The following is a 72,089-nucleotide window of genomic DNA, read 5'->3' on the forward strand; positions in this document are numbered from 1 at the left end:
CAACTGACAAAGACTTGATCTCAAACATATACAAGCAGCTCATGCAGCTCAATTCCAGAAAAATAAACAACCTAATCAAAAAATGAGCCAAAGAACTAAACAGACATTTCTCCAAAGAAGACATACAGATGGCTAACAAACACATGAAAAGATGCTCAACATCACTCATTATCAGAGAAATGCAAATCAAAACCACAATGAGGTACCATTATACGCCAGTCAGGATGGCTGCTATCCAAAAGTCTACAAGCAATAAATGCCAGAGAGGGTGTGGAGAAAAGGGAACCCTCTTACACTGTTGGTGGGAATGCAAATTAGTACAGACACTATGGAGAACAGTGTGGAGATTCCTTAAAAAACTGGAAATAGAACTGCCATATGACCCAGCAATCCCACTTCTGGGCATACACACCAAGGAAACCAGATCTGAAAGAGACACGTGCACCCCAATGTTCAACGCAGCACTGTTTATAATAGCCAGGACATGGAAGCAACCCAGATGCCCATCAGCAGACGAATGGATGAGGAATGGAAGATATACACCATGGAATATTACTCAGCCATTAAAAAGAATTCATTTGAATCAGTTCTAATGAGGTGGACGAAACTGGAGCCTGTTCTACAGAGTGAAGTAAGCCAGAAAGAAAAACACCAGTACAGTATACTAATGCATATATATGGAATTTAGAAAGATGGTAATGATAATAACCCTATATGCGAGACAGCAAAAGAGACACAAATGTATAGAACAGTCTTTTGGACTCTATGGGAGAAGGTGAGGGTGGGATGATTTGAGAGAATAGTATTGAAACACATATATTATCTAGGGTGAAACGGACCACCAGTCCAGGTTCGACTCATGAGGCAAGTGCTCAGGGCTGGTGCACTGGGAAGACCCAGAGGGATGGGATGGGGAGGGAGGTGGGAGGGGGGTTCAGGATGGGGAACACATATACACCCATGATTCATGTCAATGTATGGCAAAACCACTACAATATTGTAAAGTAATTAGCCTCCAATTAAAATAAATAAAAATTTAAAAAAAAACAAACAGGAAAAAAATTTCAATGTGAAAAGTGTCAGAGATCTACTACCTGATACATAAGTCACACATATGTATATACAAAACTTATTTATATTGTTATGTTTTCTATATACTTCAACATAGGTACTTTCTATTTTCTTGATCACTGTATTAAAACATATATGATTAAAAATAATAAAAAATGTAATCTACACACAAAAATTAAAATATATATATAAACTGGAGACTGTGAGTACAGTAGTTCTCCCAAGTTTTCTAGTGTTGTGTGGGAGTTGGGTCAAGTGGGGAGTCTCCCAAGGCCACCAATTTGGGCAAGCATCACAGGAGGTAATGACATCCTATTTCTGATCAGTAGCTTCCTTTTGACAGTCATTAGAGAGTTGCCCCATATGTACATTCTAGAAGTGATCTGCAGTCTTTTAGACAATGTGGAATAGTATGTATAATTACCGGAAAAGTCAGTGGGAAGCAATTATATTTTTATGAGGTATTGTTACCCAGCAAAAGTGCCTGTGTCCAATGCATAGTGAGGCCAAACAGAAAAGTCAAAGTGTAGAGCAGAGAAAGTATAATTCCAGGGTATGCATAGAGAACATATGACTCATGCCCCAAAATCTGAACTCCTTGAAAAATTTCAGCAAAGCGTCTTTATAGATATAGATATATATTAATTTTTATTGGAGTGTAGTTGAATTCCATGGACAGAGAAGCCTGGTGGGCTACAGTCCAAGGGATCACAGAGTCGGACATGACTGAGCTAGTAACACTACTTGCTTATAACTGATTTACAATGTCATTTAGTTTCTGCTGTATAGCAAAGTGAATCAGTTACACAGATACACATATCCAGTCTTTTTTAGATTCCTTTCCCATACAGTCCATTGCAGGGTATTGAGTATAGTTCCCTGTGCTATACAGGAAATTCTTATTAGTTATCTATTTTATGTAGTAGTGTATATATGTCAACCCCAATCTTCCAGTTTATCCTCACTTCCCTTTTCCCCCTTGATAGCAATATGTTTTTCTACACCTGTGATTATTTGTTTCATAGGTAAATTCATCTCTATTTTTTTAAGATTCCACATTTAAGTGACAACTCAGAAAGCTTCTTTAAAGGTGAAGAAAGGGAGGGGCATGGTTAGTTGTCTCTAACTTCTTGGTGCAGCAATCCTTTGTTCTTGCCGCTGTCCACTTAGGTTAGGCCGCGATGTTCCTGTAAGACTCTGAAAAGATGAATAGTGTTCTCTGTTTTGCAATGTTTTATCTCTACATGAATGGAAAAGTGTTATACCCTTGAAGGTCAGAGCGTTGAGAATGGGTTATCCTGTATATTTCAGGCTTTAGGCAGCATTTTAAACCAAAGCAAAAGCAATAGAGTACAAAGGTTAAAGTAAAAGAAACAGACCTAACATGAAGTCAGGTTTGTTCTTCCCTATTACAAAATACTAAGTATGAGGCTAGTCTTCTTCTTCTTATGGTGGTGTATAATAGCTTTAATTCTTTCAAGTTTCGTAAATCTGTGTCTAGATTATCAAAGAAAAAGCATAAATGTTATGTTTGATCCTATTAAATATCACATATATAGGAGTTTGGGGCATTCTTGGGTGTTGACTGAAAGTTCATAGGGAATCAGAATGATAGAATCAGAATTGGTGAAGTAAATAAGGATGCTCCCAGATGAAGCTCTTTTGGGTAGTAAAAACAACTGTTAAAACAACTTACTGGTTTCACTTCTTCTTCTTTTTTTTTTTTTAAATCATTCCAGCTTAACTCTTTGCTATGCTTGATGGTGTTTAGTAGACTCAAAAATAATGGTACCAAATGACAAGATAACACCATTTGGTAGAACAAAATGGGCTTCAGTAGGGAGAACAATATTCAAATTTAGTTCCATCAGTTAACAGTTTTGTGACCTTGGGCAGGAAAACCACCCTTTGTGCAGCAGTCTTTTATGTGGCAAAAATATGGGGGATAAGCCTGGACCATAGGGGAATTGTGAGGATGACATGAGACAATGTTTACAAAGAGCTTAAAATGCAGTCAAGTCTCCATGAGTGGCAGCTGCTGTGGCAATAGAGTGTGGGAAAAAACCTGTTTTGAAAGTTTTACATCTTTCAGGGATGTATAATTTGACATTCCACAATCCTTATAGATTTTTACATTTTTTAAAAATATTTGCATCCTCATTTCATTAGCAGATATAATGTTAATTGGCACATGCTGCTATTTCTTACGTAGGAACATTTGCTTTCAGATTATTTGGCTGACATTCCCAGTTATATCCTGGCTAACTATGATCTCACATTCTGTCCCTGAAGTCCCAAGCACTCAAAAGCACAGTCATTCTTTTCATGCAACCAGACATGAATGTGATTGCACAGTTGTTGATGACATAAAACAGTCATCAATCTGGTTTGCTTATCTGATCCAAGTAAGTTATGTACACTGGAACAGATTCAACTGGACAAATCTCTATTTCAAGCCCAAAGGCTTAAAGTGATTTGGATAACAATGAAAGCAGGAACTGGACCATGCATTAGCCCTCCCTGCAACTTCTCTCCCTCTTTAAATCTGCTTAAAGCTTGAATAACAATGTTTCTGTTTAATATCTTTTAAAAAAAATGTCAGTACTTCTGTTAGAGGCAATGTACTAAATGATTCAATGCATGCACGTGTGCTCAGTCATGTCCAACTCTTGAAACCCTATGGGCTATATAGCCCACCAAGCTCATCGTCGATGGGATTTTCCAGCCAAGAGTATGGGAGAAGGTTGCCGTCCCCTTCTTCAGGGGCTCTTCGAACCCAAAGACTGAACCCAGGTCTCCTGCCTCTCCTGCCGAGCTGGGTGGATTCTTTACCATTAAGCCCCCTGGGAAGCCCTAAGTGATTTATAGACACTAATACATGCAATCCTTACAACAACCTTGAAATATTAGTATATCTATTTTATTTTTTAATGCACTTTTTATTGAAGTATGAGTGATTTACAATATCGTGTTAGTTTCAGGTGTAGAGCAAACTGCTTCATATATGTGTGTGTGTGTTTATATATATACATATATACATCATTTTCAGATTGTTTTCCCTTATAGTTTATTATAAAATATTGAGCATAGATCTCTGTGCTATACAGTAGGTCCTTGTAGGTTATGTATTTTATATACAGTAGTGTGCATATGCTAATGTCAAACTCCTAATCTATCCCTCCCTCACCTGTTCTTCTTGGTAACCAAAGTTTGTTTTCTATCTCTGAGTCTATCTCTCTTTTGTATGTAAATCTATTTGTTTCACTTTCTTTTAGATTTCACATGTAACTGATATTGTATAATACTTGCTTTTCCTGACTTACTTATTATGATAATATCTAGGAGTATTCTTTTTTATGACTGAGTAATATTCTCTCATTATATATATATATATATATATATATATATATATATATATACACCACATCTTTATCTATTCATATGTCAATGAACATTTAGGTGGCTTTCAAGTCTTGGCTATTTTTAAAAATTCAGCAACAAATATTGGGGTGCATTTATCTCTTTTGAATTATGGTTTTCTCCAGATACATGCCCGGGAGTGGGATTGCTTGTTCATATGTAGCTCTATTTTTAATTTTTAAAGGAACCTCCATACTGTTCCCCATAGTGGCTGCACCAATTTACTTTCCTACCGACCGAGTCGGAGGATTATTGTTCTACACATCCTCTCCATTTGTAGACTTTTTAATGATGGTCATTCTGACAGATAAGAGATTCTTTTTAAAATAAGAAAGTTGAGGCTCGAAACATTGATGCAATTTGTCAGATTCTGTACAGCTAGAAACACACAGAGCTACCTTTTAAGTCCAAGTCTTGCTACTAGTTGCAGAGGTTTTACAGTATACATAACTACAACAGGTGTTGTTTTGTTTTACCCACATGAGCTCTCAATTAGAAACCCTTCACTGACTCCCCATTGTTCACTAAGTAAAGGTCAGATGTTGAGATCGCTTTTAATTTTAAATTTTGCTTCAGCTTGTTTGTCTACTACCCCCAAAAGCGCCACCTGCATCCCAAGAGGCCAGTATCCCAACTCGTGAGCAGCTGGTGGTGGGCTCAACCTGCTCAGGAGAGAAGTTTGTAAATCAAATACGTTCCATGCCAAGATGACTCAAACAGCTATACAAAGGAAAGTGAATTACAGAAAATGCTAGGAAGAAATTATTATAATAAGTAGAATATTTTTGCTGCTGCTGCTGCTAAGTCGCTTCAGTCGTGTCCGACTCTGTGCGACCCCATAGACGGCAGCCCACCAGGCTCCCCCGTCCCTGGGATTCTCCAGGCAAGAACGCTGGAGTGGGCTGCCATTGCCTTCTCCGATGCATGAGAGTGAAAAGTGAAAGTGAAGTCGCTCAGTCGTGTCCGCCTCTTCCCAACCGCATGGACTGCAGCCCACCAGGCTCCTCTGCCCATGGGATTTTCCAGGCAAGAGTACTGGAGTGGGGTGCCATTGCCTTCTCAGAGCATTCTATATTTCCTTTTTTAATTTCTTAAGGTGAGTACTTTCAGTACTATTTTCATCTATGATAGGAGATTTTCTTGACATGAAATACAGAACAATGTAAAAACACAATCTTTGAACCCTATTAGGTTTGATTCATCTCAAATTTGTATTAAGTCCACAGTATTCATGTATGCTGGTTTTCATAGGTTGCATATATTTTACATACATATTCCTATATATTTTATTTTGTTGCATCTTTATTCTTAACATGAATTTAATTAAAATTTTTAAATTCAAAATGCACTTGAACTAATCAGATATTAAAACCTTCTTTGAAGAAAATATCTGCTTTTCATAAACAGAAATTTTAAACAAAATCATGTTGTTACAGAGTAGTTTCATCCTAATGATCTGACCTCTCTCTTAACTCTTATTTTTAGATCTTTACCTCAAGCAGGCAGGGCTTCCCCTGGTGGCTCAGACAGTAAAGAGTTTACCTGCAACGCAGGAGATCTGGGTTCAATCCCTGGGTTGAGAAAATCCTCTGGAGAAGGAAATAACAACCCAATCCTGTATTCTTTGACCATATATTCAAAGCTATGGTTTTTCCAGTGGTCATGCATGGATGTGAAAGTAAGACCATAAGGAAAGCTGAGCGCTGAAGAACTGATGCTTTTGAACTGTAGTGTTGGAAAAGACTCTTGAGAGTCCCTTGCACTCCAAGATCAAATCAGTCAACCCGAAAGGAAATTAGTCCTGAATATTCACTGGGAGGACTGATGCTGAAGCTGAAGCTCCAATACTTTGACCACCTGATATAAAGAGCTGACTCAGTGGAAAAGACTCTGTTGCTGGGAAAGATTGAAGGCAGGAGGAGAAGGGGACGACAGAGGATGAGATGGTTGGATGGCATCACTGACTCAATGGACATGAGTTTGAGTAAACTCCGGGAGAAGGTTATGGACAGGGAAGCCTGGCATGCTGAAGTCCATGCTGGGTCACAAAGAGTCGGAGATGACTAAGCAACTGAACAAAAGCAACTAGTATTCTTGCCTGGAGAATCCCAAGAACTGAGAGCCTGGCAGGCTACAGTCCATCATGTCACAAAGAGTCGGACACGACTGAGCAACTAACATTTTCACACTTTCACTTAAAGCAGTCATATACATATGTACATATAGATAGATAGATATAGACATATATCTATATGTATATATAGATATATTATATATGCTGTAGCTATTCTTTTTCACATTCTTTTCCCATTTAAGTTGTTACAAATATTGAGAAAAACATTGAGCAGAGTTTTCTGTGCTAAATAGTAGGTCCGATTTTGTTATCCATTTTAAATTTAGCAGTATGTACATGTCAATCCCAAACTCCCTAACTATCCCCAGCCCCCCACCCCCGCTTATTCTTCCTCCCTGGCAACCATATGTTTCTTTGCTAAGCTTATGAGCCTCTTTCTGTTGTGTAAATAAGTGCATTTGTACCATTTCCTTTAGATTCATGCACATGGCATACGACATTTCTTCCTCTGACGGACTTCACTCAGTATGGCCAGCTCTAGGGTCATCCATGTTGTTGCAAATGGCGTTATTTTGTTCTTTTTCTGACATGCACACATGTACCACATCTATTTTATCATTTCTCTGTCAATGGACATTTAGGCTGCTTCCATGCCTTGGCTGTTGTAAACGGTGCTGCAATGAAATTATTGTTCGTCAATTTTTTGATGATAGTCATTCCGAATGGTGTGCAGTGATACATCACTGTAGTTTTGATTTCATTTCTCTATGAAATAGTGATATCAAACATCTTTTCATGTGCCTTCTGGACATCTCTGTCTTCTTTGGAGAAATGTCTATTTAGGTAGAAAGCTTGAAGGTAAAACAAGAGTGTGATAGAGGATATGATAGTTACATGGCATCACCAACTCAGTGGACTTGAGTTTGGGCAGACCCTGGGAGATGGTGAAGGACAGAGAGGCCTGGCATGCTGTGGTCTACAGAGTCGCAAAGAGTCAGACACAATTTAGTGACTGAACAACAACCATTTAGGTATTCTACCTATTTCTTTATTGAACTGTTTGTTTGTGTTTTATAATAAGCTGCATAAGCTCTTCATACGAGACGGCAATGGCAGCCCACTCCAGGACTCTTGTCTGGAGAATCCCAGGGACGGAGGAGCCTGGTGGGCTGCAGTCCACGGGGTTGTGAAGAGTCGGACACAACTGAGTGTCTTCACTTTCACTTTTCACTTTCTTGCACCGGAGAAGGCAATGGCAGCCCACTCCAGTGCTCTTGCCTGGAGAATCCCAGGGACGGGGGAGCCTGGTGGGCTGCCGTCTATGGGGTTGCACAGAGTCGGACACGACTGAAGCGACTTAGCAGCAGCAGCATAAGCTGTTCATAACTTTTGGAGACTAATCCCTTTTCAGTCACACCATTTGCTAATATTTTCTCCCAATACATGGGTTGTCTTTTTGATTTGTTTATAGTTTCCTTTACTGTGTAGTAGCTTTTACATTTAATTAGTTCCCATTTGTTTATTTTGCATTTATTTCCATTACTCTAGAAGATGGGTCAAAAAAAGATATTGCTGTGAATTATGTCAGAGAGTGCTCTCCCGAAGTTTTCCTCTAAGAGTTGTATAGTGTCTAGTTTCACATTTAAGTCTAACCCATTCCGAGTTTATCTCTGTGTATGATGTTACAGAACGTTCTAAGCTCCTTTTTTTAAATGGAGCTGCCCGGTTCTCCCAGCCCCGTTCACTGCAGAGACTGTCTTTATCTCACTGTGTGATCATTCCGCCTCTGCTGTAGGTTAACTGACTGTGAGTGTGTGTGCGCGTTTCTGGGCTTTGTCTCTTGTTCCATTGATCTGTTCTTTCCCTTGCCTGCCAGCGCCACACTGTTTTGATTACTGTAGTTTTATGTTTCACGTAGTCAGAAAGCCTGATTTCTCCGGCTCCACTTGCCTTTCTCAAGATTGCTTTGGCTATTCAAGGCCTTTTGTGTCTCCACACAAATTTCAACTTTATCTTTTCTCTAGTTCTGTAAAAAATGCCATTGGTTATTTGACAGGAATTATGTTGAATCTGTAGATTATTTTGTGTAGTATAGTCCTTTTGACACAAATGATATTTTGAATCCAAGAACACGTATAACATTCCACCAGCCTGTGTCGTCTTCATTTTCTTTCATCAGCATCTTATACTTTTTGAAGTACAGGTCTTTGTCTCCTTAGGTAGATTTATCACGAGGAATTTCATTCTTTTTGATGTGATGGTAAATAAGATTACATCTTGAATTTCTCTTTCTGATCTTTTATTGCTACTATATAGCAATGTAACAGATTTCTAGGCACTAACTTTGTAATCTGCAGCATTACCAAATTTGCTGATGAGCTCTAGCAGTTCTCTGTTAGCTATTTTCAACCACATGCGTAAGTTACCAAGCTCAGTGGTAGGCGCTCTACTGACGTACAGTGAAAGGCATGAGAGAGAGAGGTGACATCCTCAGTGAAGGCATGAGAGAGAGAGAGGTGACATCCTCAGTGAAGGCATGAGAGAGAGAGAGGTGACATCCTCAGTGAAGGCATGAGAGAGAGAGAGGTGACATCCTCAGTGAAGGCATGAGAGAGAGAGGTGACATCCTCAGTGAAGGCATGAGAGAGAGAGAGGTGACATCCTCAGTGAAGGCATGAGAGAGAGAGAGGTGACATCCTCAGTGAAGGCATGAGAGAGAGAGAGGTGACATCCTCAGTGAAGGCATGAGAGAGAGAGGTGACATCCTCAGTGAAGGCATGAGAGAGAGAGAGGTGACATCCTCAGTGAAGGCATGAGAGAGAGAGGTGACATCCTCAGTGAAGGCATGAGAGAGAGAGAGGTGACATCCTCAGTGAAGGCATGAGAGAGAGAGAGGTGACATCCTCAGTGAAGGCATGAGAGAGAGAGGTGACATCCTCAGTGAAGGCATGAGAGAGAGAGAGGTGACATCCTCAGTGAAGGCATGAGAGAGAGAGGTGACATCCTCAGTGAAGGCATGAGAGAGAGAGGTGACATCCTCAGTGAAGGCATGAGAGAGAGAGAGGTGACATCCTCAGTGAAGGCATGAGAGAGAGAGAGGTGACATCCTCAGTGAAGGCATGAGAGAGAGAGGTGACATCCTCAGTGAAGGCATGAGAGAGAGAGAGGTGACATCCTCAGTGAAGGCATGAGAGAGAGAGGTGACATCCTCAGTGAAGGCATGAGAGAGAGAGGTGACATCCTCAGTGAAGGCATGAGAGAGAGAGGTGACATCCTCAGTGAAGGCATGAGAGAGAGAGAGGTGACATCCTCAGTGAAGGCATGAGAGAGAGAGGTGACATCCTCAGTGAAGGCATGAGAGAGAGAGAGGTGACATCCTCAGTGAAGGCATGAGAGAGAGAGAGGTGACATCCTCAGTGAAGGCATGAGAGAGAGAGGTGACATCCTCAGTGAAGGCATGAGAGAGAGAGGTGACATCCTCAGTGAAGGCATGAGAGAGAGAGGTGACATCCTCAGTGAAAGGCATGAGAGAGAGAGGTGACATCCTCAGTGAAAGGCATGAGAGAGAGAGGTGACATCCTCAGTGAAAGGCATGAGAGAGAGAGGTGACATCCTCAGTGAAAGGCATGAGAGAGAGAGGTGACATCCTCAGTGAAGGCATGAGAGAGAGAGGTGACATCCTCAGTGAAGGCATGAGAGAGAGAGGTGACATCCTCAGTGAAGGCATGAGAGAGAGAGAGGTGACATCCTCAGTGAAGGCATGAGAGAGAGAGAGGTGACATCCTCAGTGAAGGCATGAGAGAGAGAGGTGACATCCTCAGTGAAGGCATGAGAGAGAGAGAGGTGACATCCTCAGTGAAGGCATGAGAGAGAGAGGTGACATCCTCAGTGAAGGCATGAGAGAGAGAGGTGACATCCTCAGTGAAGGCATGAGAGAGAGAGAGGTGACATCCTCAGTGAAGGCATGAGAGAGAGAGAGGTGACATCCTCAGTGAAGGCATGAGAGAGAGAGGTGACATCCTCAGTGAAGGCATGAGAGAGAGAGGTGACATCCTCAGTGAAGGCATGAGAGAGAGAGGTGACATCCTCAGTGAAAGGCATGAGAGAGAGAGGTGACATCCTCAGTGAAAGGCATGAGAGAGAGAGGTGACATCCTCAGTGAAAGGCATGAGAGAGAGAGGTGACATCCTCAGTGAAAGGCATGAGAGAGAGAGGTGACATCCTCAGTGAAGGCATGAGAGAGAGAGGTGACATCCTCAGTGAAGGCATGAGAGAGAGAGAGGTGACATCCTCAGTGAAGGCATGAGAGAGAGAGGTGACATCCTCAGTGAAGGCATGAGAGAGAGAGAGGTGACATCCTCAGTGAAGGCATGAGAGAGAGAGAGGTGACATCCTCAGTGAAGGCATGAGAGAGAGAGGTGACATCCTCAGTGAAGGCATGAGAGAGAGAGGTGACATCCTCAGTGAAGGCATGAGAGAGAGAGGTGACATCCTCAGTGAAGGCATGAGAGAGAGAGAGGTGACATCCTCAGTGAAGGCATGAGAGAGAGAGGTGACATCCTCAGTGAAAGGCATGAGAGAGAGAGGTGACATCCTCAGTGAAGGCATGAGAGAGAGAGGTGACATCCTCAGTGAAGGCATGAGAGAGAGAGGTGACATCCTCAGTGAAGGCATGAGAGAGAGAGGTGACATCCTCAGTGAAGGCATGAGAGAGAGAGAGGTGACATCCTCAGTGAAGGCATGAGAGAGAGAGAGGTGACATCCTCAGTGAAGGCATGAGAGAGAGAGAGGTGACATCCTCAGTGAAGGCATGAGAGAGAGAGGTGACATCCTCAGTGAAGGCATGAGAGAGAGAGAGGTGACATCCTCAGTGAAGGCATGAGAGAGAGAGGTGACATCCTCAGTGAAGGCATGAGAGAGAGAGGTGACATCCTCAGTGAAGGCATGAGAGAGAGAGGTGACATCCTCAGTGAAGGCATGAGAGAGAGAGAGGTGACATCCTCAGTGAAGGCATGAGAGAGAGAGGTGACATCCTCAGTGAAGGCATGAGAGAGAGAGGTGACATCCTCAGTGAAGGCATGAGAGAGAGAGAGGTGACATCCTCAGTGAAGGCATGAGAGAGAGAGGTGACATCCTCAGTGAAGGCATGAGAGAGAGAGGTGACATCCTCAGTGAAGGCATGAGAGAGAGAGAGGTGACATCCTCAGTGAAGGCATGAGAGAGAGAGGTGACATCCTCAGTGAAGGCATGAGAGAGAGAGGTGACATCCTCAGTGAAGGCATGAGAGAGAGAGAGGTGACATCCTCAGTGAAGGCATGAGAGAGAGAGGTGACATCCTCAGTGAAGGCATGAGAGAGAGAGGTGACATCCTCAGTGAAGGCATGAGAGAGAGAGAGGTGACATCCTCAGTGAAGGCATGAGAGAGAGAGGTGACATCCTCAGTGAAAGGCATGAGAGAGAGAGGTGACATCCTCAGTGAAAGGCATGAGAGAGAGAGGTGACATCCTCAGTGAAAGGCATGAGAGAGAGAGGTGACATCCTCAGTGAAAGGCATGAGAGAGAGAGGTGACATCCTCAGTGAAAGGCATGAGAGAGAGAGGTGACATCCTCAGTGAAGGCATGAGAGAGAGAGGTGACATCCTCAGTGAAGGCATGAGAGAGAGAGGTGACATCCTCAGTGAAGGCATGAGAGAGAGAGAGGTGACATCCTCAGTGAAGGCATGAGAGAGAGAGGTGACATCCTCAGTGAAGGCATGAGAGAGAGAGGTGACATCCTCAGTGAAGGCATGAGAGAGAGAGAGGTGACATCCTCAGTGAAGGCATGAGAGAGAGAGGTGACATCCTCAGTGAAGGTCATGAGAGAGAGAGAGGTGACATCCTCAGTGAAGGCATGAGAGAGAGAGAGGTGACATCCTCAGTGGAGGCATGAGAGAGAGAGAGGTGACATCCTCAGTGAAGGCATGAGAGAGAGAGGTGACATCCTCAGTGAAGGCATGAGAGAGAGAGAGGTGACATCCTCAGTGAAGGCATGAGAGAGAGAGGTGACATCCTCAGTGAAGGCATGAGAGAGAGAGAGGTGACATCCTCAGTGAAGGCATGAGAGAGAGAGAGGTGACATCCTCAGTGAAGGCATGAGAGAGAGAGAGGTGACATCCTCAGTGAAGGCATGAGAGAGAGAGAGGTGACATCCTCAGTGGAGGCATGAGAGAGAGAGAGGTGACATCCACAGTGGAGGCATGAGAGAGAGAGGTGACATCCTCAGTGAAGGCATGAGAGAGAGAGAGGTGACATCCTCAGTGAAGGCATGAGAGAGAGAGGTGACATCCTCAGTGAAGGCATGAGAGAGAGAGAGGTGACATCCTCAGTGAAGGCATGAGAGAGAGAGGTGACATCCTCAGTGAAGGCATGAGAGAGAGAGAGGTGACATCCTCAGTGGAGGCATGAGAGAGAGAGAGGTGACATCCTCAGTGGAGGCATGAGAGAGAGAGAGGTGACATCCTCAGTGCCCGCACAGACCGAGGCTTCTGGTGAACATCTGTTTGGTTACCAGAGTCCCATTATGGGCTCCTGTTTTTTTATTTCTAATTGACTTTATCAGAGCAACAAATGATTGGATCCAAGTTAATTTTATGTAAACCAGCTTTACTTGATTGTGTTATATAAACGATATACTAGGGTAACTTTTATAATTGTTGCTTCTCCCTTCCTAGGACTATAATATTTGTCTCCATCTTCAGGGTTCTTCCATGTTGAACTCATAGGCTCTGAAAATTAAGAATGGCTAGTGTTTGAGTGTTATATCTTGAATCTAGGGGGTTAGATTTTGTCTAAAAAAAAAAAAGTTTTTCCCACAATAGGATACACCATCACTGGGATTAGAATATCCAGGCCAGAACAATTTTTTTTTTTTTTTTTTTTTTTTGGTAAATAACTACCTGTAATGATAGTGCTATGTTAGAAATACTTCACTGTTTTTTTTTTTTTTTTTAACATCCTTTCCAAACTTGATTTTGTGAATCAGATCCTGCTGGTTTTGTCCTGTCTTTTCAGGGACTGAAACTCATTGCCTGTCAGAGGAGTTGCGGGGTTTCATAGAGCTGCCCAAATGAAAATGGTTCTGGTTCAGTGTTCGCTGTGAGTCTCTTCCACACTCTTTCCTCCTAGGGCACACCACAGAGAATCTAGCTTCTTGTGCAGTGGCTGATTCTCTTTCCCCATCCTCCTAAGGGGGCTCTATTTTGCAAATTGATTTCAGACCTTTTGCAATGGAGAATAGAGGGGAAATGTGGAAGGATGTAGGGTAGTGAAGAGTGTGGCAGCCCAGGCTGGAAGGAAGTTTTATAACAACATTGAAGAAAGTATCCTTCAATATGTGAAATTACATATTCCCTGTAAGTATTCTTTACAAGGCATTTAGGTTGCATCAGCTTTATTTTAAAGAGAAAGTGACTGAATTTTTATAAGCTTACAAAAAAAGGACTGTTTTGGTTGTTGTGAAATTACAGATCTTTTCAATGAAGAAATATAAACAGAGAACATAATTTTGAAATTGCATTTGACTGCACAAACTTTAACAAAATTAAACAATCCTTCTCTACCTTTTAGACAAATGCTGTGTGAAAACTGCCCTTGCCCATGACAGGCCACTTTTTCAATGTGCTTAATATGCATTTTTGTTGTTTTGTGTTGTTGCAAAGTGTATATGCTGTTTGCTTACTTTTTAAATTTGTATAAATAGCATATTGCTATACAGCACATTTTTGGTAGAAGTTTTTATTAATCACTTAGATTTTAGGTTCATCTCGGTTCCTGTTTTGTTGTAAGTTTAACTTCTGTTTTAGTTTATAAGGATCCATTAACCTAAGAAACTACTCATTGCATACAAAATAACTTCAATATTTAATAGAGGATTAATTGACTTAATCTCAATATACAGTCATTAAAAGAAAATAAATATAAACAACAGAGAAAAGTAATAGCGTATACATCACCAAATTGGGCCAAAAACCTATATCCAGACTTGAACAGCACTGGGAAATCCTAAATGAAAGCAATCTAGGTGCAGGGCAGTGCATTCATTCCACAGGTGAGACTTCAAATTGTAGCTCTAGGGGCCTCCATTTATAATCCCAGGTCACAAACTGATATCATCAGCAGTTCGCATGCAAAAATGAAGTTCTTGTTTTCCTTTTAATTTTTACAATACTATTTGTTTCATTTTGTGAGTCACAAGATTTTCCAGACCCCAGGGAGCTGGCCAGGCCTCCAGGGGCTCAGGAAATTCTAAGCCCACTCCCCCTCTTCTCTAAGATGCCACCTGACTTGCTAATAATAATTGGTGTGCTTACAGGCAGGCATATAGTCTAGGCAGGGTCCAGAAAAGGTCAGAAATCAGTCAGACATCTGTTCCACTACTTCTGAAGCCTGAGCAAGACTACTTCCATTTTAATTTCCCTGGGAGTTTTAACATGCACACCTAATGTAATGCTTTCTTGATGTAATGCTAATGTCATGGTGCATAAAGCTCCAAAGTTTTACCTGTCCACTCTCCTGATGTTGGCCACAGGGGTTTCCCCCTGTTCCCAGTCACCATACATAAAAGTACAATAAACATTTTTGCATATACTATTTTATGAACTTGTGCACAAATTTATTTGAGGCATATATACAAGGGTACATTTGATATATATATCCAGAAGTGGAATAGCTATCTCAAAATAAATGCATGTACTTAATTTGATGGTCTAGGATAGATACTCCATCTCCAGCTTCTGTGAAACTAAAAAATGATATCTATAGCCTCTACTACTGCAAACACAGGGATCTACTGATCTTTCTAACCCTCATCAGATTGAAAAGTATACACTGCTGTTTTAATAGGCATTTTAATTCTAGAAAGTATTATTTTAGCTGTCTTGATAGCTTTAAACTAAGCTATATGAGTTATAGCTTCATAAGTACTACAAACATATACTTTCTATTAAGAGTAAAGCAAATAAAGGTCACACCAGTCAAAAGAAAGGTAAAAGTCTGCATTTAAATCATTTTATAAAGAAGGTAAAAAGAAGGTAAAAGTCAAAGAACTCATATGGTCAATTGAGAATTTGGCAGAGTGGCTTTTAGCTCTATAATGACTAAGACACCATTTTATAATAAAAGTTTCATAAAGAAGAAGAAGCTCTATACAGTCAGCAAAAAAAGACCAGGAGCTGACTGTGGCTCAGATCATGAACCCCTTATTGCCAAATTCAGACTTAAATTGAAGAAAGTAGGGAAAACCACTAGACCATTCAGGTATGATCTAAACCAAATCCCTTATGATTATACAGTGGAAGTGAGAAATAGATTTAAGGGACTGGATCTGATAGACAGAGCGCCTGATGAACTATGGATGGACGTGTGTGACATTGTACAGGAGAGAGGGATCAAGACCATCCCCATGGAAAAGAAATGGAAAAGAGCAAAATGGCTGTCTGAGGAGGCCTTACAAATAGCTGCGAAAAGAAGGGAAGCGAAAAGCAAAGGAGAAAAGGAAAGATATAACCATGTGAATGCAGAGTTCCAAAGAATAGCAAGGAGAGATAAGAAAGCCTTCCTCAGTGATCAGTGCAAAGAAATAGAGGAAAATAATAGAATGGGAAAGACTACAGACCACTTCAAGAAAATTAGAGATACCAAGGGAACATTTCCTGAAAAGATGAGCTCCATAAACAACAGAAATGGTATGAACCTAACAGAAGCAGAAGATATTAAGAAGAGGTGGCAACAATACACAGAAGAACTGTACAAAAATGATCTTCACAACCGAGATAATCACAATGGTGTGATCACTCACCTAGAGCCATGCATCTTGTGGGCCTTAAGAAGCATCACAATGAATAAAGCTAGTGGAGGTGATGGAATTCCAGTTGAGCTACTTCTTAACCTAAAAGATGATGCCGTGAAAGTGCTGCACTCAATATGCCAACAAATTTGGAAAACTCAGCAGTGGCCACAGGACAGGAAAAGTCAGTTTTCATTCCAATCCTAAAGAAAGGCAATCCCAGAGAATGCTCCAACTACCACACAGTTGCGCTTACCTCACTTGCTAGCAAAGTAATGCTCAAAATTCTCCAAGCCAGGCTTCAGCAATACATGAACCGTGAACTTCCAGATGTTCAAGCTGGTTTTAGAAAAGGCAGAGGAAGCAGAGATCAAATTACCAACATCTGCTGGATCAGGAAAAGCAAGAGAGTTCCAGAAAAACATCTATTTCTGCTTTATTGACTATGCCAAAGCCTTTGACTGTGTGGATCACAATAAACTGTGGAAAATTCTGAAAGAGATGGGAATACCAGAGCATCTAATCTGTGTCTTGAGAAACTTGTATGCAGGTCAGGAAGCAATAGTTAGAACTGGACATGGAACAACATACTGGTTCCAAATAGGAAAAGGAGTACGTCAAGGCTGTATATTGTCACCCTGCCTATTTAACTTATATGCAGAGTACATCATGAGAAACGCTGGGCTGGAGGAAGCATAAGTTGGAATCAAGTGTGCCAGGAGAAATATCAATAACCTCAGATATGCAGATGACACCACCCTTATGGCAGAAAGTGAAGAAGAACAAAAGAACCTCTTGATGAAAGTGAAAGAGGAGAGTGAAAAAGTTGACTTAAAGGTCAACATTCAGAAAACTAAGATCTTGGGATCCGGTCCCATCACTTCATGGCAAATAGATGGGGAAACAGTGGAAATAGTGGCTGACTTTATTTAGGGGGGGGGGGGCTCCAAAATCACTGTAGATGGTGACTGCAGCCATGAAATTAAAAGATGCTTACTCCTTGGAAGGAAAGTTATGACCAACCTAGACAGCATATTAAAAAGTAGAGACATTACTTTGCCAACAGAGGTCTGTCTATTCGAAGCTATGGTTTTTCCACTGGTCGTGTATGGATGTGAGAGTTGGACTATAAGGAAGGCTGAGCACCAAAGAATTGATGCTTTTGAACGGTGGTATTGGACAAGATTCTTGAGAGTCCCTTGGACTGCATGGAGATGCAACCAGTCCATCCTAAAGATCAGTCCTGGGTGTGAATTGGAAGGACTGATGTTGAAGCCGAAACTCCAATACTTTGGCCACCTGATGCAAAGAGTTGAGACATTTGAAAAGACCTTGATGCTATGAAAGATTGAGGGCAGGAAGAGAAGGGGATGACAGAGGGTGAGATAGTTGGATGGCATCACCGACTCAATGGGAATGAGCTTGAGTAAACTCCGGGAATTGGTGATGGACAGGGAGCCCTGGCGTGCTGCAGTCCATGGGGTCGCAAAGAGTTGGGCTCAACTGAGTGACTGAACTGATTTAACTGAGTGCCATTTTAATATTTTGAAATGTAACTTATAGATAATAACTTACCAACATAATGTTTTTAAAATATTGACTAAGTCCAATGTAAAGGAGAAACAAAAGGAAAGTAACTTATTTTGAATTAACATGCTTCTTAATATGCAAATAACCAGAGGGTTCTTATAAGGAGGACAAAAAGAAAGATGCTTGTATCCATACATAAGCTTGTAATGAAATCAACACCTAGAGAAGGTGCCCAGAATAGGTGCATTTTATTAGCACTTCAATTATTACAGCATTATTGCCCATGATGTGTTTTTCCAAAAGAGTGAGCAATTCTCAACAGCATTCTTAACAAAAAAAAGTAAAACCTTGCCTCAAGTCACGGGTTAGTTGCACTTCTGGAAAAGTCATAGATATGAAAATTATGCACAAAACCCCCAAATTTGTAAAATGTGAAATGAAGTGATTGCAGGCTCAAAAATTTTGAAAAAAGTTTTTCCTTTTCCATGAATGTCCATTCAGACACTTGAAAATGACGTGGAATGAATACAGGGTGATTCATTTTGAGTTACCCTCCTATTCTCTACTATGCTTGTCTCTGCTCACAAAATACGAGCCAGATCTTTTGCATGCTCTAAATATCCCCTGTATATGGAAAATTACTAGCTTGTCTAAATGATCTTTGAAGCCAAATCTAAACATGTTACTACTGTTTTGACTCGGGTCTAGTTAGACCTTATTAACCTAACAAGGCCCTAACCAGTTACTGCTCAAGTAAAGCAAATACCAATGTCTAACTGGCTGACTTTATTTTGGGGGGCTCCAAAATCACAGCAGATGGTGACTGCAGCCATGAAATTAAAAGATGCTTGCTCCTTGGAAGGAAGTTTTGATCAACCTAGATAGCATATTAAAAAGCAGAGACATTACCTTGCCAACAAAGGAACGTCTAGTCAAGGCTATGGTTTTTCCAGTGGTCATGTATGGATGTGAGAGTTGGACTCTAAAGAAAGCTGAGCACGGAAGAATTGATGCTTTTGAACTGTGGTGTTGGAGAAGACTCTTGAGAGTCCCTTGGACTGCAAGGAGATCCAACCAGTCCGTCCTAAGGGGGATCAGTCCTGGGTGTTCATTGGAAGGACTGATGTTGAAGCTAAAATTCCAATACTTTGCCCACCTGATGTGAAGAACTGACTCATTTGAAAAGACTCTGATGCTGGGAAAGATTGAAGGCAAGAGGAGAAAGGGGTGACAGAGGATGAGACTGTTGGATGGCATCACCGACTCAATGGACATGAGTTTGAATAAAGTCCAGGAGTTGGTGATGGACAGGGAGGCCTGGCGTGCTGCTATTCATGGGGTCACAAAGAGTCAGACACGACTGAGCAACTGAACTGAACTGAATTACTCAGTTTAATTAAATCACATATATAAAGTCATGATGTACATAAAGGGGGGAAAAAAGCTATAAATTCGATGAAGCCAGTATAAGCAATAGTTTCTGAGAACAGAGAATATATGTTATTTATCTAGTCAGGTTTGAATTCTAATCTTGATTCTCTCACTTGGATATAAATCCAATCAAGTTGCATGTCCTCCCTAAGCCTTGAAAGGCTGAGTCATTGATATTTGCTAGACAGCATTGTTGTTTAGTACAAATACAATAATATATGCACTGCCATGCCCCAGAGCAGTCAATGGATGTCAGCATGCATACTGGCTGTGAGGGATAAGTGCTTCTACAAATGGCCTTGCTCACTGACTAGGAATTGTGTTTGTGTGCCTTCATCTCAATAAGTACACAGTAAGTTCTGTGGATGGGTCAGCTTCTAACCAATGGCAGACAGAATCACTGAGTAAAATCTGTTTGAGAAACTTGAGCCCGTATTAACACAAAAGAGAGATTAGCAAGAGGAAAGATTTACCAATTAGAAGGTTGATAAGCCTTTTTAGATTGTAGTTTGGTCCTTGCCCCAGATTCATTCTGTAGCATTTCACAAACCTTCGAAAGTAGAGCAACTTGATACCCCCGTTGGCTGACTGACAATCCCTGAAACACTGCATGAGAAGGATGACATCCCTGAAGTTGTTTGTTTTCAGGAGTCCAGTGTGTGAAGGGAGTGAGGGACGGAAGCACATATAAAGTGTAGCTCTCTATTTAACTTTTTGATGAGCTTAGATTGTTATGCAGTTAGGGCTACTGACTCTCTAATGTGAATTCTGTTGTGGTGTGCTATTTTAAAATTGATTTTTTAAGCAATCACTCCATCTGTCATATATCATCTATCATATGTAGTTGATCCTAAAAGTTAATTTTTCAAAATGCATTCTGAGAGACCGCTCTTGCACAGAAACTACATTTTTGTATTTACCTACAATGCCCTTTAAACAATCCGTGCCCTTTACAGAAACAGGAACAGCTTCAGAAAGCACAGGGACACTTTAAGTTAGTCTACAATCCATCGGAGTAGTTGAGATGCACTGTCATATAGAGAGTGGCTTACATTCCACTTCCCCTTGGGGGACCAAGGACGATAGCAAGTTTTGTAAAGCATTTATGGAATGGCTAGAGATCCCCAGATGAAGCATGCAGTGGAAGAGCAAGACATTATGCATGGAGTGTGCTGGCTTTTATCTCTTAAAAGTACAGTCTGATCTTTGCCTGCTACACCACTTCAGCTGGGCACAATGGGGTGGATGAGGAGTATGGGAGGGCCTGGCACACAGCGTGGGGAAAAGAGGTGGTCATGGAGAGATGAAAAGAAAAGTGGAGGCTCAAAAGCTTCTTTCCAGAGTTGGAAGCAAGAAGCTTATTGGCAGCAGACAAATTTCCAAATAGATTTGGTGTTCTTTTATCTTCCTATGGCTTTTCAAAACTTGAAAGTGTTTGGGGGGCAGACATAGCTGTCTGCATAAAGACAGTCTGTTTGTTTTAACAGAATGCTTCATTCAAAGGCTCCCCAACAGCGAGAGTTCAGATGATCTTCTGCCATCACCTGGAGAAGAAAATAATCCAGTCTCACACCTTCACTGCTGCCAAAGTGTGTGACTAATTACAGGAATGGGTTTCTGAGGAGGAGCTGTGTGCAGCTGAAAAGGTAGAGAAACAGAAGATATTAAGAGCCTGAATAAAGATCCCGTATCACCAAAGAAAAGGACTGCAATAGGACCAGATTGGTCATGATGATAAATAAAACAAAGGGAATGGACTTTTGAATTGGTAAAGGAAAATGTCAATTTAGAGAAATCAGATTAGGCCAGCCTTGGGACAAGGATGTTTCTGTGGATCCAGGCTATCGTCAACCAAATAGGAAGACGGGGGAATATATTCTGACTCCACGCATAGGGCTAGGCCGTGTGCTAATCCCTTTGTTTTTAACTGTTAGTGGTCCTTAAAAAATGGTCTCTGGACCAACCACATCAGCATCTTCTGGATACTTGCATAAGTGCACATTCTCAAACTTCACTCCTTATCTAGACTCAGAACCTCTAGGGATGAGCCTGGGAATCTGGGCTTTAACAAATCCTCAAGAGATTCTAATGTGCCCCGAAATTGGTTAACCTCTCTGTTCATTTATTCAGTCTTCAAAACAGCTCTGCAAACTGACTATTGTTTAGACTGACTTTTAAAATAATTAAGCAAGCCTAGTGATATTAACAAACATGTGAAACGTCTGCATCATGGGTGGAATTCATAGCCAGACCTGACTGACTTCCAAACTTGCTTCTTTTCTGACTTTTTCCACACTATTTTCCCAATAGACACACAGATATTTGGTAAGAAAGGGGAAGGCAGATATTGCATGCATGCTGTAAAGAGGTAATTCAGATTAGGAAAACAGTTCTAAAGATCGAGGTTATGAAGACCTTAGATTTTGTTAACAGGTTCAGGTAGAATGGTTATCTATAGCAAGTAGCCAGGTTACCCACAGCAAAGACCCGGAGATTGAGTCAAAAGCTCTTCTGAGTCAATATCTCTTTGGCTGGAGTGATAAGGTTTAGAGTGTGTTGGGGACTAGCAGTATCATTTAGAAACTTGTTACAAATGTAAATCATGAGCCCAAGAATCAGAAAATCTACTGGGGCAGTCTTTAGTGAGCAATCTTTAGTGAACTCTCCACATGCTAAAGTTAAACCACTGGATTAGACACAAAGTAGTATCAGAAGGGTGATGTGAATGAAGTCATATACAGGGTTGTTAGTAATTAACTGGCTTCAGTGAGTGGGGAAGGGGCAGGGAGGTGATCAGTCTAAAACTCAGTGCAGGAAAGAAAAATGAGCCACATTCAGAAAAGCAAGAGAAGCCCCTGGAAAACTCTGGAGGCAGATCAATCTTCTTTTCCTCTAGTATGTTCTTTTTGCTTGATCAATTCAAACTCTGTGTCAAAGGGTAATTAATTCTCTGTTAGTAAAACAGCTAATGGAAGTTGTACTTTTGTTCTGAGTAAGATATCATGTAATTATTATTTCACATATTTAACAGAGCTTGAAATTAACACTTTCACCAGATCGAGAGTCACTGCTGTTATCTCCAGCCATGGCAGGAAGTGTCTTCTTGAGAGCGTAGCCTCCTCTCCTCACACACTGGTGATGCTCCTGAATCAGCTGCATGATAGACTCAGAAACATGTCCCTTAAGGCCTTTATCATTTTTGTTATTAGTGTTTATTGTCAAAGTCTGTATTCATCATTTTTCAGTTTATGAGTTTATGTGATGGTTCTTGAGGTAAGGTTTAGGGAAGGGACCAGGTCTGAATGGTCTAGCTTATTGTGAAGAACAATAAGTTTAGAACTGTACCTCCGAACACCTTCTCTGTACTCAGACACTGGGGCCACTTCCCCCACAATGAAGACCCTAGTCACACTTTTCCATGGGAAAAGTGGTGTGAAAAGAAAAGAACAGAGATTTGGCATCAAGAAAGCACAGGTGTCAGGCTGCTCTGGACAGGTTTTATATAAACTAGGCTGCCCTGGAAAGGTTTGTTTGCACTTTGATCCTCTCTTTTCTCATATGTACATTGGAAATAATGAACCATAACATAGCCACTGCTTGCAGGTTATAACCATTGTTATAACCTGATAACAATATAAGAAATCTGAAATATCATCTGGCGTAATGACAGTTAACGTTTACTAAGCATGTCTTCTACACTAATATATAGTTACTTAAGTTGTTTTTTTTAACCCTAGAACTTCTCATTGTAGTAATTTTAATAACAAAGGAGAACAAATGATATCACAAAAATCCAGAGACAGAGCCTAATGTGACCTGCAAATAGCATTCCATTTGTATGAATACATGCATTTTATGTTAGCTTTTATGTGACTCACAAATATAACTCTGGAGTATAATTATATTTGTTTTCATAGAGAATGTATTTTTGAATTACTAATTTCAAGTAAATAAGTAATCAGAGTTTTACCCCATGATATCAATATAAAGATAGTTCATGATGATGAAAACTACCTGGAGGGCAGACATATCTTTCCTGCTAGGGACTAGGTTCAGTGCTTCATTTGCATTATCTTGTGCAGTATTCCAAATTACTTCATGATGTAGGTTCTATTATTATTCCCACTATGTAGTTAAAGAGACTGTGCTTTGAAAGGTTGAATACTCTCAAGATTACAGAGCTTGTAATGGATCAGAATTTAAACCCAGATTGTCTGGCCTGAGATCCCAGGATCTATTTCACATTTCACTGGAGGTTTCTTCCTTTCTTCTTTTTTTCACCAACATATGTGTACTTCTAACTTGACTTCTAGTTTGCAATTGGTTTCTATACTCCATTTTATTTATCCTGTTCTATATTAGCTATTTCTTTCTTGTGTTAACTTTGAGCTTAGGCTGTTCTTATTTATCTACTTTGTAAATGAGTAAAGTTAAGTTGTTTAAGATCTTTTTTCTCATAATTCATATACTTACTGATATAAAATTCCTTAAAACTGCTTTTGTTGCACATCATAAATTTTGGTGTGTTGAGTTTCCATTTTCGCTTGTCTCAAGATTCTTTTTAGCTTTCAAAAAGAATGTGTTCTTTAATTTCCACATATTTGTGAATTTTCCAATTTTTTGAACAGGTAAAGTTGACAAACTTTTAGCTAGACTTGTTAAAAGGAACTTCCCTGGTGGCTCAGAGAGTGAAGAACCTGCCTGCGATGCTGGAGACCCAGGTTTGACCCCTGGGTCAAGAAGGTCCCCTGGAGAATGTAATGGCCATCCACTCTCTTGCCTGGAGAATTCCATGGACAGAGGAGCCTGGGAGGCTACAGCCCACGGGGACGCAAAGAGTCAGACACGCCTGAGGGACTAAGACTCTCACTGAGGGAAGAGAGAGAAGAATCAGATACATAAAATTATAGGTGAAAGAGGAGATATTACAGCTGAAACCACAAAAACACAAAGGATGATGAGACTACTTTGAATAATTATATGCCAACAAATTGGAAAACCTGGAAGAGGTGGATACATTCTTAGAAACAACCTACAAAGATTGAATCATAAGGAAACAAAATATCAAAGCAGACTAATTACTAGTAAGAAAATTGAATCTGCAATCAAATACCTCCCAAGAAAGAAAAGTCCAGGACCAGATGGCTAATTGGTGAATTCTATCAAACATTTAAAAAGAGTTAATACCAATCTTTCTCAAATTCTTCCAGAAGACAAAGAGCAGAGGATATTCTCAAATTCATTTTATGATGCCAAATTTGTCCTTATAACAAAGACAGGGAAGGACATAACAATAAAACTCTGTGTCAATATTCCTGATAAATACAAATACAAAAACCTTTAACAAAATACGGGCAAATTGAACAAAACAAATCATTTAAAGGATCATATACCATGGTCAAGTGGGGTTTATCCTCGGGATGCAAGCACAGCTCAACATACAAAAGTCAATAAATATTATACATTATTTATTAACAGAATGAAGAATAAAAAACACATGATCATCTCAACAGATGCAGAAAAAACGTTTGACAAAATTCAACACCTTTCATGATAAAGACTCTCATCAGATTAGCTATATAGAAGGAATGAATATCAATGTAATAAAGGTCAGTTGTCATAAGCCCACAACTAACATCTTAGTCAAAGGTGAAAAACTCAAAAGTTTTTCTTCTAAGATCAGGGTACAAAATCAACATGCAAAAAAACAGTTGCAATTTTTATACCCTAACAGCAAAGTTATGTCTGAAAAAGAAATTCAGAAATCAACTGCATTTACAAAAGCATCAAAAATAATAAGATACTTAGAAATAAATTTAGCCAAAGACATGAAAACCCTGTACACTGATAAACAGAGACAGACATAGAGAACAAAGGTACAGACACCAGGTGGGCAGAGGGGAGGGGGATGAGCAGGGAGGTCAGGGCTGACTTGTGTGCGCTGCTTCGCTGGCGAGAGCAGCGGGTGGAGCCTGCGTACAGAGCGAGGGACTCTACCCAGCGCTCCACTGTGGCCGAGATGGGAGAGAAACCCTAAGCGAGGGGGTGCGTGTACACGTGTGGCTGATTCACTTTGCTGCATAGCTCAAGCTGGCACAACGTTCTGAAAAAACCGTACTCCGGTAAGTACAAAATAAAATAGATAATTAGTCAATGCTTGATGTGTAGCACAGGCATCTCTACTCAAGTATTCTGTAATGACCTATATGGGAAAAGAATCTTAAAAAGAGTAGAGATATATGATATTTATGTGTGTGTGTGTGTGTGTGTGTGTGTGTGTGCGCGCGTGCGCATACATACAGATAGCTGATTCACTTTGTTGTGTGGCAGAAACCGGCACAACAGTGTACATTGACTATAACTCCAATAAAATTATTTTAAAAGCTTAAAAACCTGTAAACATGGATGAAATAAATTGAAGAAGGCATAAACAAATGGAAAGATACCTTGTGTTTATGCTTTGGAAGAATCAATAATGTTAAAGTATGTATCACACCCAAATAAATCTACAGAGTTAATGCAAGCCCTGTAGAATTTCCAAGGATGTTTTTATACAAATAAAAAATAATCCTACAATTTATATTGAATCATAAAAGATTGTGAAAACCCAAAGAAATCTTGAGGAAAAATAACAAATCTGGAGTCATCACACTGCCTGATTTCAAAATACATAGCTATTGTAGTCAAAACACCATGGTACTAACATAGGAAGAGACACATAGACCTAAAGAACCAAGCAAGGGACCCATAAATAAGCTACATATTTATGGACAGCTGATCTTCTTTAACAGTTCCAAGAATGCACAAGAGGACAGAATAGTCTCTTCTATAAGTGGTGCTGGGAACCTGGATATGCACAAGCAGAAGGTTCATATTGGTCCTTAATTTGACATTATACAAGTGTCAACTCAGAATGTAATTAAATATTTAAATATAAGACCAGAAACTGTACAGCTATTAGCAGGAAACGTAAGGAAAATTCTTCCTAATGTGGATGTGGACAATAATTTTTTGGATGCAACCATCAAAACAAAAGCAAAAGTAGACAAATGGGATTGTATCATTAAAAGCTTCTACATAGCAAAGGAATGATGAATAAAGTGACAAGACAACCTACGGAATGAGAGAAACCATTTGTAAGACAGTATACATGTGATAAGAGGTTAATATACAAAATACTGAAGGAAGTCATACTAGTCAGTAGCAGTAAAATAAATAAGCCAATTAAAAATGGGTCAAAGTTTTGAATAGTTATTTTTCCAGTGAAGACATATAAATGGTCAACAGATACATGGGAAAAAATTCAGCATCACTCATCATCAGGGACATGTATATCAAAGTGAAAATCAGAACCACAATATTACCTCACACTTAGACTGGTTATTATCTAAAAGATAAGCATTTTCAAGGATGTAGAGAAAAGGGAACTTTGTTCATTACTGATGAGAATATAAATTGGTACCACCACTATGGAAAACAGTGAGGAAGTTCCTCAAACTATTAAAAATAGAGCTATCATATGATCCAGCAATCCAACTCTGGATATATAAGTATCCAAAGAATATGAACTCAATATCTTGAAAGATAGCTGCATCCCACATTCATTGTAGCATTGCTTGTAATGGCAGATCAGTCTGCATCCATCACATTTGCAACAATACGGATGAATCTTGAGGAAATTATGCTAAATAAAATAAGCCAGCTCAGGAAAAATATCCTGAATAATCTCACTCAATGGGGAATCTAAAAAACTTCGTCTCACTGAGGAATAGAGTTGAAGGCTTGCAAGGGCTGTGGGTTGGAAGAAATAGGAGATGGTCAAACAAACAAAGCTTCACTTATGCAGGATGAATACATTCTGGAGATTTAAAGTCCAGCATGATGACTACTTAATAATACTACATTGTGTACTTGAAATTTGCTAGGAGAATAGATCTTAAATGCTCTTACTACACACAACAAAATGATAAGCATGTGAAGTGATGGATATGTTAATTAGCTTGATTTTAGTATTCAGTTCAGAATGTATATGCTTCTCAAATTGTTTTACACCATAAATGCATTCAATTTTTTCAGTTATATCTTAATAAAGCTGTGAAAAATAGCTTTTCCAAAATCTTTTCATAGTTTCCATTCTCACCATTACTGCTTTTGTTTAGAATATACTCACTCTGCAATGAATTTCAAGTAAGCAATTATTACAATGCAGCTACTCCTATAATGGAAGTAGATAGAATTTGCTCCAGATTTAATAACAAATAACTTGATATGTAATAAATATTACAGTCCTGAACACTTTGCACATAAAAAGGCCTTCAATAAATGTTTGCTGAATTTAATAAAAGCTTGTAAGTAAGTTAATAAACTAATTTAGTCATCTTGGAAGAACCTACCACATAGAATTATTATGGCAACTGACTATAACCCAAATATATATATTTTAAATAAGTTCACAAAGTGTCTTAAATTCTTTAGTTTAATTCAAGCTGTTTATTCACTTTGCCATTTACTCATTCATTTATTCAACAAACATTTATCTGGTGCTTAGAATGTTACAAAAACCATTCCAAGTCCAGAAAAACATAAAAAAAAAAAAAATCAAACCCGATTATCTGCCTTTGATGAATTGCAGCTTAGTGAGACCACTGACACAATTTGCTTACTGTTTATGTCATCTAAAACCAATGAAATAGTTTACAATCATTTTGAAACCATTAGGTGGTGTTTTGGGGGGTCTGAAGAGCTCCTATGCTTTATGCCCCACCACAGAAAGAATTCAATGAGAGACAAAGAAAGAGCTAAGAAGTGACTTATTAGAATAGGATGCTTGTGAGGCTTACAAGCAGGGAGCAAGAGGGTGCTGTTCCCCAAGAACCTAGTAGGCTACAATTTTTATAAACCAAGAAAAAGTGGAGAAGGAAAGACCACTTTATTCTTCATTCTTGAGTAGACATCATGTTCCCATCATCAGGTCCTCCCCCAGGTTGGGCAGTGGAAATTTTGTCCCTATATGGTCAAGCCAGGACTGCAAAAATCATTTCAAGTTTCTGTATGGTGAGCACTTTTCCACCCTAGAGATCTTTAACTTACTGAGTTCACTGTACAGGATGTGGGTCTCATGCCACCACTGTTTTATTTTAGGGATGGAGCCTGTTTCATGCTTATGTTTCATGGTTTTATTGCTACGCAAGCCTGCTTGCTTTTCTGGTTAAGCAAACCTTTATTGAGCCATCATTAACTTACAGGGGTCTTCTATGTCTTTATTACTTATAATTCCCTAGAGCCTCTTGATGAAAGTGAAGGGGAGACTGAAAAAGTTGACTTCAAACTCAACATTCAGAAAACTAAGATCATGTCATCTGGTCCCATCACCTCATGGCAAATAGATGGGGAAACAGTGGAAGTAGTGACAGACTTTATTTTTGGGGGCTGCAGATGGTGACTGCAGCCATGAAATTAGAAGACCCTTACTCCTTGGAAGAAAAGTTATGACCAACCTAGACAGCATGTTAAAAAGCAGAGACATTACTTTGCCAACAAAGATCTGTCTAGTCAAAGCTATGGTTTTTCCAGTGGTCATGTATGGATGTGAGAGATGGACTATAAAGAAAGCTGAGCACAGAAGCATTGATGCTTTTGAACTGTGGTGTTGGAGAAGACACTTGAGAGTCCCTTGGACTGCAAGGAGATCCAACCAGTCCATCCTAAAGGAGATGAGTCCTGGGTGTTCATTGGAAGGACTGATGCTGAAGCTGAAAGTCCAATACTTTGGCCACCTGATGAGAAGAGCTGACTCATTTGGAAAGACACTGATGCTGGGAAAGATTGAAGGCAGGAGGAGAAGGGGATGAAAAAGGATGAGATGGTTGGATGGCATCATTGACTCAGTGGACACGGATTAAGGTAAGCTCCAGGAGTTGGTGATGGAGAGGGAGGAATGGTGTGCTGCAGTCCATGGAAACGCAAAGCATCGGACACAGCTGAGCGACTGAACTGAACTGAACTGAGGATTAACTATTTAATCAACTACTTTTTCCCTTTACTCTGTCTCTATTGATTTCACATATTGTTTCCACTAATTCATACTGACAAATAATCAACTTAGTTAAATAAGTGAGATTTAAGACAGAGTTAGCATGTTTAGCAGAATTCCTTGGTGACTCAAGACAGTAAAGAATCTGCCTGCAATGTAGCAGACCTGGGTTCAATACCTGGGTCAGGAAGGTCACCTGGAGAAGGGAATAGCTACCAACTGTAGTATTCCTGCCTGGAAAATTCCATGGACAGAGGAGCCTGGCTGGCTACAAAGTGCAGACATGACTGACAAGTTTAGCAAATTAAAAAAAAAAAAAAAAGAAGAAGAAGAAGAAGCAAGCAATTAAATTTGAATTTCACAAAATTTTTTTTAGTGTACATATGCTCCATGTAATACTTTCAAAGTACTTATATAATAGTTTTGTTTATCTGGACTTTACATGTATGTTTGTATCTTGTATTTTATCTGGCAACCCTAATTTCAGGGCTCTTATAATATCATTCACTTTCCTAGTTTTATTAGGATTGTAAAACTAGAGAGAAAATAACACATCCTACTGAGGCCCCTTGAGCATCCTACTGAGGCCCCGTTCCCATCTTACTGAGGCCCCTTCCCCATGAGGCCCCTTCCCCTTCACACCACGCTCTTAGCACCCTCAGCAAAATTAATGAAGCTTTGGGACCTTTGTATGAAGGACATTTCTCTCAAGAAACGTTATGTACCCCATCTGACATACTTTCCACTGAATGCAATAGTTTTCTCATTTAAGTCTCCTGTCAGGGAATATTTTGAGTGTAGTGATATTTTTAATATCATATTTCACTGGAGGATTTTCTAGTGCTTTAGAAATAATTACATTATTAATGCCTTTGTGACCCCCGTTGGGTAGCTAAGGGGCATGTAATATTTATAATCACATTATGGTGGAGAAACTGAGATAAAGTTAAGCTTAGTGGGTTTTGTCAAGGTCACAGAATGAATCACCAGTGAGGCTGAATACAGAACTTACGGTCAGTGAGCAATGGCTCTGTGCACTTAGAGTATGGAAGATTTCATTGGAGATGAAATTGGTTGAGGATTTTAAATAGAGAGTAATCAGAATTATATGCAATACACTAGAATTATCTCTATGCCCTTCTTTCCCTGCGCTGGTCATCTCTTTGTCCACTCCTGGGCAGCCTCGTGTAGACGGGATGGTCACGGAGCACCTCACCTGGCACGCCTGGGCAGCCTCGTGTAGACGGGATGGTCACGGAGCACCTCACCTGGCACGCCTGGGCAGCCTCGTGTAGACGGGATGGTCACGGAGCACCTCACCTGGCACGCCTGGGCAGCCTCGTGTAGACGGGATGGCCACGGAGCACCTCACCTGGCACGCCTGGGCAGCCTCGTGTAGACGGGATGGTCACGGAGCACCTCACCTGGCATGCCTGGGCAGACTCGTGTAGACGGGATGGTCACGGAGCACCTCACCTGGCGCTCCTGGGCAGACTCGTGTAGACGGGATGACCACGGAGCACCTCACCTGGCACGCCTGGGCAGACTCGTGTAGACGGGATGGCCACGGAGCACCTCACCTGGCACGCCTGGGCAGCCTCGTGTAGACGGGATGGCCACGGAGCACCTCACCTGGCACGCCTGGGCAGCCTCGTGTAGACGGGATGGCCACGGAGCACCTCACCTGGCACGCCTGGGCAGCCTCGTGTAGACGGGATGGCCACGGAGCACCTCACCTGGCACGCCTGGGCAGCCTCGTGTAGACGGGATGGCCACGGAGCACCTCACCTGGCACGCCTGGGCAGCCTCGTGTAGACGGGATGGCCACGGAGCACCTCACCTGGTACGCCTGGGCAGCCTCGTGTAGACGGGATGGCCACGGAGCACCTCACCTGGCACGCCTGGGCAGCCTCGTGTAGACGGGATGGTCACGGAGCACCTCACCTGGCACGCCTGGGCAGCCTCGTGTAGACGGGATGGTCACGGAGCACCTCACCTGGGAGATGAAGCACTTTCATGTAAGGAGTTTTAGCATCTGTGCTGTAACGTTCCTTCTGCTCAGATGAGGCAGAAATTAGAACCAAACCAAGTCCGATTCACCACCCATCTTGTCAGCGTACTAGAGGTGTAATCCTGGGCAAACCACCCAAAGCCTCCCAGCTTGAGTCTTTATCATGAAGATATTAACATCAATCTTGACTGACGATGCTTTTATAGATGCTGTTCATGAAACACCTAGCAAATCATTACTACATATTTTTATTGAATAGAAAGGAATCAAACATTGTATATAGTTTCTTCCTTTCTCTGATTCTTGGTTTCATCAGTAGAGAAATGATGGGATTAGGAGTAAATGACCTCAGAGGTCTTCTCCAACTGTCTTACAGACAGAATTTATTTATAGAATTTAACAGATCGGGAACTGCAAAAAAATAATCACTGAAATTCACCCTAAAACAGTGCCCAGGTTTATAAGCTGTCTCTTTTTTTTTTTTTGGTTTTAAAAAAATGTTTTTTTATTTTTATTTTCTTTCCATTTATTTTTATTAGTTGGAGGCTAATTACTTTACATCATTGCAGTGGTTTTTGTCATACATTGAAACAGGCTTCAATTCTATACAACTCTCCTGCAGTGAATCTGTTACTGATAATCCACATACAGGGTGCAGGTAATGCTCTTGTACACACACACGAGGACCCTCTAATAACTGAAGATTTATTTATAGCATTAAACACAACCTTTTTTCTCTGTTTCAAAAAGCCCTTATGTTATGGTACTTGAATTTAAGAGCACTGTGAAAAGCAAGGAATCTCTGCCTAAAGCCATTTTTTCTGCATGTTAGGTAACAAAGGAAGAACCTTGAACTTTGGAGTCAGACATTCATGTGACCTTGGGCAGAATGGTTAACTTCCTCGGGGTCTCCCTTAGTTACTTTATATTTGAAAGATATAACACAGGTTTGTTATAAAATGAAATGACATAGTGAAAAGTGTCCTCTTAAATAACTTTCCTATTTAACTGGTTTTCCAACAAGTTAAAGTTGGAAAGTCATATCCAGTGTACTTCCTTCTTAGATGCAGTTGTCCTTTGAGGGCACTCCATGATAATTATTAAAAATTCATTCATTTATTCCACTCATTCATTCATGAGCCTTCTCTCTTTTCCATGTAAAACTGTATAACTCATTATTGTTTCAAAGGAGGCCATTTTGCTTATATTAACTAAAAGTGTTATTCTCTCTTATTAACAATTCAGCATTTAAAACACATGCTTATGGTTCTTTTTGTCTCATTTACACTTTTCTTAGCTGTGCAAAAGCTTTTGAGTTTAATTAGTTCCACTTGTTTATTATTGTTCTTATTTTCATTACTCTAGCACATGGGTCAAAAAAGATCTTGCTGCAATTTATGCCAAAAAGTATTCTTTGTATGTTTTTCTCCAAGAGTTTTATGGTGTCTGGCTTTACATTTAGGTCTTACTCCATTTTGAGTTTGTTTTTGTGTATGACGTTAGAGAGTGTAATAATTTCACTCTCTTACAGAATGGGAGAAAACATTTGCAAACAAAGCAACTAACAAGGGATTAATCTCCAAAATACAGAAATAGTTCATGCAGATATATACATATATATATATATATATATATATATCCCAAACCACATGATTAAAAAATGGCAGAAGATCTAAATGTATATTTCTCCAAAGAAGACATACAGATGCCAAAGGGCACAAGAGAAGAGGCTCTGTGTCCCTAATTGTTACAGAAATGCAAGTCAAAACTACAATGAGGTGTCGCCTCACACTAGTAAAAATGGCCATCTTAAAAAAAAATCCACAAGCAGTAAGTGCTGGAGAAGGTGTGGGGAGAATGAAACCCTCTCACACTGTTGGTGAGAATGTAAGTTGATTCAGTCACTATGGAGCTCAGTATGGAGAGTCCTTAATAAACCAAAAATAGAACAACCATATGGCCCTGCATCCCACTAAGGGGTGTATACCCTTAGAAAGCCATAATTCAAAAAGAGACATGCACCCTAGTGTTCCTCGCAACACTGTTTGCAATAGCCAGGACATGGAAACAACCTAAATGTTCATTAACAGATGAATGAATGAAGATACTGTACATGTATATGACGGAATATTATTCAGCTATAAAAAGGAACAAAGTTGAGTCATTTGTAGAGATGTGGATGCACCTAGAGTTGGTCATACAGAGTGAATTAAATCAGAAAGAGAAAGATCGTGTTTAATGCATACAGGTGGAATCTAGAAAAATGAGACAGATGGACCTATTTGCATGATAGGAATAGAGACACAGATGTAGAGAACAGACACGTGGATGCAGGAGGGTGGTGAGGTGGGATGGATTAGGAGACTGGGGCTGACATGTGTACGTGGCCATGTGTAACACAGACGGCGAGTGAGGAGTTGCGGAATAGCACTCGGAGCTCAGCTCAGGGCTCCGAGGTGCCTGAGAGGCGCGGGAAGGAGATGGGGATGGGCGGGGGAGTCAGGAGAGGAGTGTGCATACATATGCTGATCTACTTCTTGTATAGCAGACAGCAGCACAGCATTGTAAAGCAACTGTACCCCAATTTAAAAAATGCTTGCAAGATAAAAATATCCTTTAATTTTTCTATCACAATTTGAAATACCTACTCAATTTACAGTGACGTGCCAAATGAGAAGGGCAAAGAAGTAGAAACTGTATGAAACTGGTAGCGAGTTTCAGTTCAGTCACTCGGTCGTGTCTGACTATTTGCAGCCCCATGAACCGCAGCACGCCAGGCCTCCCTGTCCATCACCCACTCCCGGAGTCCACCCAAACCCGTGTCCATTGTGTCGGTGATGCCCTCTGACAAACTCATCCTCTGCCGTCCCCTTCTCCTCCCACCTTCAATCTTCCCCAGCATCATGGTGTTTTCCAATGAGTCAGCTCTTTGCATGAGGTGGCCAAAGTACTGGAGTTTCAGCTTCAACATCAGTCCTTCCAGTGAACACTTAGGTCTGGTCTTTAGTATGGACTGGTTGGATCTCTTTAGGATGGACTCTCAAGAGTCTTCTCCAACACCACAGTTTAAAAGCATCAATTCTTCGGTGCTCAGCTTTCTTTATAGTCCAACTCTCACATCCATACATGACTACTGGAAAAACCATAGCCTTGACTAGATGGACCTTTGTTGACAAAGTAATGTCTCTGCTTTTTAATATGCTGTCTAAGTTGGGCATAACTTTCCTTCCAAGGAGTAAGCGTCTTTTAATTTCATGGCTGCAATCACCATCTGCAGTGATTTTGGAGCCCAAAAAAAGTAAAGTCAGCCACTGTTTCCACTGTTTCCCTATCTATTTTCACATACACAAATGATTTATAAAAATATTTCAGTGAAACAACACATTCTTTTAAGTAAACTACTTATGAAATCCCAGAATAATAATGATTCATCTTTCAAATCCAATTTCTATGATCCCACTGCAGCCTTTGGTTATATTATCCTACCATCCAGAATTCTTACCTCCTGTGGGGAATGTAGCCCCAGCTATTTACTGGGCAGCAAAATACCAAACAGCAGATGATGATTGTCTTCTACATAGCACCGTGATCCTCGAGCCATGCCACTTGCTACATGCTGGTTGCACACTCTCTCTGGTTGCTAGCTTCTGGCTGTGATGCTCAGGTGTGTATATCAGTTCAGCTTTACCTTCCACCTCCCCCACTGGCCTCACTCACTGCCTCAGTGCCCTTTTTCTCATCCCATGGCTGATGAACTTTCAGGACGTTTTCAAAACTTTATGCTGGCTCTTGCCTCTGTGGGTCTGCTTGTGTGTCTATTTAGAATACCCTTTCTGGCACACTTTATTTCCTTTGGCGTTTCTCTGTTTAGATTCTGCTGCTTCTGTAGAAACCCTCTGTGGCCTCCCTAGGTTGGCCTAGGTATAGGTACAGCATCCTCTGTAACCTCTGACCCAGGAGATTTCAATCAGATCACCCGTCATGACCCTGACTCCCTATGAGAATAGAAAGGCCAGGCTGTCTGGGGCCATATTTTTTATTTCTGAATTTTTGCTGCCTGATACATAAAAGCTCAATACGTGGTGAACAAGTGAAAAATAGGTAAATGAATGAGCATATTCACTGATATCTTCCATAGGGATCTCTATGGCCAGGATTCAGGCTGAGCAGGAGCTTATGAAGCAGCCCTGCATGAAGAGATTGGAACAACAAAAGCAGACACAAGAGGATCGTGTTTAAATTAACCAAAAATCTCTCTCAGTAGAGTGTGCAGAAAGAGCAAGTGCTTAGTGTTGGAGATAGAAGCCAGAGATACATGTGGAGAAAAACAGCGTGTGTGCCATAAATAATGAGAAATCATCTACCATGTGGGTAAGAGATGTACCTGCCTCATGAGACTGTTGCAAAAGTTAAAGAAATGCATGGAACACATTTGCCTTGTTCCAAGTAATCAGTCAGAAAATGCTAATAATAACCATGGTTATTATATTTTTTACTTAGAATAATAAAGCTATATCGACTTATAAAAGCACCCTAAGTCTGTTCTTGAGTCTCTGTGATGCTCTATAACAGTTCTACTATATCTCTAGTTAGTGAAAAAGCAGATATATTACTTTGCTGACAAAGGTCAGTATAGTCAAAGCTATGATTTTTCCAGATAGTCATGTACAGATGTCAGAGTTGGGGCATAAATAAAGTGGAACACTGAAGAATCGATCCTTTTGAACTGTGGTGTTGGAGAAGACTCTTGAGAGTCCCTAGGACTGCAAGGAGATCAAACCAGTCAATCCTAAAGGAAATCAATCCTGAATATTCATTGGAAGGACTGATGCTGAAGCTGAAGCTCCAATACTTTGTCCACCTGATGAGAAGAACTGACTCATTACAAAAGACGCTGATGCTGGGAAAGACTGAAGGCAGGAGAAGGGGATGACAGAGGATGAGATGGTTGGGTGGCATCACTGACTCATTGGATATGAGTTTAAGCAAGCTCTGGGAGTTGGTGATGGACAGGGAAGCCAGCTGTGCTGCAGTCCGTTGGGTCTATTCTTTTAAAAACATCCATTTGCTACATACACAACGGATGCCAATGGCATCCCAAGCAGTCTCAGTACTTGTTTCATCCCCTATGTAGCGTGCTCTTGGGGACCAAATGAATGCAGAGTGTTCACTGTGATTAACAATTTTTCCTCACCAGGTACACAGGTGTCTGTGTGTGCTGAGTCCCTTCAGTCATGTCTGAATCTTTGCAACCCTATGGATTGTAGCCCACCAGGCTCCTCTGTCCATGGGATTCTCCAGGCAAAAATGCTGGGGTGGGTTGCCATGCCCTCCTCCGGGATCGTCCTGACCCGGGGATTGAACCCGTGTCTCTTATGTCTGCTGCACTGGCTGGCGGGTTCTTTACCACTAGGGTCACCTGAGAAGCCCCGTGTGTCCAGATATCTTAGCTTAAGCCAGGCTCAGTTTCCTTATTAGACTTTCTCTGTGGAAGAGAAATATCGTATGACATCCCTTATATGTGGAATCTAAAAATAAATAATACAAATGAACTTTTTCACAAAACAGAAAGAGACTCACGGATTTAGAAAATGAACTTATGTTTGCTGGGGTAAGGGGCAGTTAGGGAGCCGGGGATGGTCCTGTTTGCACGGCTATATTTAAAATGAGCAGCCAGCAAGGACCTATTGTAAGCACAGGGAACTCTGCTCAATGTCATGTGGCTGCCTGGATGGCAGGGGAGTTTGGGAGAGAAAGGTTACACTTGTATGTATGGCCGAGTCCTTTTGACGTTGACCTGAAACTATCACAACATTGTTAATCGGCTACACCCCAACACAAAATAAAAACTTCAAAAGAAAAAAAAGATAAAACCTTAAATAAAGAAAAGGTTTTCTCTGTAAGTCTCCCAAACAGTTCCTATATCCCCAAAGGTGCAAACAGGTCACTAAGATTTTTTTGGCATCTCTCTTTTACAATGAAGGAACCCAGTCTTTGGGTGAAATCAGGATCAAATTGGGTCAAAGATGTGTATGGCATTTCTTGAATATTAATTCACAAACTTGTTTTACTAAGTATCTGCTAATATGTTGGATAATTTCTTAGACAAAATGGCTAAAAAGAAAAACAGGAAAGGACCCAGGAACTGAGTTACAAAAATCAATTTTGAAAAAACTGTGTTGAAAACATTCATCGTACAGAGAAGTATAAACTAGAAGAAAATATAGAAAAGCACTGAAACATGTATATTACCATATGTAAGATACATGACCAGTGCAAGTTCGATGCCTGAGGCAGGGCACTCAACCCCAGCGCTCTGGGACAGCCCCGAGGATGGGGAGGGGAGGGAGGCGGGAGGTGGGTTCACGGTGGGGGGACACATGCACGCCCATGGCTGATTCATGTTGATGAATTGCAAAAACCACCACAGCACTGTAAAATAATTAGACTCCAATTAAATAAACTTTAAAAAAAAGAAAAGGGACACCTCCCAACTGGGGAAGAAGGGTGTTGGGGACACTTTCATAGTAAAGATGATGACTAAAATACATTCTGAAAAATGAGCCAGTGTTCGTGACATACTAGAAGAGACATTTTCAACAAGAAAGAATAGCACTTTGAAGGAAAAAGACAAAGGAGCCAAATGTACTCTAGTGATTGCACCTACATGTTTTTGATATATTTAACGCTAATATAGATCAGTATTATTTATACAATTAAATTTGCAAAAGGAAGAAACTTCCAAATAATATATCCTGTTATGTAAAGCCAAGATTTATTATAAGTCCAAATTTGCTTTTTAAAAAAGAAATGCTTTTTTAAAAAAATGTTGTTGGACTATAATTGCTTTACTAAACTGTGTTAGTTTCTGTGTTACAGCAGAATGAATCAATTATATGTGTACACATATCCCCTCCCTCTCAGACCTCCTTCCCAACCACTTCCCCAATATACAGTGAGCATACACAATTTGACAAAATCATGATTCAAAAAGATGTGTACTTTAGTTTTTATTACAGCACTATTAACAATAGCCAGGACATGAAAGCAACCTAAATGTCCATCAGTGGAGAAATGGATACAGAAAATGTGGTGGATATATACAACGGAATACTACTCAGCCATAAAAAAAGAAGTCCCGATTTCTTGATGAAGTGATTTGACCTCTGATAACTTGACTCACCTTACTTCTCTAGCTTCTTATTTCCCTCTTTCTTGGTGATTGGTAGTCATTACTTTTCATGCGTGTGTACTGTCACTTCAGTTACATCCGACTCTTTGTGAACCTATGGGCTGTAGCCCACCAGGCTCCTCTTTCCATGGGATTCTCAAGGCAAGAGTACCAGAGCAGGCTGCCACGCCCTCCTCCAGGTGACCTTCCCAGCCCAGGGATCAAAGCCACATCTCTTTTTCTTTTTTTTCCATTTATTTTTATTAGTTGGAAGCTAATTACTTTACATCATTGCAGTGGTTTTTGTCATACATTGACACGAATCAGCCATGGAGTTACATGTATTCCCCATCCCAATCCCTCCTCACACCTCCCTCTCCACCCCATCCCTCTGGGTCTTCCCAGTGCACCAGCCCCGAGCACTTGTCTCATGCATCCAACCTGGGCTGGTGATCTGTTTCACCCTAGATAATATACATGTTTCGATGCTGTTCTCTTGAAACATCCCACCCTCGCCTTCTCCCACAGAGTCCACAAGTCTGTTCTATACATCTGAGTCTCTTTTTCTGTTTTGCATATAGGGTTATCGTTACCATCTTTCTAAATTCCATATATATGTGTTAGTATGCTGTAATGTAATACTCTTTCTGGCTTACTTCACTCTGTATAATGGGCTCCAGTTTCATCCGTCTCATTAGAACTGATTCAAATGAATTCTTTTTAACAGCTGAGTAATATTCCATGGGAATATGTACCACAGCTTCCTTATCCATTCGTCTGCTGATGGGCATCTAGGTTGCTTCCATGTCCTGGCTATTATAAACAGTGCTGCGATGAACATTGGGGTGCACGTGTCTCTTTCAGATCTGGTTTCCTCGGTCTGTATGCCCAGAAGTGGGATTGCTGGGTCACATGGCAGTTCTATTTCCAGTTTTTTAAGAAATCTCCACACTGTTTTCCATAGCGCCTGTACTAGTTTGCATTCCCACCAACAGTGTAAGAGGGTTCCCTTTTCTCCACACCCTCTCCAGCATTTATTGCTTGTAGACTTTTGGATAGCAGCCATCCTGACTGGCGTGTAATGGTACCTCATTGTGGTTTTGATTTGCATTTCTCTGATGATGAGTGATGTTGAGCATCTTTTCATGTGTTTTTTAGCCATCTGTATGTCTTCCTTGGAGAAATGTCTGTTGAGTTCTTTGGCCCATTTTTTGATTGGGTCATTTATTTTTCTGGAGTTGAGCTGGAGGGGTTGCTTGTATATTTTTGAGATTAATCCTTTGTCTGTTGCTTCGTTTGCTATTATTTTCTCCCAATCTGAGGGCTGTCTTTTCACCTTCCTTATAGTTTCCTTTGTTGTGCAAAAGCTTTTAAGTTTCATTAGGTCCCATTTGTTTATTTTTGCTTTTGTTTCTAATATTCTGGGATGTGGGTCATAGAGGATCCTGCTGTAATTTATGTCGGAGAGTGTTTTGCCTATGTTCTCCTCTAGGAGTTTTATAGTTTCTGGTCTTACGTTTAGATCTTTAATCCATTTTGAGTTTATTTTTGTGTATGGTGTTAGAAAGTGTTCTAGTTTCATTCTTTTACAGGTGGTTGACCAGTTTTCCCAGCACCACTTGTTAAAGAGGTTGTCTTGTTTCCATTGTATATCCTTGCCTCCTTTGTCGAAGATAAGGTGACCATAGGTTCATGGATTTATCTCTGAAAGCCACATCTCTTATGTCCCCTGTATTGGTAGGCGGGTTCTTTACCACTGGTGCCACCTGGGGAACCCAGTCATTAACTTAGGTGTTGATTTTGTTCTCCATAAGCAGCTACATAGTAACATTCATTTTGTGGGCCAGGCAATGTCTGTCGCAACTACTCAATGCTTGTTGCTTGAAAGCAGCTACAAGGAATACAAAAATACATGGGCATGACTGTGTTCCACTAAAATTTTCTCAATGGACACTGATATTTGAGACTTATGTATTTTCCATGTTATGAAATTGCAAGTAACTAAACTAAAAATAGAGTCACCTTATGATCCAGCAATCCCAGTCATGAGCATTTATATCTGGACAAAACTATAATTCCAAAGGATGCATGAATCCATATGTTCATAGCTGCACTATTTACAGCAGCCAAGACTTTGAAGAAACCCTAAATTGACAAGAATGGATAAAGATGTTAGACTCACATGCGTGCACACCCTTGCACACATAACAAAACAGTGCACAGCCATAAACAATAAAATAATGCCATTTGCAGCAATCTGGATGGATTTAAAGATTATCATACTAAGTGAAATAAGTCAGAAAGAGAATACAAATACCATCTGATATCACTTATGTGTGGAATCTAAAATATGACACCCTAGAACCTATCTACAAAAGAGAAACATGCAGATGTAGAGTGCAGACTTGTGGTCGCCAATAGGGAGAAGGCGGGGAAGCAATGGGGTGGGAGTTTGGGGTTATCAGATGCAGACTATTACAGAGAGAATGGATGACCAACAAGGTCCTACTGTGTAGCACAGGGAACTCTATTTGATATCCTATAAACCATAATGGAAAAGAATATAGATTAGAATATAAAAAAGAATAATGAATTATTTTGCTGTACAGTAGGTATTGACATATTATAAATCAATTATACTTGAATAATTTTTTAAAAAGAAAACTTTGTTAGCTTATGAGCCATACAAAAACAAGTACAGAATGGATTAGGCTCTCAGAATGTAGCTTACCAACCCCTATTTTTAAAAAAGCATCACAGCGTAGTGATTGAAAGCTAGAGCAGGAGACAGATAGTATGGAATTTAGTCTCAACTCAACAATTGTATTAACTTTGTAATCTTGAAGTACAGTTTAGATATATTGCTCAAGATCATCTCCCTGAAGGTGATGGGGAGTCATTTAAAGAGTTGAAACAGGACTTCAGAGTAATCTGATTTGCATTTTAGATAAGTGTTCCTATTTAAAGGGTTGGACTTGGATAAATGGAGGGGTGTTAGGAAGAATTACAGAACAAATGGCATTCATTTAGTTAGCTTTTTCTCATTGTTAGATCTGAAATCAGAATACATCATACTATATTACATGTCTTTACTAAAATACTGTCTTTTTTATAATGACATTTATAAATATACTATATTTCTCATTATAAAATAATTAAAGGTCCACTGTATATTTTGACCTTGTGAGTATCACGGTTGATAGGAATGGATTCAGAACCTGGGACCTCAGGTGGGAATGCCTTTGTAAAGCATTTTTACTAGGAACATGGACCATCTGTTTCTTTTGGTGATACAGTATCTCATTCCATAAAGTGATTCCAAATAAATAATGAAAACTGTTTTTTTTTTTACAAGTTAGCTTTATCTGTTGCAGCAGTGATTAATAGCCCATAATTACAGTGGCTTACAAAAAGAAGTAAAACATGTGAAAACAATTTTCTGAGTGAGATGAATCCATATTTTTCAAATAAGATGAAAGTCAACAAAGTAAGTGCCACTGAGTTTAGAGCTTTTCCTATTGTGCTGTGTAAAAGAAAGAATGTGAGTATTGTGGGTTAGAAACAAGGTTTCAGTATCTGCCTATTATGCGGCCTCCATCAAATCACTTAACATTGCTGAGCCTTCATTTCACTTCTGTAAAGTGAGGATGATAACACATGCCTTGATATATTTGAGGAAATATTCATCATTTTGCATGTATGAGGTCTAGAACATTGTTAATGACATAGTACTAAATCATGTGTTTTTGAGAATTATATTTGGAATGATGTACCTGTGTGTATTAGGGTGCATGCCAAAAAAATTCTCATCTTTCCAAATTAGCTCGTTATTGGGCACAATGACCTTTATGTCCCTGAAACAGACTTTTTAAAAACTTTTTTACCTTCTTAACACCATCCATTATTCAAAAGGAAACTATTTCCCTTGGTTTCTTGAATATCAAGTAGCCAGTATTTTCTCATAGCTGTAAATGGCACCTTTAAATTGTGTGTAAATGTAACCTTTAGAAATTTTGCAAAATTTTAAAAACATGTTATTATATCTGTAAGTCTCTCACATCTGCTACTTTGAACACAAATTACATGTGTTTCAAGCTATGTAACATTTTCCCACAGTCTCAGATGTCCTACTCGGTTTATTTTTAAAGGTATTTTTGTCTTTGCATGTCTGTTCCCTGTCCTTTCACTGTACGTATTCTGCGTAAAGTCTATCAGATTATTTCATTTCTGATTTTTTTTTAATTTTATTGGAGGGTAGTTGTTTTCCAATGCTGTGTTACTTTCTGCTGTATAGCAAAGTGAATTAGCTCTAAGTGCATCTATCTCCCCCTCATTTTTGGAGTCCCTTCAACTCGGATACTTTTTAATTCTAGATTTTCCCTTTCTACTTTTTTTGCAGTTTTCTGTTTCCGAAACCACTCATCTCATCATACATTTAAACTTCCTTTACTATTTCCACTTTTTTTATATATATTTATCCTATTCATTTAAAAATTCTTCATCAGGCTACCGCTTTGCACTAAGTGATGGTCTCAGATGATTTAGGAGGACTTCTACCCATTTCACTTTCACACCTGAGCCTTTGTTGTGCTGCTTCCCACAGAAAATGGTTCATGAAATAGAAAATGATAATGGAAGTTGACTTTGTGATTGGAACACCTAGGAACCCTCATTCCTCATACCAAGCTTCTTATGATCATTACATTTGATTTGAAGTTAGGCTTTTTCTTTCATATTTTCCTTTATGATGGTTCCTTCTAGCTCTGGATCCAAGGATAAAAGCATGCAAGGTCTTTTGTGAGTCCTAGAAATGTCTTATTCCTTTCAAGAATTTAGCTTCTGTTTCTTTGGGTGTTTTGATTTCTGGTTAGATATCTTTCTGTTATTGCAAGATTGGTGTACAATGTTTTGTAACATCTTACTGCCTAATTAGAAGAAGAAAGGGGAGGCGTTATTTTCACTTTTCTTTAACTTTTTATTTTGTATTGGAGTATAACTGATTAACAAGCAATGTTGGTATATAATTTCAGGTATACGACAAATGCATACACATGCATCCTTCCTCCTGCAAACTCCCCTCCCATCCAGGCTGCCACATGACATTGAGCAGAGTTCCATGTGTTCAACGGGTCTTTGTGAGGCATGATTTTTTTTTTGTTTGTTTTTAATAAAAGTCTTCTTCCATTATTTTCCTGAATCTTTTGCCGGCTTTTTGTCTGAAAATCTTTAGAACAGCATTCCAGACCAACAAGTGCTGCCTTTTGCCCACTGTCTGGTCTCATCGCTTCCTTGCCTTTCCTCTCTACTTCTCCCTTCTGCCCCAGTGACCTTCCACTGGCCCATCAGCACGCTCCCACGTTTGCATTTTTCCTTCTTCTTTCAGGGATGCTTTTCCTCAATACCACGGTGGGTTACCTCCTTACCTCCTTCAAATCTTAAAACTCAAACACAAACAAGAAACAACAGTAAAATAAAGGCGCGGAAAGAAAAAAAAAGCAAGAACCTTCTCATAGTAACTTTTCCTGGCCACACTATTTAAAATTGTACCTTTTTGAGATGTATTTACTCTCCTTCTTCCTGTTTCCATTTTCTCTATGGCATTTATTACCTTCATATGCAAGATGGTGGGATGTGTTTGTGTATGTATAATTTGGTAGTGTGTTATCTTCTCCTCAGTTGAACACAAGTTTCATACATGCAGAATTTTGTCTATTTTGTCCACTGTTTCAACACTGCAACACTTCATACAAGGCTTGCACATACTGTGCTTGATAATTGTTATAAAACGAGTAACTAAGTAACACAAAGTTTAAAACGTGATAGTCTCTCTGACATCTATACCTGATTCATTATTATATGTTTAGTAATAGTGGCCTCAAGGAAGGCTTGGGTTTTAGATTAGGCATCATGAACAAAGAAAAATCCTTGTCAACTTGACAAATTAAGCCTTTTACTAACATCATTCTTATTGAATTCATGCCACCTGATTTTTATGTATAGCCAGGTACTTCCTTAGAAGTTCTAAGAGTATTAGGGAGATTAATGAGGTAAAGTATGAAGTATTTTATTTCCCCTTAAGAAACTGCATGGTGTGTATGTCTGTGTAACTTCACTTATGTAACAAGTAATGTTATAAAGTAAGTGAGCTTCATATGGTCAAACCAAGACATATAATTACATATGAGGAGAACGTAAATGTATTTTTCCAAAACTTTAATGAGTAGAAAATTTTTTAAACCAGAAAATAATCCTTGGGAATGTTTCCCAAACATCACGACATTACACTTGTAGGAAATCATGATCTATCTGGATTCACTGGAATAAACTGCTGGCTGCTTGTTTTGATGACTTTAATTTGATTTCTCTGCCTCAGTTGCCTGGCCGCCTTGGCTTTCCATATGAGAGATGATGGCTAGACCCGTTTTCAGAGCTCATATGGCTGCACAGCGGAGCTCAAAGAGATGGGCCTTGACATCAGGGACTGCTGGTTTATGACCCACGTTCCACGTTTCTATCTGCGGAACTTTCTCAAGCCTGTTTCCTTATCTGAGAGTGATTGCTAACACCTTTGAACTAGTGTGAGGATCAGAAATAGCAGGTGTAATGCACTGTGTACATCATGGAGATGCAACTGACGGTGCTGAAGTTTGTGCTGGAGGCTTCCTAAGAATATGTGTGTTCAAATTCAGTTTCAGAGCAGTCCAAAGAGTTGAATATGCAAAGATTCTGATTGAAAGGTTTCTCCAACTTTCAAAGAAATTCTGAGCCTTGGGGCTCATGGATATTTTTCCCCAATACCAAACATGTATCACTTCTTTACCTCCTTCAAATCCTAAAACACGAAATAAACAAAGAAAAACACCACCACCAACAACAAAAAATATTAAAGAAAGTGAAGGGGAAAAAGCAAGAACCTTCTCACAGTGACTAGAGAGACTTTAGAGGACTGAGGATACAAGATACTTAACATAAATTTTTTACAACAATGAAAAGCTGAACTAACAATTTGGACCCATTTTTAAACGTAAATTTCAAGTAAACTAGTTTATTAATGACTGTTGCACTATTTATGTATTACATATAAGAAAGTATCATGTATAATGTCTTTACTTGCTAAGTCATGCTCAACTCTAATTCATAAGGCACTGTTTCCAGGAAGTTTAACATTGATCATATAAGCTGAAAGAACACTGGCCATCACATTGCTTTCTTGAAACAGACAGTGTCTATTAACATATTAAGGCCTGAGAAATGTGTAGTAAAAATAAATTATTTAACTTTAACAGTTAAAGGGACAAACATATTCACATATGGAGACTATATTTTCCTTTGAGAGTTTATCACAGCACTTGATATGGAACCCTTTGGGATACCTTGGGAAGTCTGACTTGAGGTCAATCTCAAATTAAGACCCAGGGGTGGTGACCGCACATTTCCTTCTACAGTAATATTCAGCATACTAATTAGTTTTGTGGCACCTGGTCAAGTCTTCATTAACTTCAGATCTTCCTTGGCAGAATTTCTGACAAAGTCCTGGTGCAGACGTCAATTTGAAGTTTTTTGACATTGGTCAAAACAAGGGACTTCTTAACTTGTACGTTTACTGTATTATGATAAAGTATTTTCCATGAAGTAAACTCTGCTCCATCATTTCTTAGCAATAAGAAGTCTTAATTCAAAGTAAAGATTTCATTTGTCATATTGTTAAGACTCTCAGTTGAAATTTTACAAAGAAAAGATGAACAGGAAGTCAGTTTGTTTTGTAATCGGGAACAAACCCAGTGTTTATGGGCACAGTCCAAGCGAAGTCAATGATCCTCTTCACCCTTGGCAGCGAATGAGGCAGACAGGTCCCATCCTAAGCGGGACTTCCTGTGTCCTACACGTTTATGCACTGAAATGAATGGGAAGCTTCAAAGCACATCAGAAGAGCTGAGGTCTGGCTGATAGAAGGGAAGGAAGATGCACCTGAGTAGAGAGTGAAGCGCAGTGAGGAGAGGAAAGGAGGTTTTGCCAAGTCGATGGGTACACTGGACATACGATGAAGTGAAAACAGAAAAAAGGAATTGGAATGTGAAAAATCATGCAGCTATGGCTTTAGAACACTGATTTTGTCCTTAAATCACTTAATATCTCAGTGCCTCAGGTTCTTTATCTGTAAAATGGGTTCTAACATTTTTCTGATTTACTGCCATCACGTATACTAAAGAACTTCTTATCTTCACAAATATCCTGGTGTCTTTCAAAGGCTTTTAGGCAACTTACCAAAAATGTGGATAATTAAGATAAAATAAATGTAAAAAACAAAAAAGTCAAGATAAAGCATTAAGATGAGACCACCTTTAAGGTGAGTTCATAGATTTGCTCAGTTCTCAGAAATTAGCTATTGGTTTGTTTCAAAGTTTCTTAGACGCTAATGCCAGAAAAGAAAAATTAAAGACTACAAGTTTCACACTGTAAAAAAGCATCACTCGTGCTTAGAAGCAGAAAGGCATTTTTCTCGTGTCAGTGTGCTGAATAGACCTGGTGTGAGCTCCCTGTGCGAGGCTGCCCACGCTGTCCTGGCGACAGGACAATTTGATGCATGAGCTCACATCATACCTGCGTGAAATAGGTCTCCAACATCTGTCCTTTCACAACCATCATGAACACATGGGGCAGTTTCGATGACATCCTCACAATCAATATACTAGAGACAAAGCTTTGCAAAATGATATTTCTCATAACACTGATCAAAGAAGTCAAGTCCCTATTTAATCTGCAATTTTTCAGGGTGTCATGCCACTGACTTGGGCTCTCTAACTCTAAGAATATTAACTTGTATTCATTACTTAAATAAATTTAACATAGCCTCTACTAGCAAAAAAAAAAAAAAAAAGAAAGAAAAACTTCAACTTAGGAGGAAATTAAAGTACTTGATTTTAAATACCGTTATCTACATTTAAGAGAATATACTTAAGTGATTTTTGTAGCATATTTTACTCTGTATTTGGGCTTCCCACGTGGCCCTAGTGGTAAAGAACTGGAAATGCAGGAGACATAAGATACTCAAGTTCTACCCCTGGGTCAGTAAGATCCCCTGGAGGAGGGCATGGGAACCCACTCCAGTATTCTTGCCTGGAGAATTCCATGGACAGAGGGGCCTGGTGGGCTACAGCCCATGGGGTCTCAGAGAGCCTGCCTCACTGAGCAAGCAGGCATCCTCTATACTACCCACGTCAGATGGGAAAAGTGCTTTTTCTACTCTCTCTTTTGGTGTGGGTGTTGATTAGAAAGGACATTCCCCTCTGATCTTCACTGTTCTGATCTCACAATGCTCATCTGTATGAAAAAGTCAATGGCACTTGACTAGTACATGCAGCAGTGATTCATATTGAATTGATTTTATTTATTTAAGACTTGTCTCTACATGGCTACTATTCCAGGCACCAACCTAGGTTTCAAATCAGGAATGGGAAGAATGCAGTTATTATCTAGTTATAATGGACATGAAATATATAAATAAAATAGTCTTTAAATATTACTTGCTATTGCCCAGAGATAATACTTATATTTTAATTAACAAATATTAGATGTGAGGTGATAACTCCTTATAATTTTGATTTGTATTTTCCTGATGATTACCGATGCAGAGCATCTTTTCTTGTGACTATTGGCATATGTTAATAGTAGCTATTACAAATTCTTTTTCTGATAAGTCCAACATCTATGTCATTTCAGAGTTGACATCAATCAATTTTTTCCCCCTTTCAGGATGTCAACATTTCCAACTCCATCAATCAAGGTGTTTTTATGCTTTATTGATTGATGTATGCATAGATTTGGAATGGTCCGAGTATGTGTCAAGTTTATGATGTTTGCTGATGCAGTGTCTCCTATATCTTACAAACTCTCATCTGCTCAATCATGTTTGAAAGACTCAATGGAAAAGTCTCTGCACCTATAGTTTGTGTGAAATGTAGGAATCTGACTGAGAGAAGCCTTAGAGATCATATTTTCTGCTCAAATACATATTAATGGTGAATATTTGTTCATAAAATATCTATATAGTGTTGTGTTCAGTAATGTGACATATATAAAAAATTACAGAATAAAATTCAAATCCAAATTTGATAGATATAAACTCTTTTAACATTAATTCAGAGGGAGTATAAAATTATTAATTTATACAGAGCACTGTATATGACTAAAAAGGAGACACTCTTGGAGCATATTATGATTACAACATGATTTCCTGTACAGACCAAAGCTTTTTAAAAGAAGCCTTCCTTTTCTCTGGGCAGATGCAGCCTTATCCAGGGCATACAGCTTGGGTAGCTTTGGACAGGTCCCAGAACAGAGGAGAGTTGGACAATCCTGAGTCAGTGTCAGTAGAAAAAAAATATCAAGTAGTAAAAGATTAATTAGAAAATTAGTTAAGTAATGTTGTCCTTAAGGTATTTTGAAAAGTACAAGCTCTCTTTAGGCTCCTTTTACTCAACAGGGCTTCATGAAAGATGGACAAAGGGTATTTGCATTTTGAGGTGTAAGCAGGATTTGTGTAGGAGTTAAAGTCATAGAGATACTTTCAGCTGGGCAGCTGAAACAGAGCAAATGAAAGTATGAATTTGGGAGCGGGAAACTTGCAGGAACATCTGGTAAAAGCATTTGGTTAGAACTGCTGTTTTGAGAATTAGAATTAGGATATAAGCATGGAAATGCAGCTTGGTGCCAACTGACAGAGGACTTTGATTACTAGAATAAAGGATATAAAATGTATTCTTTAGGCAACATCAAAACATTGCAGCATTTTGAGAAAATGATTGATATAATTAAGAGGGAATCTTTTTGGAAAATATCAGTACAATGCAATGGATTTATTTTTCCACTTAAAATGAGAATCAGTGCTAGTTAGTTGTTATAGAGAAATTGCACATGAGGTAAATAAAATCAAGTCTAATTCAAGTGCATAGAGGTAATGATTTCTAGTTCTTTGGTGTACTTGAATCTAGATTCATTCCATGAATGTCAGTATATTTATTCAAGCTGTGTCTAATAATTTTAAAATATTCTATCATTTAACAAGACAATATGGATTTATAAGTTTAAACTTCAATATACAACTTATTTTCCAACTCCATCGAAATTATAAATACAGGCACACACACAGACAAACACACACACACATGTATTCAATATAAATACAAACAATACAAATATAACTTGTCTTTTGAACACAGAATAGAATAAACATACAAATAAGGAAGAAAGCTAAAGCCATGGGCACAGGCAAACTTCTATCAGAAATTATGAAAGAAAAAGGTCAAACTTCAAAAAAACATGGGATTTGAAAAACTGACAACAATTATGGGTAAAACGGGGAGTTATAAATAAGAGAAGAAATTATGAACAGCTTCAAGTCAAGAAATAAGAAAAAGGATGAAAATGGAAGGTTTATATAAAATAATAGCAATAATAAGAAGGATAAAATCTAAATATGTCTCAACCATCACAAAATTTGTCTGCAAGTAAATATTACGCAAAATATTATTAGTTCAAGAATGCTTTATAAGCAAATATCAGTAAACCTTCAAAGAGATAACAACTCCTAAACTGTACATTTTTCAGAGAAACAAATTGTAAATATTTGTGTAATAAATGAAGGAAGATAGCTACCAAACTTTACAAAGATAGAATAATGCTGAAACAAAACAGAATAGAAAGAAATCAAATACGTAACCTTTACATCAGGTCTCTTCTTGTAATGCGATCTCTGGTTCCTCAGCCTTTTCAAAGTCCAACTTGTATATATGGAAGTTCTCGGTTGATGTACTGGCTCAAAATTGGGAAAGGAGTATGTCAAGGCTGCATATTGTCACCCTGCTTATTTCACTTCTGTGCAGGGTACATCAAGTGAAATGCCAGGTTGGTTGACTTACAAGCTGGAATCAAAATTGCTGGGAGAAATCTCAGCAAGCTCAAACACACTGATGACACCACTCTCATGGGCTGGAGGGCATCACCCACCCAGTGGGCGTGAGTTTGAGCAAGCTTCGGGAGTGGGTGATGGGCAGAGAAGCCTGGTGTGCTCCAGTCCGTGGAATCAGAGTCAGACACGACTCTGTGGCTGAACTGAGCCGGACGGCAGAAAGCAAAGAAGAACTAAAGAGCCTCTTGATGAAGGTGAGAGAGGAGAGTGAGAAAGCTGGCTTAAAACACGACACTCAGAAACCTAAGATCATGTCCGCAGGTCCTATCATTTCACAGCAAATAGCAGGAGAAACAATGGACACAGTGACAGACTTTGTTTTCTTGGGCTCCAAAATCACTGTGGACTGTGACTGCAGCCTTGGAATTAAAACACCCTTGCTCCTTGGAGGAAAAGCTATGACAAACCTAGACAATATATTAAAAAGCAGAGACAGTACTTGCTGACAAAGGCCCATCTAGTCAAAGCTCTGGTTTTTCCAGTAGTCATGTATGGATGTGAGAGTTGGCTCTAAATTTGAATTTTTCATGCTAAATTTTCATAGTTTTTTAAATTTGAATTTATATTAAGACCAAGGTTTCTCTTGGTCTACACTGCTGTGTAGATTATTAAAATAGTTGATTCATTTTTATCTATCCTCAGATGAAAATAAAAATGAGTCATCATTATCTCCCCATTAGTTATAACAGTCTCTTTCATATATTGAGAGATAGATAATGCCAGAAAAGTGTACTAACATTAAAATATAGGACACTAGTAATGTCCAGTCTGACTAGGAACTTGAAGTTAGCAAGACTATTTTTCTATTGTTTATTTGGTACTATGACAAGGAGGCCTGTATTTCCCCATTGCCTCATGACTTAAACTGCTGGTTGACCTTGATCTCCATTTCTTTCACTTCCCCATCTTTCTGACCTCTGAATTTCTTTCCCACTGTGAAAAAAATTTGTATTTTATGGCAAGATAAAAAAAATTTAAACACAAAATTTTTTCCCTGTCCTTTGGCCTCTTCTTTTCACCCAACATCATGCATTGTGTATCTGTATTTTTCATCAACCAAATATCCCCCATTAGCTGAAATACCTGCTCAGTCTTAAAGAGCAACAGTCTAGCATCAGCAAGAAAAGTCCCTATAAAATAGCATACATCCTTATCCTTGGAAGAAAAGTTCTGACAAACCTAGACAACATATTAAAAAGCAGAGACCTTACTTTGCTGACAAAGGTTCATTATTCAAAGCTACGGTTTCTCCAGTAGGCATGTATGGATAGGACAGTTGGACCATAAAGAAAGCTGAGTGCCAAAGAATTGATGTTTTTGACCTGTGGTGTTGGAGAAGACTCTTGAGAGTCCCTTGGACTTCAAGGAGATCAATCCAGTCAATCCTGAAGAAAATGAGTCCTGAATATTCTTTGGAAGGACCGATAGTGAAGCTGAAGCTCCAATACTTGGGCCACCTAATACAAAGAGCTGACTCATTGGAAAAGACCCTGATGCTGGGTAAGGTTGAAGGCAGGAGGAGAAGATGAGATGGTTGGATGGCATCACTGACTCTAATGGACATGAGTCTGAGCAAGCTCTGGGAGTTGGTGATGGACAGGGAGGCCTGGCATGCTGCAGTCCATGGTGTCGCAGAGAGTCAGACATGACTGAGCAACTGAACTGAACTGAACTTATTCTTGTAAGGGGCCATGATGGTGCTTAGCTCTGGGTTGTATAAACTTTCAGTGATGCATCCGTTTATTATGAACAGTCCTCTGTCTTAAAAAACTTATGTCATTGTGCTTGATCTCTAAAGGGGGGAAGAACTCTCAGAGGTTTCTGAGATGCTCTCCCAGGGTTATAATCCTTAAATCCTCAAATAAAGTTTTTTACTTCTTTCTTTGATTGACTGCTTAACTTTTCATCAACACCACTGAAAGTTTTGGGAGACTCATAATGATAATGCTTACTCTATACTTATAACACACCAGGCACTGAGGTAAGCACTGTATCATTTAATCCTCACAAACAGCATCTCACTTAATTCTTAGAAATACATGGTGAGGCAAGTAGGTTTCCAGTTCTGTGAAGAAGGCATAGCACCATTCCTCACAGGTCTTCTCAATTACAACTAAACAACCAGAACATGAAACAAACATGAGGCATCTCTGCAGGATGAGGAGGGGAGGGGGGCTTCGGACGGACCTGAGGACTTGAGGAATGACTGGGCTGTGCGTTCCCTGGCTTCCTTCACCATCTACAGAGCGCTGGCCAACCCTCCAGCCCTGAACCACCAACAGGCATAAACCAAAGCAGCTCTCGGAAACCTGCTATTCCCAGCCGGACAGCCAAGAAAGGGGTAGTTGAACTCCAGAACACCTTTCTGGATAATATGCTCTCCACTTCAGCTGAATGCCAACGGAACAAACAGAAAGCCGCCTCCCGCCCCACCGTGGTTTCTTTGAGACTGAGCAGGAAGTTGGTAGTTGGTTTTCCATCTCATCCTGTCCCATCCGTTCCCATGCCCCCACTTCCCCTTGCTCCATCCTCCCTCCCCTCGCCTCTCCCTCCCTCCCTCCCCACCAGGCGATAAAAAGAGACTTTACCTTCCCTCTCTGCCTGCATCACATCATCAGAGAGCTGAGCCTGCACCCCACACGGCAGTCAGGAGGCTTCACCAGATAGTGTCATACAAAACTGTCTCCACCAGGCTTTACCAACTCCCCATGAGAACGTAGAACAAGGTGCTGTACAAACAAACTGGTAAATATGTCACTTTCTCCTCTTCTCTGTGACCAGAGGGACCCAGCAGAGATCCCTGGTTCCACCGTGTGCGTACCTGGTAAGTCACTTCAGTCCTGTCCCCCTCTGTGCGACCCTGTGGACTGCAGCCTGCCAGGATCCTCTGTCCATGGGATTCTCCAGGCAAGGATCCTGGAGTGGGTTGCCCTGCCCTCCTGCAGGGGATCTTTCTAACCCAGGGATCGAATCTGCCTACCTTACGTCTCCTGCATTGTCAGGCAGATTCTTCACCACTAGCACCATCTGGGAAGACCATAGTTCCACCACATCCATCATGAACTAGAGAAAATGGGATGTGGAAGGCAGAGCTAGTTGGTACTCCACATCTACCTGCCTCATAAGAGCAGTAGGGGGAGGAGGTTGAGCTTCCACCGCACCCCCCCCCCCCAATCCTGCAGCAACAAAGCAGAATGACCCGGCCTGCCCTACCCACTGCCTGGTGTCAGCAGGGTTCAGGAGGAAGTGGCTGATCTGCCTTCATTTAGAGGCAAAGAGTGATGAAAGTTCACGTCCTGCTTTCTCAGGGATGCTAGCGGTGGGTTATTTCCAGCCCACTCCCCTCCTAAGAGGCAGTGAGAGCCACTTCCTGACATTGCCAGGATGCTGTCGGCACAAGTCTGAATGTACAAATCACGTTAGCTCTTTCGTTTACACCTAGCTAGAGGGACTGCCTACTAAAAAAAAAAAAAAACTAGAATAAAAAGAGGATCTAGCATTTAATAATATCCAAAATGTCCATAATATATGAAAAATCCCTTCTTATACAAAAGGCCAAGAGAAAAACAACATGAAGAACATAACTTCTGCCAACACCGAGATTTATCAGATGTTGGAATTCTGTGATAAGGGTTTTAAAGACTCCATCATGACTGTGCTTCACAAGGCCATTACAAAGAAAACAAATAAAATTACAAAATATCAGCAAAGAAATAATAGATATGAGAGAAAATGGAAATTATAGAACCGAAAAATTTAATAACTGAGATAAACAAAAACAAACACAAATCTTGTTGGATATGCTCGAACGTAGAGTGGAGACAAGAAGAAATACTCAGTAAGCTGAAAACATTAATAGAATTACAAAATCTGAACAAAGGTGGGAAAATAGATTGGAAAATAAGTGGACAAGAACTTTTGGTACATTTTTTTTTTAAGCTAGTATTCATACTACTGGAGGCCCAGAGCTATGTGACTTTTTCCCTAGTAAACCTACCCTTATAGAATGATTGGAGGATACAGTTGAAACAAAACAGAAAATTGTTAGGGAAAACCCTGACTGAAACCACCCATCCTGGCCAGGCAAGATTATAGCCTGAACACAGCTCACTTGCAAGAGCTATCTCACAACACAAGGGTTGTAGGGAACTAAGAGCTACCACCAGCTGTAATAATTTGAGGATGGTGCAAAGAAGAGAAGAGACGCCAGTCTATGTGTTCTACCAACCTCCCAGAATCCTTCTCACTGGAATCCAACTAAACTGAGCGATGAAAGTACATCAGGAAGGATCATGCATCAGCGAGATCGGCCAGAGAGCCAGGGGAACTCACCCCATGACCATAAAATCCAGGACTGCAAGTCAAGAGTCAGAGCAATGCTCCTAGATTCCCAGATGTTGCTGTTCTCTGCCTGAGCGCCCCGTACCAAAAAATTTTTGCCAGCCCACATGTTTCCTTGGATAAGTAACTTCCAAATGTTAGACAGGAGCCAACTCTTGGACCCTGGAAGGGGTCCTCCTTTCTGCAACAAAATGACAGAATGAGGCTTGGGATTTCAGAAAGGAAAAGAATATAGAAATGAGTAAAAATAAGGGTAAATAAAATAAGCACTCTTACTTCTTGTTTCTTAACACAAACCTATCTGATCTGAGGGCCAATATATATAAAATAAGTATTTAAGACAATTACATTTTAAAAGTATGAAAAGTAAAGACACTTAAATGAAAATAAAGTTTCTGTACTTAAAGTTCCAAAATGTCAGCACTAGTAGACCATGTGAAAGTATCACTGGAAAAGGTCAGTTTTCACTGCAACCCCAAAGAAAGGCAATGCCAAAGAATGTTTAAAATACCATATAATTGGTCTCATTTCACATGCTAGCAAGGTAATGCTCAAAGTCCTTCAAGGTAGGCTTCAAAAATGTGTGAACCAAGAACTTCCGGATGTACAAGCTGGATTTAGAAAAGGCAGAGGAACCAGAGATAAAATTGCCAATAGCCATTGGATCATAGAAAAAGTGAGGGAATTCCAGATAAACATCTACTTCTGTCTCACTTACTATGCTAAAGCTTTTGACTGTGTGGATCACAACAAACTGTGGAAAGTTCTTAAAGTGATGGAAATACCAGACCACCTAACCTGCCTGCTGAGAAACCTGTATGCAGGTCAAGATATAACAATTTTAACTGGACATGAAACAACAGACTGGTTCCAAACTGGGAAAGGAGTGCATCAAGGCTGCATACTGTCACCCTGCTTATTTAACATATGCAGAGCACTTCAAGCAAAATGCCGGGCTGGATGACTCCCAAGCTGGAATCAAGTTTTCCAATAACCTCACATATGCAGATAGCACCAGTCTTACGGCAGAAAACGTAGATGAACTAAAGAGCCTCTTAATGAAGGTGAAAGAGAAGTGAAAAAGCTGGCTTAAAACTCAGTATTCAAAAAACAAAGATCATGGCATTCAATCCCATCACTTCCTCGCAAATAGATGGGGAAATAATGGAAACAGTGACAGACTTTATTTTCTTGGGCGCCAACATCACTGTAGACGATAATTGCAGCCATGAAATTAAAAGACATTTGTTCCTTCGAAGAAAAACTATGACAAAACTAGACAGCATATTAAGCAGAGACATCAATTCACTGACAAAGGTCCATCTCGTCAAAGGTATGGGTTTCCCACTAGTCATATACTTTATAAGAGTTGGACAATAAAGAAGGCTGAGTGCTGAAGAATTGATGCTTTTGAACTGTGGTCCTTGAGAAGACTCTTGAGAGTCCCTTGGACAACAAGGAGATCAAACCAGTCAATCCTAAAAGAAATCAGCCCTGAATATTCATTGAAAGGGCTGATGTTGAAGCTGAAGCTCCATTAATTTTTGGCCACCTGATGTGAAGGACTGACTTGCTGGAAAACACTCTAATGCTGGGAAAGGTTGAGGGCAGGAAGAGACGGGGACAAAAAAGGATTAGATGGTTGGATGGCATCATCTTCTCAATGGTCATGAGCTTGAACAAACTCTGGGAGATGGTGAAGGTCAAGGAAGCCTGGCATGTAGCAGCCATGGGGTTGCAAAGAGTTGGCCACAACTGAGCGACTGAACAGCAATAAGTAGACTGTAACCTGTCACACAGAGAAAGATACAGACATGTGATACACATATGCAAATACACTGTAATACAGATAGTAACTAGTAAGAAAGCTATAAAGCAATATATAAACAAAAACTATAAATAAACCTATGTAGAACTCTAAGTGGGAAAATGTCTGTATTACCACAGGAAGACCAAAAAAAGAAAGAAACAAGGGGGAAAACAGAGGCAGTAGAAATGTTGAAAGGTCAAATTAAGCCCTAATGTATTGTTACCTCAAAAATATACACACACATACATCCCCCTATCAAAGGCATAGATTAGCAGTGGGTTAGAAAAGAGATCCATTGATATACTATCTATTATGCCTGTTAGAAATACACTTCAAATAAAGAAGGTAGGTAGGTTAAACATAAAAGAACAAAAATTTATATATCAAGCACGTTTTTTAAAATGTGATAGTGCTATATATCAGAGAAGGCAATGGCACCCCACTCCAGTACTCTTGCCTGGAAAATCCCACGGACGGAGGAGCCTGGTGGGCTGCAGTCCACGGGGTCACGAAGAGTCAGACACGACTGAGCGACTTCACTTTCACTTTTCACTTTTATGCGTTGGAGAAGGAAATGGCAACCCACTCCAGTGTTCTTGCCTGGAGAATCCCAGGGACGGGGTCGCACAGAGTCGGACACGACTGAAGTGACTTAGCAGTAGCAGCAGCAGTGCTATATATTAATTTTGGATAAAGCTGACTTCAGAGGAAGGAAAATTACTACAAAGAGAGACATTACAGATTGATAAAAAAAATCAGTCCACCAAGAACACATAAACATCTTAACAATGTCCATACCAAAATGACACAAGAGCCTCAAAATAAGTAAAAATTGAAAGAGCTGAAAGAAAAAGCAGGCAAATCTACAATTATGACATTCATCAGTCTTATCTTGGTAGGTGTTAAACTATTAACAAATTATCAAGGATGTAGAAAGACTGCATGATACAATAAATATAATTATATATATACATATATATGTGTGTGTATATATATATACATGCTAAGTCACTTCAGTCGTGCCTGACTCTTTGCGACCCCGTGGACTGTGGCCTGCCAGGCTCCTCTGTCCATGGGGATTCTCCAGGCAAGAATCCTGGAGTGGGTTGCCATGGACATGGCAACCACGGCAACCACTTTCAATCCAACAAGAACATGTTACACGTTCTTTTTTTTTCTGCAATGGCTCATGAAACACCAATACAGGTCGTATCCTGAGCCATCAAATAAATCTCAAAGCTTAAATTAATCAAAATCATTCAGAGTATATTCTTGGGCCAGGATATAATGAAACTAATATGAACAAGAGACAGACAACAAGAAAATCTCTAAATACATCAAAATTAAGCAACACATTTCTGAATAATTCTATATATTAATATCAAAGAGGAAATCTCAAAGTAAATTTAAAAATAATAGTACTGAAGGTTAAATGAAATTGCAATATGAAAATATATTGGATTAGCTAGAAAGTACTGAGAGAATTTTTGCAGGTCTAAATAATCACATTAGGAGATTAGAATGTCTCAAATCAAAACAAAAAGACCGACTCTCTCCTGAGGAAGAGAGAACTCTTCCTGACTGTCTGCCTTCAAGCTGGTACATCTGCTTTTTTCCTGCCTTCAGACTCAAAGTGAAATGTGTGCTCTTTCTAAGTCTAGAACCCCCACCTTCAGGCTGAATCACACTATTAGTTTTATGGGGCCTCTAGCTTGATCTTGGGATTCACTGACTTCCATAATCATGGGTCAGTTCTTCAGAATAAGTCTTTTTATACACATGTATATTTATTTCTGGGCTTCCCAGTGGTTCAGATGGTAAAGAATCCTCCTGCAATGCAGGAGACCTGGGTTCTGTCCCTGGGTTGGGAAGATCCCTTGGAGGAGGGCATGGCAACCCCATTCCAGTATTCTTGTCTGGAGAATCCCCATGGACAAAGGAGCCCGGCAGGCAAGCGTCCCTGGGGTCGTAAAGACTCAGACATGACTGAGCAACCAAGCACGCATATTCATTTCTATGCTAAACACACATCCCATTGGGTCTCTTTCTCTGGGGACCCTGAGAAACACAGCAGCTGTAATATTCTTTTCAAACCCGGGAGATCCAGTTCCCTAGCCCCCTCCTTCAGGGATTTTTGCTCCTTCTTAAGGCAACTTTGGCCTACTGAGAACTGTAAGATTCCCACTAAAACTGGCTGCCAGAGAAACAACAGGCTGCTCTTGGAGGCTCTGATCACCAGAGGCCCACCTTTCTGTTGGCACTGACTTCATGTGCCCGGAGTGTGGAATTGCCCACACAATAGGATGACAGCCTTGTTATTTCCTGGAATGTCTAATTTACTGCCTGTGATGAATATAAGCCAAAGCAGATAATCCCAAGCCATCTCCAGGCAAACCCTGGTTTAGATGAAACTCCCTGAGAGGCGGGATACAGTGAACTTGCTTGTACAGTGTCACCAAAATTTTGAGTAGAATCTAGCACACATTTGGGAATCAAATAATAGAGATAGGTAGATAGATCTAATCTATATTTTGAATAAATCTCTTCACTTTGTATATACAAATTTATATTTGAAATGAACTTGTAAGTCTAACTGAACATTTTCTACTTTTCTGGAAGTAGCTGGGTCAAAAAAAGAAAAAAGGGGACCCCCTTGCACTGTTGGTGGGAATGCAAATTAACACAGCCACTAGGGAGAACAGTATGGAGATTCCTTAAAAATCTAGGAATAAAACTATCGTATGACCCGGCAATCCAACTACTGGGCATATACCCTCAGGAAACCATAATTGACACATGTACCAAGAAATATACAGGTACCACAATATTCACTGCAGGACTATTTACAGAGTGAAATAAGTCATAATGGGAAAAACAAATATCATATATTAATGCATATATATGAAATCTAGAAAGATGGTACTGATGACCCTATTTACAGAGCAGCAAAGGAAATGCAGACATAAAGAATGGACTACAGTCACAGTGGCGATAGGAGAGCTTGGGAAGACTGGAGAGCAGTGTTGAACCACATACACCACCATATGTAGAGTAGATAGCAGTGGGAATTTGCAGTCTGATGCGGAGAACCCAACACGTGTTCTGTTACAACCTAGAGGGTTGGAATGGGAAAGGAGGTGTGAGAGTGGTTTAAGAGGGAGGCGGTATGTGTATACCTATGGCTAGTTCATGCTGATGTGTGGCAGAAACCAACACAGTATTGTAATTACCCTTCAATTAAAGAAAGAATTTTTTTTAAGTCTGTGTCAGATGGGTACTTTCTATCGATGTGTATGCATGCCCAGTCGCTTCAGTCATGTCTGACTCTTTGCCACCATATGGACTATAACCTCTAGGCTCCTCTGTGCCCACCTGGTTCTCCAGGCAAGAACACTGGAGTGGGTTGCCATGCCCTCCTCCAGGGGATCTTCCCAACCCAGGGATCGAACCTGCAACTCCTGCCTCCTGCGTTGCAGCCAGGAGCCATTACCCACAGAGCCACCTGGGAAGTCATTCTATTTTTGATGGTGGGTTCTAAAAGCAGTGGTGATTATAATCACATCCAAAGCCTTTCTTATTTTGTCACTGATACCTGTTGCCTGTAAAAACAGGATAATTGTTGCCCTGAAATAATTTTAATACCATGTGGCATAACTGCCTTGGCACTTGTTAGAGGTCATTCTTTCTTAAAGGTTTGTTCAAGATAAGTTTTCCAGAAGTGAGTTTCCAGTATTTCCAGAGTTCTAAGAAGAAGGAGTTAGAAGGAGGGCAGACATCCATGATGGCACTACACTATGAAACCAGATACCCTAGAGGGGCATTGTAACTGCACACTTCATCTTAAACAGTGGTCTCATATCTCCACTTGCAAATGAGGCTCTCAATACCCAGGGGCAACACCTTACATATTCCGTATAGCATTCCTGAACTAGGAGACACATTGACTTGTCAACAGCTATGATTGCTTTCTTTACTATGTGCCCTAACAACAGGGCAGTGGGAGTCTTTGATTGGAGTGAAGGAACCCACCTCTTTAGTTACGTTTAACAAATCAACAGTCTCATTTAGGGGTCTCTCAAGGCAGACAGATGACTCTTTGTTTTTCTCTTAGCATCAAAGTCACCATCATTCAAAGATTCCCTGCAGCCAGACGAGTGAGTACAGACACTGCTGTTGGTACAGTGTCATTGTATTATGAATGATCACTTCCTGTGTGTGGGGCTGGTCCAAGTACGGAATCATATGCGTTGTTCTCAAAGGGATGGGGAGAGAGACTGCTGTTAGAAAGGGTCGCCAGACACTCTAAGTGACAGTATTCATGGGCTGAGTCCATGAATACTGGGGTGATAGATTTGGATTCGGAAGATGGAAGTTGTTGTAACAGTAATTATAGGAGCTACAGTAATTGTGGGTGGAAGTGAATGTAAGGAAACACTGTCTTCATTTCTTCTTCTGTCAAAAATTGATAACACACATAATCATCTACTATTGGTTTCTGTGCTTTAAACTCCACTGTCCTGATATCTAAACAGAATCATGTCTATATTCCCTGATGTGGTAATTTCCTTAAAAATAACTGGGAAATGATTCCATACAACAATAGGAAAAAATAAAACAGGTACATGTCAGACAGATGTAATACGTATTTTCATTTTGTAACATAGTTCAGAGTTTTCTTTTAAAGAAATACACAAGTGAAGCCTTCTTTCTAACTGCTGCAATTGGTCTTTTTCTCCCATCATCTTTGTAAATAGAATGCTTCCAAAGTTCATATAGTAATATCTATGTGCGTTTAAAATTTTACTTCAAATATAAGTTTTCACAGTAAACAATATTGTTTGGCGTGTTTTGAAACTTGTAGTAGTGGTAATACTCTCCACATGTTCCCTTACATCTTCCTTTCTTTAATGTTTCTAATATATTCTCACACATTTTTGTATTTTCATCTTTCTAAAGTGTAAATCTCCAAATACAATGTCACAGCTGCACTAACCCTGTGAGCGTGATCCCGGGAACCTTGCACTGTATTCTCATACTTTAAATTTTATATTTTTAATTTTATCGAAGTATAATTTATAATTTTATACTAATTTCTGTACAGCATAATTCAGTTATATATGTGTATACATGCATACATATTAATATTCCTTTTAATTATGATTTATCATAGATATTAAATATAGCTCCCTGTGCTGTATTATAGACACATGTTTATTCATCCTATATACAGTAATATTTTGCATAAGTTTTAAACGTGGTAGACATCATGCAATTCTGTTTAGATATAAATGAAATGGTGATCAATTGTTATCTCTCACTTTAGATTGGTTATAAATATCATGGTGTTCCCATATTCTCAGTAATCACTGGGAAATAAAGTAAAGGGGAAACTCTTAAAGTCCCAGGCTACACACCTGCCCATCACAGACTTTTGAGAGCAGCGTCTGAGGTCCACATTTGCCTTATCTAACTTGGCAACTGGACCACATTTCTAGCACTTGCAGCTTTGCAATCGAGTTCCCTGACAATGGTCTCTTTCATTCTGGTGGAGACATCTCATTTTCCTAATGCTTACTTTTTATTTCATATGAGTTTTAATTTCACTGTGATTATGTCTTTGAAAGGTGTTTCTGATCACTGCAGCCTTCTGCAACGATGACACCTCCCTTCACGTCACTCATTGTCCCCTCACTGGCACCCTCCCTAAGCCTGCTCTGTGGTCTATTCAACAGGAAGGTGGCGTGCCGATTGTTAAGCTCTTGCCTCTCAGTTTCCAAATTTCTTATGTATCCTCTGCTGTATGATGCTGTAGTTGAGGTTCAAAACCCCATTTCTGCTTTGCCAGCTGCTCCCTGTTTGGTTCTACCAATAGAGACAGTAGACACAGCATACATTTCCATCTACTTACTGTTGTCTACAAGGTCCTTCCTCAGCATCTCATAGTTTTCCAAGTATAGGCCTTTTACCTCCTTAGTTATGTTTATTCCTAGATGTTATATTATTTTTATGTGTTTGTTAAGGGAATGGTTTTTAAAATTTATCTTCCTGATAGTTCATCATTAGTCTATAGGAATGCAATAGATTTCAGTATACTAATTTTGCACCCCACAACTTTATCAAATTCATTGATGAATTCTAGTAGCTGGTGGGAAAATGGAAACAGTGACAGACTTTGTTTTCTTGGGCTCTGAAATCACTGCAGATGGTGATTGCAGTCATGAAATTAAAAATGTTTGCTTCTTGGAAGAAAAACCACAATGAACCTAGACAGTGCATTAAAAAGCAGAAACATCACTTTGCCAACAAAGTTCCATCTAATCAAAGCTATGGTTTTTCCAGTAGTCATGTACAGATGTTAGAGTTGAACCATAAGAGGGATGAGCACTGAATAATTGATGCTTTTGAACTGTGGTACTAGAGAAAGCTCTTGAGAGTCCCTTGGACAACAAGGAGATCAAACCTGTCAATCCTAAGGGAAATCAACCCTGAATATTAATTGGAAGGACTGGAGCTGAAGCTCCAATAATTTGGCCACCCGATACAAAGAGCTGACTCATAGGAATAAAAACTCTAATGTTGGGAAAGATTGAGAGCAGGAGGAGAAGGGGTCAACATAGAATGAGATGGCTGGAGGGCATCTGTGACTTAATTGACATGAGTTTGAACAAACTCCAGGATATAGTGAAGGAAAGGGAAGCCTGGCATTCTGCAGTCCATGGGATCGCAAAAAGTCAGGTATGACTGAGTGATTGAATGACAATAACAAAGTAGTTTTTTAAGTGTCTTAAAATTTTTCTATATAGAGTACCATGCCACCTGCAAACAGTGACAGTTTTTCCTCTTCTTTTCCAATTTGGACTTTTAATGCTGAATAAAAGTTTCAAGAATGGACATCTTTGTCTTGTTCTTGATCTTAGAGGTAAGCCCTCAACATTTCACCATTAAGTATAGTATTAGCTATGGGTTTCTGTTATATGACCTTTATGTTTAGGGATGTTCTCTCTATACCCATTTGGCGGAAAGTTTTTTTCTTAAATGTATGTTGAACTTTGTCAATAGCTTTTGCTGCATGTATTAAGATGATCATATAGTGTTTATTCTTTAATTTGTTAATGTGTCACACTGATTGACTTGCAGATATTGAAAAACCTTACATCCTTGGGATAAATCCCATTTGATCATAGTGTATGATCCTTTTACTATATTGTTGGATGCATTTCCTAATATTTTGCTGAGGACATTTTATATCTTTGCCCTCAGTGATATTGGCCAATACTTTTCTTTTTTGTGTTATCTTTGTCTGGTTTCTGTATCAGGTGATGCTGATCTCATAGAATAAGCTCAGAAGTAAAGGCTGTGAAAAGAGACAAAGAAGGACACTACATAATGATCAAAGGATCAATCCAAGAAGAAGATATAACAATTATAAATATATATGCACCCAACATAGGAGCACTGCCATATGTAAGGCAAATACTAAAGAGTATGAAAGAGGAAATTAATAGTAACACAATAATAGTGGGAGACTTTAATACCCCACTCACAACTATGGATAGATCAACTAAACAGACAATTAACAAGGAAACACAAACTTTAAAGGAAACAATGGACCAGCTAGACCTAATTGATATCTATAGGACGTTTCACCCCCAAACAATCAACTTCATCTTTTTCTCAAGTGCACATGGAACCTTCTCCAGAATAGATCACATCCTGGGCCATAAATCTAGTCTTGATAAATTCAAAAAAAATTGAAATCATTCCAGTGATCTTTTCTGACCACAGTGCAGTAAGATTAGATCTTAATTACAGGAAAAAAATTATTAAAAATTCAAACATATGGGGGCTAAACAACACACTTCTGAATAACCAACAAATCATAGAAGAAATCAAAAAAGAAATCAAAATATGCATAGAAATGAATGAAAATGAAAACACAACAACCCAAAACCTATGGGACACTGTAAAAGCAGTGCTAAGGGAAAGATTCATAGCATTACAGGCCTACCTCAAGAAACAAGAAAAAAGTCAAATAAATAATCTAACTCTACACCTAAAGCAACTAGAGAAGGAAGAAATGAAGAACCCCAGGGTTAATAGAAGGAAAGAAACCTTAAAAATTAGGGCAGAAATAAATGCAAAAGAAAATAAAGAGACCATAGCAAAAATCAACAAAGCTAAAAGCTGGTTTTTTGAAAAAATAAACAAAATTGACAAACTATTAGCAAGACTCATTAAGAAACAAAGGGAGAAGAACCAAATTAACAAAATTAGAAATGAAAATGGAGAGATCACAACAGACAACACTGAAATACAAAAGATCATAAGAGACTACTACCAGCAGCACTATGCCAATAAAATGGACAACTTGGAAGAAATGGACAAGTTCTTAGAGAAGTATAACTTTCCACACCTGACCCAGGAAGAAATAGAAGACCTTAACAAACCCATCACAAGCAAGGAAATTGAAACTGTAATCAGAAATCTTCCAGCAAACAAAAGCCCAGGACCAGATGGCTTCACAGCTGAATTCTACCAAAAATTTAGAGAAGAGCTAACACCTATCTTACTCAAACTCTTCCAGAAAATTGCAGAAGAAGGTAAACTTCCAAACTCATTCTATGAGGCCACCATCACCCTAATTCCAAAGCCAGACAAAGATGCCACAAAAAAAGAAAACTACAGGCCAATATCACTGATGAACATAGATGCAAAAATCCTTAACAAAACTCTAGCAAACAGAATCCAACAACATATTAAAAAAATCATACACCATGACCAAGTGGGCTTTACCCCAGGAATGCAAGGATTCTTTAATATCTGCAAATCAATGTGATACACCACATTAACAAATTGAAAGATAAAAACCATATGATTATCTCAATAGATGCAGAAAAAGCCTTTGACAAAATTCAACATTCACTTATGATTAAAACTCTCCAGAAAGCAGGAATAGAAGGAATATACCTCAACATAATAAAAGCTATATATGACAAACCCACAGCCAGCATTACCCTCAATGGTGAAAAATTGAAAGCGTTTCCCCTAAAATCAGGAACAAGACAAGGGTGCCCACTCTCACAACTCCTATTCAACATAGTTTTGAAATTGCTGGCCACAGCAATTGGGGCAGAAAAAGAAGTAAAGGGAATCCAGATAGGAAAAGAAGAAGTGAAACTCTCTCTGTTTGCAGATGACATGATCCTCTACATAGAAAACCCTAAAGACTCTACCAGAAAAGTACTAGAGCTAATCAACAAATATAGTAAAGTTGCAGGATATAAAATTAACACGCAGAAATATCTTGCATTCGTATACACTAACAACGAGAAAACAGAAAGAGAAATTAAGGAAACAATACCATTCACCATTGCAACAAAAAGAATAAAATACTTAGGAGTATATCTACCTAAAGAAACAAAAGACTTATACATAGAAAACTATAAATCACTGATGAAAGAAATCAAAGAGGGCACAAACAGATGGAGAAATATACCGTGTTCATGGATTGGAAGAATCAATATTGTCAAAATGGCTATACTACCCAAAGCAATCTATAGATTCAATGCAATCCCTATCAAGCTACCAATGGTATTTTTCACAGAACTAGAACAAATAATTTCACAATTTGTATGGAAATACAAAAAACCTCTAATAGCCAAAGTAATCTTGAGAAAGAAGAATGGAACTGGGGGAATCAACCTGCCTGACTTCAGACTATACTACAATGCCACAGTCATCAAGGCAGTATGGTACTGGCACAAAGACAGAAATATAGATCAATGGAACAGAATAGAAAGCCCAGAGATAAATCCACGAACCTATGGTCACCTTATCTTCGACAAAGGAGGAAAGGGTATACAATGGAAAAAGACAACCTCTTTAACAAGTGGTGCTCGGAAAACTGGTCAACCACCTGTAAAAGAATGAAACTAGAACACTTTCTAACACCATACACAAAAATAAACTCTAAATGGATTAAAGATCTAAACATAAGACCAGGAACTATAAAACTCCTAGAGGAGAACATAGGCAAAACACTCTCCGACATAAATCACAGCAGGATCCTCTATGACCCACATCCCAGAATATTAGAAACAAAAGCAAAAATAAACAAATGGGACCTAATGAAACTTAAAAGCTTTTGCACAACAAAGGAAACTATAAGCAAGGTGAAAAGACATCCCTCAGATTGGGAGAAAATAATAGCAAACGAAGCAACAGACAAAGGACTAATCTCAAAAATATACAAGCAACTCCACCAGCTCAACTCCAGAAAAATAAATGACCCAATCAAAAAATGGGCCAAAGAACTAAACAGACATTTCTCCAAAGAAAACATACAGATGGCTAACAAACACATGAAAAGATGCTCAACATCACTCATTATCAGAGAAATGCAAATCAAAACCACAATGAGGTACCATTACACACCAGTCAGGATGGCTGCTATCCCAAAGTCTACAAGCAATAAATGCTGGAGAGGGTGTGGAGAAAAGGGAACCCTCTTACACTGTTGGTGGGAATGCAAATTAGTACAGCCGCTATGGAAAACAGTGTGGAGATTTCTTAAAAAACTGGAAATAGAACTGCCATATGACCCAGCAATCCCACTTCTGGGCATACACACCGAGGAAACCAGATATGAAAGAGACACGTGCACCCCAATGTTCATCACAGCACTGTTTATAATAGCCAGGACATGGAAGCAACCTAGATGCCCATCAGCAGACGAATGGATAAGGAAGCTGTGGTACATATACACCATGGAATATTACTCAGCCATTAAAAAGAATTCATTTGAATCAGTTCTAATGAGATGGATGAAACTGAACCCCAGTATACAGAGTGAAGTAAGCCAGAAAGATAAAGACCATTACAGTATACTAACACATATATATGGAATTTAGAAAGATGGTAATGATAACCCTATATGTAAAACAGAAAAAGAGACACAGATGTATAGAACAGACTTTTGGACTCTGTGGGAGAATGCGAGGGTGGGATGTTTCAAGAGAGCAGCATCGAAACATGTACATTATCTAGGGTGAAACAGATCACCAGCCCAGGTTGGATGCATGAGACAAGTGCTCGGGCCTGGTGCACTGGGAAGACCCATAGGGATGGGTGTAGAGGGAGGTAGGAGAGGGGATTGGGATGGGGAATACATGTAAATCCATGGCTGATTCATGTCAATGTATGACAAAAACCACTACAATATTGTAAAGTAATTAGCCTCCAACTAATAAAAAAATAAAATAAAATAAAAATAAACAACAAAAAAAGAAAAAAAAAGCATCCCCATGTGACTCATATGTAAAGTAAATTTTATAAAGCCCTGACCTTGTATATTAAGTAAGTCTGAAGTTCATACTCCGAAATGGAGGACATCTCATTGGAATCAGGATTTTGTATGACCTGTCTCAATGACCCATCTTAGCAACATCTTTATAATGTATTTACAAAGTCACACATTGCATATTTTAACAATAAAGACTGTTAATTACTGTTCTCTTTGTAACAGCAAAAAAAAAAAAGAAAGAATTATCTCAGAAGTATTCCTTCTGTTACAATTTTCTGGAGTAGTTTGAGAAGGATAAGTATTAACTCTTCTCTAATTGGTTGATAGAATTTACCCATGAAGCCATCTGGTCCTGGTCTTTTTGTTGAGAGTTTTTAAATTACTGATATAATTTTATTCCTGGTAATTGGTCTGTTCATATTTTCTGTTTCTTCCTGGCTAAGTCTTGGGAGATTGTATCTTTTTAAGAATTTGCCCAATTCTTCTAGATTATCATTTTTTATCATACAGCTGTGTGTAGTATCTCTCGTGCACTTCTGTATTTCTGTGTTGCTGGTTGCAATTCCTCCTTTTTCTCTCCTGTTTTTATTGATTTGGACCCTCTTTTTTTTTCTTGAGTCTGACTAAAGGTTTATCAATTTTGTTTATACTTTCAAAGAACAAGCTTTTAGTTTCACTGATCTTTTTCTCCTATTTTTTGTCTCTATTTATTTCTGCTCTGATCTTTATGATTTCTTCTTAATTGTGTGTGCTCTTCTTTCTCTGGTTGCTTTAAGTAGTGAAGTGAAATGTTAGTCATAAAGTTGCGTCTGATTCTTTGCAGCCCCCGTGGACTGTAAAGAACAGGCTGTTTATTTGAGCTCTTTCTTGTTTCTTGAGGTAAGATTGAATTACTATAAACTTTCCTCTTAGAATTGCTTTTGCTGTGTCCTATAGGTTTTGGAGCACACTCTTTTTGTTTTATTTGTGTTTAAGTATTTTTTTATTTCCCCTTTGATTGCTTCAGTAATCCATTGGTTGTTAAGTTGCATATTGTTTAGCTGTCACATGCTTGTGGGTTTTGCTGGTTTTTTCCATATATTGATTTCTAGCTTCATAGCATTGAGGGAAGGATGTTTCTGGGGGAGAGGGGTCCTGGATCTTGTGTGAACCTGCTGGTAGGTGGGCCCAGGGCTCAGGTGATCCTAGAGCTGCTTCAGGACTCCTGGTGGATGGACTGAGTCCTGACATGGTAGGCTTTGGAGCTGTGATCATCCTGGGTCTGGTGTCTGCCTGGTAGTGAGTGGGGCCAGAGACCAAGGGATTCCAGGGTTGGAGCCCATCCGCTGATGGGTGAGGCTGGGGTTAGTGCTGGTTCACAGGTGGATGAAGTCAGGTACTTGGGGACCCAGAGTTCTCTTGTCATCCTGTTGTTGATGGGGCTGATGCTTGCCCAGCAAGAAATGGGGCGAGCCCTGGTTCTCTGGTGCACAGAGTCATCACTATATCTGTTTAACATTCTCCTGGAGATTCCAACCAAGGACTCTAAAAGACATTCATACTGGAAAAGAAGAAAAACATCTCTATCTGCAGAAGACAGAGCCTTGCATGCAGAATATCAATACTAAAACATCACCAAAACATTATTAGAATTAATAAATGAGTTCAACAAGGTTGCAGGAGACAAGAGTAATATACAGAAATCAATTGTATTTATAAGAACTTACAGTCATCAAGCTGAAAGGGAAATTAGGAAAACAATTCCATTTATAATAATATTAAAGATAATAAAATAATTAGGAGTAAATTTTGCAAAAGAAAGGCAAAACTTACACTGAGAACTATGAACGAAAATCAATCCCACATTCATGAGGCAGGAGACTTAACGTTGTTAAGATAGCAATACTCTCTGACAGGCTTTTTTGTAGAAATTGACAAGCTGATTCTAAAATTCTTATAAAGTTGCAAGGAACCTGCAATAGTCAAAGGAATGTTTTTTTTCTTAAAGTAAATTAGGATGATTCACACTTCTCAGTTTTAAAACTTACTACAAAGCTACAGTGGTCAAAAAGTATGACAGTGTCATAAGGATAGAAATAGAGAAATAGAATAGAATTGAGAAGTCAATTCCAACTCTTGCAAAAACATTTTCAACAAAAGGTACTGTGACAACTCCATAGCCACAAATAAAAAAGAATGACAACGAGAAACTTGTGCCCGCAGCCACAGGGTAGCCTCAGCTCACTGCAAGTAGAGAAAGCATGCGCAACGAAGACCCAGTGCAACCAAAAATAAATAAATAAAACTGGTTTAAAAGATAAATATTGTTAAAGTTTTGACTGCGGAAAAACCTGGCAGCAGAATAAAAATGATGCATTTTTGCAAATAGCTGACAGTTCCTCAGAAAGTTAAACAGTTGCCAATGACCCAGCAATTTTACTAGAGAACTCTACTCCCAGGAGAAATGAAATATGTCCACACAAAAACTTTTATAAAAATGGTTATAGAAGTTATATGATTAACACCCCAAAGTTGAAAACCGCCCAGATGTTCATTCACTAATGAAAGGACTTTGATTTTACAGAAGTGGCATATCCACGTGTGCACTCTGCTGCTCATGTCTGACTCTTTGCAACCGTCTGGATTGCAGGCTGCAATACTCCTCTCACCATGGAATTTTCCAGACTTAGAATACTGGAGTGGGTTGCCGTTTCCTTCTCCAGGGGATCTTCCAGAACCAGGTATCAGACCTGCATCTCCTGTGACTCCTGCATTGGCAAACGGATTCTTTGCCGCTGGGTCACCTGCAAGGTATATCTATATGGAAGAATATTACTCAGCTATAAAAGGCATGAAATACTGATACATGCTATATATCAATGAACATTGAAAATGTTACCCTAAGTAAAAGAACTCAGCCACAAAAGACCACATAATATATTATTCCACCTATATGAAATGCCTGTAGTATGCAAATATGTAGATGAAGTCCATTCGTTATTACTTAGGGCTAAAGTAGGGTGAGATGAAGGGGGTTAAGGGATATGAGCTTTCTTTCTGAGGTGAGGAAATGTTCTAAACTTTACTGCAGTGATAGCAGAACACCTTTGGATACACTTAAAACCATTGAATTTTACAATTAGGATCGTGCATAAATTGCATCTTAATAATGTGGTTAAAATAGTAGCTGTGATGAGACTCTAGGCAGACACATAAGCAAATAGAGATGATTAGTTACACATACAGTTAGCTGATGTGGGCAGTGTAGTCTTTGAATTCAGATGACTTTTGCAGTTCGGAAGATTCAAAGGGGAACAGGGTTCAGGGTATCTAGGAGGTGTCATTTTGATCCACTTAAGGGGTATTTGATCCTCTTGGTGATTGATGAGGACAGAGGTTAGGGAGAGGAGTGCCTGCATTTTGACCTGTGGCACTTGAAAGAGCTGAGCGATGGACTTCTTGAGTCTCATTGTGTGAAATTAGGAACTCTTGGTCCATGTCCATGGGCATCAGAGATCAGGAGCCCTTTTCAGAGGACTGACCAGAGGCTCTAAGAACTGCCACAGGGCATGCTGGCCATTGCACCTCACCTTTTCCTTTTATTCAGAAAACCACTCCTGCCTTTCTCTGTGGTTACTTCGCTGTCAAGTCTTAGTAGACTGCAATATTTGTGAGGTTTTGTGAGTTGAGTTTATTTCTTCCTGAAAGTTAGATAAACAAAACTATCCACTTTGTTTTTCTTTCCTATCTGTGTCTCCACTCTGCTGGACACTTCCATTAACTTTGACTTATAAGATACCAACTGCTTTGCTCCAGGCTTAAAATTTCCCCAAATTTAGTAATATTTGGGCAGTGGCTCCATTCTGGAAACTTAACTGATATATAAAATGCACTCTGAAATGCTTAACCAACCTCTGAGATATAAAGCCACTTCAGTCATACCCGACTTTTTGCAACCCCAGGGACAGTAACCTGCCAGGCTCCTCTGTCCATGGGGATTTTCCAGGCAAGAATAGTGGAGTGGGTTTCCCTGACCTCCTCCAGGTTATCGTCCTGACCCAGGAATCAAACCCGTTGTCTCTTACGTCTCCTACACTGGCAGGCAGGTTCTTGACTTCTAGCGCC

Source organism: Odocoileus virginianus, chromosome 13 (assembly GCF_023699985.2).
Source record: "Odocoileus virginianus isolate 20LAN1187 ecotype Illinois chromosome 13, Ovbor_1.2, whole genome shotgun sequence".
Taxonomy (NCBI): Eukaryota; Metazoa; Chordata; class Mammalia; order Artiodactyla; family Cervidae; genus Odocoileus; species Odocoileus virginianus.